Source organism: Phalangium opilio, unplaced genomic scaffold, assembly GCF_054372755.1.
Source record: "Phalangium opilio isolate 3A_F unplaced genomic scaffold, DU_Popi_V2 ptg000209l_1, whole genome shotgun sequence".
Taxonomy (NCBI): Eukaryota; Metazoa; Arthropoda; class Arachnida; order Opiliones; family Phalangiidae; genus Phalangium; species Phalangium opilio.
Window position 1 is genome coordinate 18,980,084 of NW_028324217.1, and position 69,857 is coordinate 19,049,940.

The 69,857-nt window shown below is 38.8% G+C and overlaps 7 protein-coding genes and 2 long non-coding RNA genes across 15 annotated transcripts; 5 read left to right on the top strand and 4 right to left on the bottom strand.

The window, feature by feature from the left end:
• Positions 1 to 4,779: 4,779 nt before the first annotated feature.
• LOC149621066 (uncharacterized) lies at positions 4,780 to 8,363 on the bottom strand. Its single transcript, XM_089855875.1, has 2 exons — positions 7,800 to 8,363; positions 4,780 to 6,156 (listed from the first exon to the last, which is right to left on the bottom strand). The coding sequence occupies exons 1-2, from the start codon at positions 8,338 to 8,340 to the stop codon at positions 5,384 to 5,386; spliced, it is 1,314 nt and encodes a 437-aa protein (XP_089712001.1). The 5' UTR covers positions 8,341 to 8,363; the 3' UTR covers positions 4,780 to 5,383.
• On the bottom strand, positions 8,354 to 10,514 carry LOC149621067 (uncharacterized). Its single transcript, XM_089854688.1, has 6 exons — positions 9,876 to 10,514; positions 9,438 to 9,519; positions 9,260 to 9,364; positions 8,774 to 8,905; positions 8,400 to 8,688; positions 8,354 to 8,358 (listed from the first exon to the last, which is right to left on the bottom strand). Exons 1-6 carry the CDS (start codon positions 9,920 to 9,922, stop codon positions 8,354 to 8,356), a joined length of 660 nt encoding a protein of 219 aa, XP_089710814.1. The 5' UTR covers positions 9,923 to 10,514.
• A 2,227-nt stretch (positions 10,515 to 12,741) lies between these two features.
• On the top strand, positions 12,742 to 16,503 carry LOC149621068 (uncharacterized). The gene is made up of 3 exons (XR_016375572.1): positions 12,742 to 12,805; positions 16,008 to 16,077; positions 16,488 to 16,503. It is a non-coding gene; the product is annotated as an uncharacterized LOC149621068 (long non-coding RNA).
• Positions 16,171 to 26,745, bottom strand: LOC149621069 (uncharacterized). Of its 4 annotated transcripts, none has more exons than XM_089855871.1 (8): positions 26,493 to 26,745; positions 22,750 to 22,831; positions 22,620 to 22,682; positions 22,070 to 22,201; positions 21,870 to 22,006; positions 21,753 to 21,796; positions 17,324 to 18,316; positions 16,171 to 16,740 (listed from the first exon to the last, which is right to left on the bottom strand). In XM_089855871.1, the coding sequence occupies exons 1-8, from the start codon at positions 26,537 to 26,539 to the stop codon at positions 16,721 to 16,723; spliced, it is 1,518 nt and encodes a 505-aa protein (XP_089711997.1). In that variant the 5' UTR covers positions 26,540 to 26,745; the 3' UTR covers positions 16,171 to 16,720. The 4 variants fall into 4 exon arrangements, with proteins under 4 accessions (XP_089711997.1, XP_089711998.1, XP_089711996.1 ...); XM_089855872.1 differs by lacking the exon at positions 16,171 to 16,740 and adding an exon at positions 22,959 to 23,063 and having other exon boundaries at positions 16,858 to 18,316; XM_089855870.1 differs by lacking the exon at positions 16,171 to 16,740 and having other exon boundaries at positions 16,858 to 18,316.
• Positions 26,746 to 39,337: 12,592 nt separating this feature from the next.
• LOC149621070 (uncharacterized) lies at positions 39,338 to 41,029 on the top strand. The gene has a single exon (XM_089854689.1). It carries the CDS (start codon positions 39,338 to 39,340, stop codon positions 40,823 to 40,825), a length of 1,488 nt encoding a protein of 495 aa, XP_089710815.1. The 3' UTR covers positions 40,826 to 41,029.
• An 11,338-nt stretch (positions 41,030 to 52,367) lies between these two features.
• On the top strand, positions 52,368 to 53,671 carry LOC149621071 (poly [ADP-ribose] polymerase 1-like). The gene is made up of 3 exons (XM_089855892.1): positions 52,368 to 52,763; positions 52,862 to 52,998; positions 53,100 to 53,671. The coding sequence occupies exons 2-3, from the start codon at positions 52,864 to 52,866 to the stop codon at positions 53,568 to 53,570; spliced, it is 606 nt and encodes a 201-aa protein (XP_089712018.1). The 5' UTR covers positions 52,368 to 52,763; positions 52,862 to 52,863; the 3' UTR covers positions 53,571 to 53,671.
• Positions 53,672 to 54,577: 906 nt separating this feature from the next.
• On the bottom strand, positions 54,578 to 57,561 carry LOC149621072 (uncharacterized). Of its 4 annotated transcripts, none has more exons than XM_089855877.1 (3): positions 57,366 to 57,561; positions 56,558 to 56,803; positions 54,578 to 56,382 (listed from the first exon to the last, which is right to left on the bottom strand). In XM_089855877.1, the coding sequence occupies exons 2-3, from the start codon at positions 56,559 to 56,561 to the stop codon at positions 55,253 to 55,255; spliced, it is 1,134 nt and encodes a 377-aa protein (XP_089712003.1). In that variant the 5' UTR covers positions 56,562 to 56,803; positions 57,366 to 57,561; the 3' UTR covers positions 54,578 to 55,252. The 4 variants fall into 4 exon arrangements, with proteins under 4 accessions (XP_089712003.1, XP_089712006.1, XP_089712005.1 ...); XM_089855880.1 differs by having other exon boundaries at positions 56,686 to 56,803; positions 57,366 to 57,560; XM_089855879.1 differs by having other exon boundaries at positions 56,568 to 56,803; positions 57,366 to 57,560.
• Positions 57,562 to 58,813: 1,252 nt separating this feature from the next.
• LOC149621073 (uncharacterized) lies at positions 58,814 to 64,429 on the top strand. The gene is made up of 5 exons (XM_089855848.1): positions 58,814 to 58,860; positions 59,669 to 59,750; positions 59,820 to 59,924; positions 60,455 to 61,355; positions 64,332 to 64,429. Exons 1-4 carry the CDS (start codon positions 58,814 to 58,816, stop codon positions 61,181 to 61,183), a joined length of 963 nt encoding a protein of 320 aa, XP_089711974.1. The 3' UTR covers positions 61,184 to 61,355; positions 64,332 to 64,429.
• A 2,733-nt stretch (positions 64,430 to 67,162) lies between these two features.
• Positions 67,163 to 68,388, top strand: LOC149621074 (uncharacterized). The gene is made up of 2 exons (XR_016375561.1): positions 67,163 to 67,320; positions 67,621 to 68,388. It is a non-coding gene; the product is annotated as an uncharacterized LOC149621074 (long non-coding RNA).
• Positions 68,389 to 69,857: the final 1,469 nt, after the last annotated feature.

Here is a 69,857-nt window from a genome sequence, read left to right on the forward strand (position 1 = left end):
AAACTGCTCGGAGAATGTCAGCTACGGTGTGGATTTAGAGAGAATTACGTGTATACAACGTTCTACATTGTCAAAATACCAGCACTAACCATCCTAGGCCTCAAAATATGCACCTCACTAGGAATAGTGAGGAGAGAGCTCGCAAGAAATACACAAAATGTACACAGCCTCCTAGATAAACCGGGTCCGAATAACGGAAGCATAAGTAGACAAGAAGCCCCGAATGAACGGTCAAGTAATCGACAGCTACAGGGAAATTCTCGCCAATATAAGAGAAATGGCAGCCGAATTCCACACCCGACACATTTGTCAGCGCCACCCAGCCAAGCTAGAATAGTCCAAGATCTTGCAAATAAGAGAAGAACAGAAGAACCACTTAAACCGCCCGATCTTGATCATTATGAAGATGAACTTAAAGTTGTAGAGGAAACAAAAGAAGCACTGGAACAAATTGAATCCGACCTATCATATAAGTCACTCATATCCGATGAAGGAGACATTGTGGGAGAACCGGACCAAATGTATAGAAGTACAAAACCCAACACTGTAGACAATTTGCCAAACAGACCAAGACGAACAAGAACTAAACCACAATGATATCAGTGAAATAGTAATAGAAAATTTTAGCTTGTATAAAGTCGTGATATTTAGTATATATACAATTATAGAAAAAAAAAACACTTAATTTAATTAATGCTGGTTTGTGGTTGGAGGAGTCGGGGAAGGGGAGATGTGGGATTCTGTGAGCCGACATCAAAAATAATAAATTTGAACTGAACTGAACCGATTCATCGAACTAAAGAGGGGTGGGGAATCGGGATCTAGCGAACGACAGTCTTGGACTCGAGCTTGAGTGTGATAGTAATGTTTTTATCTAAATAAAGATTGTTAATAAAAGTATAGAGAGTTATTAATTATAGAGTGAAACATAAGAGTAATGAGAACAAATACTACAGTCATCAATGGTGGTGAATGGTGCTTTGTTGTCATTACGAGATTGGTAACAGTGCCTCTTATTGCAGATGTTGTGCAAATCGAACCACTTTTGCACCATTTTCATGTACTCGATAGTAGGTCCAGCCCTTCTAAATTTGTACGCTTGCGGGTGACTGTTGCAATGCGTGCACAGGTATTCAATGGCAGCGATGACTGGTGTAGAAAATATGTCAACTGCTCTCTGGACATTCATTTTCTCAAGGTTAGATGGATACACATGTTTTCGTGTCAAACGTCTAACTGGCTTGACCGTTTCGTTTTTTTGAAGTTCGTAAAGTTGAATTACGAATTTTCCAGATATCAGTGAAGAATCATCATCTGTTTCAATGTCCATGAATCTATTTCTGAGGTTCTTTAAGATATGACTTGGGTCAAAGCTTAAAAAAAGGCGCCTGGTTTCATCATTAGGATGCTGAATGTTACATTCCAGTTTGCAACGAGGGCCACTGCTCATTCGGCGCATCATGGCCACATTTGTCTTGGCATTGTCAGTGACCACGCTCACAATTGAAAATCCACATTCTTCAACATCCTTAATGACCATTATAACTAGGCGATGCAAGTCTTCCCCAGTGGTCTGTCTGGTAAAAAAATAAGCAACTGGTATTGTGTATGATGTAGAAAGACCATTAATCACAAAGCACAGGAGCTGATTTGCGACTACAGGTTCCTTTGGCCTTTCACTTAGACACTCATCAATGTCATCCATTGACAAATTTGAAGAGGTTTCTGCTGGTGGTTTCTTTAAGTCTTTCAACCCAAACACTCTATCAATGCGTTTGTCATAAACTAGTTTGGGGTTTATTGCCATTTCGTCAATGATCAGTGATACAAATATTTCTTGGGGTTCTAGACGTTTTGCTTCTGCTTCAAGGCGTTCCTTCACCAACTTGGTACAACCAGTCTCCCCATCAACTCCACCAGTATACCTTTTACCAGGAGAAAATAGCAGGAGTGGCCCTCTAGCAGGGATACGCGAGGCGTCACATTCTCGATATTTTCCAGCGTTCCTAGCTCGGTCGTTTTCGCTGGAATTCGCGGATGAATACACGTTTTAGAGGTGCTACGGCGAAAAGTTGATAATTCGTCTGCTTCATAGTCTTAGGTTAGAGTTAGGTTCGTCTAAGTTATAACAGAACTTACAGAAGTGCTTAAAAGTCTTCTGATCTGGTAAGTAATTAAAATTTTAATAATAATTAGTTAGTAATTATTGAACTTTGAACCAGAAGATTACAAAATGGATGAGATTGAGTCGAAAGAAGCCTTTAAGGCTATAGCGCTTTATGAGAAACGAAGTTGTATATTTTGCCCCGCGCATTTTGAAAGAGCAGACAGCTCTAGTTTAGTGTAAACGTTTGTCGCAAGAGGGAACAAAATTGAATTTAGCACTACTTTCGCCCTCTCCCAAGAGCTCTTCCTGATTGGCTATCTATATGGCGAGAGTGTTTTCGTTGGTTTTGGGACGCCTTGCACTGGTCAAAGCTACAAAGAGCCACTCCTGCTATTTTCTCCTGCTTTTACAGTATACCTTTTAAGTGTACTTTTCGAAGGAAGAGTTAGAAATCCAGATTTCTTTGGATGGTTATAACCTTTTGGTGAGGTGAAATTCCAAACAGCACACTGTCGAACTACTTCCAAATTCCAAGAAGGCCTTTTCTTCTGAAAGTTGTAAATAAGGTCCAAGAGGAAAGAAGCTTCTCCACAACCTTCATCAGCTTCTTCGATAATTCGTTTGACCTTCTTGAAAGCGCCTTGCTGGTACTGTCTTAGTTCGCATTGTGCGTCTGTTAGTTTTTCTTGAAGCTCTTGCAATTTTTTGTAGGCCTGTGCGAGTACTCGATAGGACTCGAAAGCTCGATCGAGTCTCGAGCCAAGTACTCGGCTCGAGGCTCGATAAGCAACTTTAGAAAGGCTCGACAAGTTTTCGAGCCTCGGAAAAAAGTTCGATAAAAGCTCGAGACCAAGGCTTAAGGTTATCGAGGTTCAGTCAGTGGTCTGTGAGATTCTAGATTAGGTTAAAGGTCAAGAATTACAATCTAACACAGACTATTAAATGTTGAGACGCTGCAGAGGCAAAAAGGAATTACGTATTTTTTGACGCCCCCATCAGCAACGTCACTTACGTGCTGGAGGGAGGGGCTCTATACCGGGCTATGAGTCGGACTGAAGTAAATACTAACCGTTCTCCATTCCTACTTCTAAAATTTAATTTATCCCTGGCCATAGATTAAACTAAAAAGGTTTCGAAGTCTTACATAAAAATAAAAGAAACTATACTAAACATTGCATTTAAAGAAAATTATTTATTTCAACTCGTTTTATACGCTTCAAGGTATATGTCAAATGAATTAAATATAATTAAAATGAAATTATACCAAAAATATAAATTTTTTTGGGATAAAAACTCGAATTACTCATATCTAAACTACTTAATTAAGATTACAACTACACGAGCCGTTGGTCAAACCCCATGTTTCGCATTAAAGCTTAAATTCATTTACATTTTCATCGAAGTACATGAAAAGGCGCGAAATTCAAAGGTTTGGGGTAAAATAGGGAATATTCGGCAAGAATCATTCCATTAAACATTGCAATTAAAGTGAATTGTTTATTAAACTCATTTTCTACTCTGCCGAAGTACAATCCAAAGTTAATTTCCACTTACTTAAGAATAATTAACGAGAAATTAGACCAAAAATATACATTTTTTGGATAAAAATTATAATAGCCTTAATTAAACTACTTAATTAAGATTTAAAAACGAGCCGTTGGTCAAGCTCCCTTGTTTCCAATTTCACACTTAGCTAATTTATACAAAATTTGTTCGTCCAACCTCATTTTACTATTTTACGTTTAAGTTTATCTAAATAATCAATAAAATACACTAACAGTAGTGAAATTTGAAAGTTTTGAGGTAAAATAGTGACTATTTGGCATTTTTCAGCAAAATTATATGGGGTAAAATGGAAAAATATGCCGAGCCTTTAAAAAAGAGCGTGAACTTCAAAAGTTTGTGGTGAAATAGTGAATGTTCGGCAAGGATCCAAAACTCCACTATGTATTGCAAATAGGCTCATTTTTTCAACTAAATTATTCTAATGAACAACGATGTAACGTTTGTTTAAACTTAGTTAACGTGAAATTAACCCAAAATTACAATTTTTTGGGTAAGAACATGGATAAATTTTAGATTAAAATAACAAATTAAGATAAAACTTCAGATGGTGTTCGTACAGCCTCAAATGTTTCCTATTTTACGGATAATGCGTGTCTTTTACTGAACGATAATTTTAAATTAACCCAAATCAATAGCTTCAGCATTTGGTGGATGCCCCGCCATTTGGGCTATACCTTACTCGTTACATGTCGTACCCCTAACGATTTTACTGAAGTAGAAGGTAATCTGAAAGATTTCTTTCATACGGAATAGATGGTGGTGGAGTTAGAAGCCAATGCGACAGATTCGGTTTATGTGGAATGGACGAGAGGCTAGGCACATAAAGGAATAGTGGCCACTTAAAGAGTGGATCGGTACTCGAGTAAAATAATTAACATAGTGAAATATAATTTCCCCCGATTACGGGAAAAAGCGTACGCGGTTCAGAAATTAGGAACGAGTTTACATCCATGTAAAACCTGTGAACGCACTCTATTGTAACAAAGCACAGAAAGCCAGACACAGAAACGTTTCAGACAGTACCTCTCAACAGCATAACGTTCCTATAATAGAGGTAAAAATAGCGTTGATAAGGTATGTTTACCGGCGAATAAAAGTTATGAAAATTAATAAAAAGGAAGTAAAACGGTCGTTTAATTTTTCACTGAAAATGTTTAACATATACACTTGGAATTAATTGCAACCAAAAGATAGGAGAAGACAAGTTACAAATATTTATTCGCTCTTGATTGCACGTTTGGAAATTTTCTAGCCTGGAGAGAAGCACCCAAAACAAGAGGAAGAGGCATCTCTTTATTTTTTTATTTTAGTAACGTCATTTAATTTAAAATTAATTCTGAAAACGGCTGTTAGTGAGCCAAGAGTCCTGTCCTTGACAATGCGCACAGTTTCCGTTAATACAATTCAGAAAGGAGAAATTTAATGGATTCTTACGTAAACAGTTTCGGAAAATTCATTACAAAAGAGGATGAAAGATGGTTTTTGTACAACAAATTTAAAATGTTCATTTTAAGATTAAAAAGAAATTTTACATTGTCTAGCAGCCTTCAAATCCATCTATTCATTCTTGTGACTTCTACGTTTATGTGCTATCAAAGAACTCTTCCGCGTACATGCATAGTCACATTGATCACAATTGAAGGGTTTTTCACTACTGTGAATTCGTTGATGTTCGATCAAGTCAGTCTTCCACGCACTTGCATAGTCACACTAATCACATTTGAAGGGTTTTTCACCACTGTGAATGCGTTTATGTGTGATTAAAGTGCTCTTCAAGGTACTAGCATAGTCGCACTGATCACATTTGAAGGGTTTTTCACCACTGTGATTGCGTTGATGTGCGATCAAATTATTCTTCTGTGTACATTTATAGTCACAACGAGTACATTTGAAGGGTTTTTCGCCGCTATGAATTCGTTGATGTCTGATCACAGTCTTCCACGCACTTGCAAAGTCACACTGATTACATTTGAAGGGTTTTTCACCACTGTGATTGCGTTGATGTGCGATCAAACTAATCTTCTGTGTACATCTATAGTCACAACGAGTACATTTGAAGGGTTTTTCGCCGCTATGAATGCGTTGATGCACGATCAAATTACCCTTCTGCGTGCTTGAAAAGTCACACTGATCACATTTGAAGGGTTTTTCATCACTGTGAATGCGTTGATGTGTCATCAAATTATTCTTCCAGGTACTTGCATAGTCACACCGATCACATTTGAAGGGTTTTTCATTACTGTGAATGCGTTGATGTGCGATCAAACTAATCTTCTGTGTACATTTATAGTCACACTGATTACATCTGAAGGGTTTTTCACCACTGTGAACGAGTTGATGTCTGATCAAATTTCTCTTATACTTGTGTGCATAGTCACACTGATCACATTTGTGCTTTTCTTCGTTACCCTTTCTAAAGTGACGTTGCAGATCCCTTTTATATTCAGTAGAACACTTTAACCGAAGTTTCTTCTTGAATTTACCTATAGAATATATATAAAAGAAATATAAAAACGACTAAATTTATAATTTAGCCTAGTATCGAAAATACAGTAACATTCAAGTGAACTTCCTTAAAATAGGTAATGCTGAGGCCTCTACGAAAACTCAGTGTTAAAGAAAAGAAACAGTGCTGATGAGTAAACGAGCATATCAACAAAAAGGGGATTAAGATTAACTTAAATGGCGAGGAGAAACCTTGGCTCGAAACCATTGAGAGTGGTAACTTATCGAAAGGGTTAAACTGGTCCATAAGTTATAGCTTGCTTTATAACTAGAGACCGTGAAATTTTAACTTAACCACCTTGATTTTTATTAGCACGAGGGTAATTCGCGAGACATCCGCCGCTTTTCGTTCAAGGTTTGATGACACCTATGACTAATCACCTATTTAGATATCGCGCTCTCATAGACGGCACGAGGTTGGCATAAACCCTTTAGACGAAAGTTATCACTTGAGATAACTCGCTTAAAAAGTAGGAGAATTGCCCCCATTGTTTCTATTTTTTATTTTTTAAAAAAAGTTTTCAAATTCTATGTAACGATGCTTAAATAGTGGTTAATTATACAGGTAAAATGTTTCGGGTCCAGAATAGTATGTTCTTAACAGGCCAGGGGTTCGCCGCATTACCAGTCTATAGAAGAACTCAATCAAATCAGTTTTAAAATTTCCCAATAGTGTTACCGATATAAACCAGGCAGCTCGGTCAAATTCGGAAAAAATAAACATAAACAAATAAACGACTTCCGAAAATATATTTAGATTAAAATTTGATCACTGAAACGGTCCTCAGACAAATACAGAATCCGCGGACATCTTGAAAAATGGCGGCTAGAAATGTGAAGTTTCTTAGTGTAATTTGTAAATGCATTGATTTTCATCAAATTAATTCCTTGCGTGCTTCCAAAGGAACACTGATCTCATTTGAGGGGTTTTTCTGGTTCGCGTTTTAATGACACGTTACAAATTTCATCCTTACTAAGTTTGATACTGAATTAATTTAGCCTGGATGAAGAAAAACCTTTCACGGTAGAATTAACGATGTACTCATTACATAAAGTTTGCAAAAAAAGGCATTAAATAGTAGAATTGTGTAGACGCACTTGAAAAGAACAGAATTCCAAGTTGTACGAACAAGCAACGTCGAAGAAAAGTAAGGGCTTTGATCACGTGAATCAGCGTACGCTTCAATAATATAAGCAGTATAACTACACTAAAGTGCGCAACAATATGGCGTCAAGCCACTGTTATTTGTTATTAAGTATTTACAACCACCCCTTACCGAAAAAAACCCTCTAAAAACCGTCTTCAGCCCAACCTAAGACGTGTTTTAGAGGTGGTATTTTCGGTAAGGGACACGATTGAAAATAAGCATCGCTTAGGGGCTTTCGACCCAAGATTAGTTTTCAACTAAGTTTAAAGCGGAATTACGTCCAAAAGCAGGGAGGCCGTGTCTCCATCATTCGCGTTTTTCGGAGGGTGATAAAAAAATACATTCTAATTGTATTACGAGCAGTAAAATGAAATACGCGACTAGACTTTATACCGAGAAGGCGGAAATAGTTGCTTAGAAATATGATATCTCAATCTAGGTACTCAAGACTATTAAAGAATGAAATGACTTACCTGCAATTTTCGAACGAGGCGATGAGGTTTTACCTTCTGGATTCTTTGGAGCGACATCTTCAAATGTCTCCGAGCTGGACACCGAACTATTATGTTGAACTGCAATTGGAACTTCGGGTAAATCGCTTTCCATAGAGACGGGGGTCAATTCTGATAGTTCAATTGGGTTACGTTCTACTTCAGGAACACGCACTGGCACACACAATGAGCTCGGATCGATAAACAGTTCCACAGTTTGATTTTGTCCATCACTTTCCGTTGCATCTGTCACGGCGATTTCGGATTGGTTTTCATCAAGTTCGTTTTCCAGGACTCTTTCTAGTGAATCGCCTTCGACATTTGCATCAAGAGAAATATCCAATTGTTTTTCAACTTCAACATTCAATTCAGGAACACGAAATCTCTTCGATGGAGTTGAATTATCCTCAGTGTCCCCCTCTGTCGAGAAACTTGGCGATTTACGATAAGAATCATTAATGGTTATATTGTTTTCAAGAGGTTCTCGTGGCGAATCGCTCTCCATGTTCGTGTCAGGAGTCATTTCGAATTGGTTTTCAACCTTAATTTTAGGTGAAGGCGCACTTTGAGTCAAACTGTCACTGTATTTCAGTTTATGGACACACGGATTCGTATTTCGCGTTATAAACCCAATATTTTCATATTTTTTTGAGGTAATTTCAATTTCTGCGTTTGTTTTGTAAACCTCCGCCTCATATTGAGGTTCAAAAACAGGCGATTCTTGAATAATATCTTCTTTATCCAGAATGCCTCGGATACTGTGCATAACAATAGGAAGGGATAACTCCTGGACATTAATTTCCAAATCATTTTCAACGGGTTCAGTTTTCACGTATTCATTATTATCTAATTGATGTATTCCACTTTTCTCCTTTTTTTTAAACAATTAACAATAACTTTCATTCTTAAAGTAATTCTCTTTCCTATTGACTATGAAAGTGAAGGATGTTGCATACCATCAGATCATTGACTCTTTTTTCCAACTCTTTAATGACCCTATTGAGTCTTTCAATTTCGTCTATTTTCTTATTTATCGTTAATGTTGTTTTCACTCTCTCTTTTGCCATTTTTGAAATTAAAACATTACACTAAACAAAATGAGATTCCATTACGAAACAATCTTCGGACTTTCTTTGGCTGAACGTATTTTAAAGGGGCAAGCAAGAAAAAGGGGAAGATGATGACACGCAAGAAGGGATCAGCAACAAAGGCCCTCGTCGGGTTTCTTTGTTAATAAAGAAACGAAGGACGTGTTGCCAATCCCCTTAGCTTTGTGCCAATCCTGATAGGTGTTTTCACCAATAACTTTAATTAATTAACCCACTCATAGAGTTTGGTTCTATTTTAAGGCACACCTGATTCGACAACTGTCCATTTAAATTTTCTCCTATCTCTGTGCTTAATTTCACACTGCTAAAAAACCCCTATGCTTAGAAAAATACCTTGTCTTCCAGTTTCCTAACTCGATCATCTCTAGCTTTTACTTCATTGATTAGATCATCTTTGCTCAAGTGATCATAGTTACAATCTTCCTCATCTTTCATTTCCTAAAAACAAAGTTTCAATAACTTAACTCAGTTTGCCTAAAACAAGGAATATTCCAATAACTGCGCAAAATACCTCTTTAATCGCCAACCTTTGAAGATTTACTAAACTCATTTCGGAATTTTGAAAAGAGAGTTGGTGAGATTGTAAATCATACCTAAAATAAAATAATTCTTCGAACTTAAGGTGTAAAAAAACTAACAAATAACAAGAAAAGTTTCCCCACGCATTGTAGCTTTCACTATCAAAGCTAAGAAAACATGGCAAAGCTTAACTAGTTCAAACAAATTGTGACAATCAATACTACAAGACTAGGGATTTTCTCAAGCCCATTTTTTTGAATACAACTACAACTAAATTCTAATAAATTATTTATTCTGCTAGCATTTTTTATTTTTTAAACAGCAAGAAAGATCTATTTCTTTTCAAGGTATAATAGTTTCAAATTTCAATAGGTTTGGATCCGTTATGCCTTGTTGACATGATCCAAGTTGCATTTTATTCATCACTTACCAGCTTAAACGTTCGACCATAACACGACATTCTTTAACAAATTCCATCACTCTTTGTACAGTTTTCCTGTTAAGATAATATACGTAACATTTTAATAATAATAAAAAGTATGGCCCTGAACAAAGGTTTAAATGAATGTTATTCTTTCACAGTTACTCACACCGTTCTGTTTTTGGGGTTAAAAAAGAGAAAAAGTTTCAACTTTTATTTTAAGAGCTTTTCTTGTATATAGATATTCTTTTTAATAATTATTAAAAATACATTAAAGCCTTCAAAGGAGGAGCCGTTAACGTAACAACGGAAGGAATTCACTAATCACTACAAAGTACAAACGCCAAAAAAAGGGAACGTCTAGCAGACAGCTTTAACTTTTTCCTAACCGCCGTCAATCAGTCTGGGAAATAAGGATATTTTTTAAACTAGTCCTTGGGAGTACAGGGTGGGAAATTAGGATTTTTTAAAACTGGACATTGGGCCAGCCAGCCACCCCCCCCCTGGTCTGGAATAAATAAATTGATCCATGACCATTGACCAGGACGCGTCGTCTGCTAAAATGAAGCAGTGGATAATTAAAATAGTTGAGATAACATCCATAGATATGTTAAAAGGGTAGATATGCAATTCAATGGGAGGTCGACGCGGAAGGGGCAACGAGCAGACAGCCGCTATTTTCTGGGGGTAGCCGTATAAAACGCCATCTATCGGTAACTTTCGAAACTAAATTAGGGATTCAAGTCATATGAGTCGTGTGCTCTGTTTTATTAAAAAGATATAGATTCACTAGCTGTTACCCGCGGCGTCGCTCGCGTGCAATAAGAACTACCATCAAAATGATATAAAGAATGGGTAGATTTTACTGATGACTAATAATTTTGTAGCACCCTAGGAGCGAAGGCACTCGGCGTTGCCCGTCAGCCCGTCGGGACATTTATTATTATTTTTCACGCGGACATTATTCTATAAAGAAGGGTTTTAAGTTTTTGGCCGCCATTTAAAAAGATGGCAACAAATCAAACCCGAAAAACCATTCAACCCGTCTATAGGTTAAAGGAAACCCGTGTACTAAATATTTCTGAAATCGGTTGAAAAGCGCGGACTTTGTTGCATAGAGAAGAATTTTTACATTTCTGGGCGCCATTTTTTAAGATGGCGGCGGATTGGAAAAATCTTTCTTAGTACGCGCCTACTACTTATGAGTAACGTTTCTGCAAATTTTCAGCCTTCTAGGGCAAGCGGTTTGGGCTGGGCGTTGATTATCAGTCAGTCTGTCAGTCAGTCAGTCAGTCAGGACTTTGATTTATATAGATATAGATTAATCATTTCTCGGGAATTTTATAGAATAGCTTCTGGTAGCAGGTCTCTTTTGTTTATGTAAAGTTGGTTGACAAAAATTATGGTGCAAAACTTTTTCGGTGCAAACAATTATTTAGAAAGTTATGAGTGTTTAAAAATTTGGCTTACGCAAAGGCTTGGAGATGCATACCGTCCGCAACAAAAACAATAATAAGTAGAGAAGGACCAAACACGTACAGGAGCCAGGAATTAAGATCAATACAGACGGAAATAACCTAACCTAACCTGACCTAACCTGACCCAACCAAACCTAACCTAACCAAACCCAAGCCAACCCAACCCAAGCTAACCTAACCCAACCTAGTGATAAGCGATTTTCCGTCTGCAGGGGGATTAAGTCTATGAATTGAAGTTGGCACAGTAGTAGCAGGCAACACGGAGCTCTAAGCATTCTCGTAAGCCAAAGTTTTAAACTCTTGTAACTTTTTAAATAATCATTTGCGCCGAAAACGTTTTGCACCATAATTTTTTCATCCCATTTTTCATAAAATGGTACAAACAAAAGTGACCTGCTACCAGGAGCTATTCTGAAATATGTCCGAGATGACATCCGAAACATTTTATTAATAATAAAAAAATCGCCATAAACAAAGATTTTGCGTCACTTACTAGTCAGGGCTTACATGAAGTTCTGCAGGCCTTTCTGGGAAATACTATTTTACCCTAATTTCAATTTGCCCAAACAAAGACTTAAGTGTCACTAATAAACATTCTTACTTACCAGTTAGGGATGATATGAAGTTATGAACAGTATAGTGTGTTACCACGAACTTTGTAGTTACGTCACATGCTCTTATCTCTTACCTTATTTTCAGGCGACCATATTGGCAGTCGCGAGACGTCGTCAGCTTGGGCAATACAAATTCGGGACCCAATATTGACGTCACAGTTTTTCCCCCCTAGCTTCGTGGTAGCACACTATTCCGGGAAACACTATTTTAAACTAAATGTGCTTTTGCCCAACTTTTACTGAATTACCTCAAACTCCAAATAGTAGAAATCTTACAATGCGTCGTCTGCTTTACATTCAAAATTACTTTTGGCTTTGTCGTTTCTGTAAAATAGTGAGTTCCGGTACAAAATTAAGAGGTAAAATTTAAATAGACGAAAACTCCAATAAACGTTCGTAGAACGTAATTTTTACTACTATACGTTTAAATTAATCTAAATAATCATTAAAATACACTAAGAGTAGTGAAATTTAAAGGTTTAGGGGTAAAATAGTGACATTTTGCTTCAAAGTATTATGGGGTTTCCCCTCAGTTTAATATAAATTCTAAACAATAAGGGCTAATATGACGTTTATCGTTAATAATTCCTCACTTTCGTGTCTTCGTGAGTAAACGTTTCCACTTTTGAATATAGATACTAATTTTAATAATCAATAAACTTACATTAATGCCTTTAAAGGAGGAACAACAAAAGAATTCACAACAAGTCACAGTGCCAAACTAAACAGAAGAACTTCTAGCAGATAGCTTTAACCTTTTCCTAGCCGCCGTCAGGTCCGTCAGTCGTCACCCCTCAGACGGAAGAATGATCTTGTTGATCAGTGTTGTTCTAGCAGTAGCATGTCGGTAAAATATCAGATATTCTTCAAGACTTAAACCACAAAAAATACCTATAACCATTTTCAGAGCAAACTAATAATTTTACGGATAAGCTATGTAAAAGTAGCTATTTGTAGTGATGCCGCGAATATTGATTTTGCCGAATACCGAATACCGAATATTCGGCCATGCTCTCGGCCGAATCACCGAATATTCGGCCACCGAATATTCGGGCGTGAGATACAGAGAGAATTTAGAAGGGGAGTGGAAAGCCCCCCCTTTGACTCTATTAAACGTGATGACGCCCAAACAAGATGTCGCGTTGAGCTTTTTGGGGTAGGCGAGTTTCCGGTCACGTGTTCTAAAATCTCTCTGTTACAAACGCATCATACCGGAAATCGACCTGCCTAGATAACGTTTAGCAGACGACGTTGCGCTACATTCCAAACCACCCCTTCCACTCCCCTTCTAAATTCTCTCTGGTGAGATATGTGCAACTCGCGCGAAACCGGTTATGAGCTGTAACCCGTTCCGCGAAATAAGTACATCCCCCGCACGGACCGCAATAGCCCTTTTCGCATGTCGGAGGGTAAAAGTGGGGGAAAATGCGAGGCGCATGCGTGTTAGTAACAACGTGGATAAAATAGCAGACTACGGTCTTAGCCTCCGCGTATTTCCTCATTATTTTAGAGGCATCAACTTTGCCATTAAATCTGATCATTTTCAATACATTTTCTTGATTTTTTTTCTTAGAAATTTGGAAAAAAAGTGTAATAAAATTCATTTAAGCCAGTGGTTTTTTAGTTAGTTCAATTTTGTAGCATTGTTCAATTATTTTTTTTTCATATGATTCTTAAGCCTTTGCACTATGCCTGGATGCTGTGTTGTGGTAGTGGGTGGGATGCAAGAATCAGTCGTATAAAGTAAAGAGGGATGGTAAAACAGTGGAAATTAAATTTCACATAATTGTTGTGAAAAGGAGAACGAGTTATAAATCGAAAATGTTGGAACTCCAAAGACGGGGATATGTAACGTGCATTTCGTTAGTGTGTATCGGACCCTGGTCGGGAATCGGCGGCCCTCGCGGGGAAAGCGCTCTTTTTTTGAGGGGTTGCTCTTGTGGTTTTGCCCGGCGCTGCTTGGATACCGACATTATTTATGTAGCCGACACTAAGCCTTGGTTATTAAGGGAAATATTTTCGATATTATCATTTTTTAAAGCTTCAATGAGTATGTGTTTTCGCCAGTAGGATTTAAATATAATTCCCATATTTTTACAAACTTGTTTAAGTTCCAATATTTTTAGTTTATCACAGTTTAGATTCAAATTTACTCCGTTATCTACAATCCCAGCTATTTCCCCGTAGGCCGATGGCGTCGTCTGCTATTTTATCCACGACGCACGACAAGCGCATGCGTGCATAAAATTACGAAAAGGGCTATGGGACAGGTCTCACATGGAAGAAGAAGGGTATGGAATGGTGAGGTGAATAGGCAGATGGCTACGCGAAATGTAGGGTCACGTGGGAAAACTCTCCACTCCTCTCGGCCCTAGCTGTCACGCGATTACTGCTCTGCGCAATATTGGCCCGCAAGCAGAGAGAGGGATACACTGTTTAGATCCGCTCTCTACCGCCTCTGCTACAGCGCGCCTGCGCGGAAGCTTTCAACGTTGGTGATAAACTCGGGAAGGAGGGAATGAAAAGGGGAAGTTACGATTTTTCAACGCGCTCTCTTTAACACTATAGGACCCGTCTATAGCGTCATTAGGTTTTTGGTTCATTTGCGAGTAGATCGTGTCACTATATGCTTTTTTTTCGTCACAACTTACCACTGGTAGATTATAAATATTAAAGTAAAAATTGTTATTGAAATAAATAATTTTTGAGTAATTTTTCCGTTTTTTTCCTTCATGATTGGAGATTCGGTATTCGGCCGAATATTACGAAATATTCGGCCGAATACGAAAAAAAATGGCCGAATAGGCCGAATACCGAATAGTAACCGAATATTCGTGGCATCACTAGCTATTTCCCAATTAAATCAATCCATATTTTCTCAATTAAATCAATCCATATTTTCTCAATTAAATCAATCCATATTTTCTCAATTAAATTAATCCATATTTTCTCAATTAAATTAATCCATATTTTCTCAATTAAATTAATCCATATTTTCTCAATTAAATCAATCCATATTTTCTCAATTAAATCAATCCATATTTTCTCAATTAAATCAATCCATATTTTCTCAATTAAATCAATCCATATTTTCTCAATTAAATCAATCCATATTTTCTCAATTAAATCAATCCATATTTTCTCAATTAAATATACCTCATGAAATGACTTACTCTAATCAAAAAAAATCGAAATTATTAATTAAAATACTGGTTTTTTTGCGGGGAAAAATCATGAAAACGGTCAATATCCTTCAAATTAGGCACATAGATTCTAATTGAACTCCTCTTTTGAATGATCCCCATCTCCTTAATTGCAACTAGGGTAGGGCATACCAATTGAATTTAACTGAACCCCCTCCGATTTAATTTTTAAACTGGTCCAGGCAATTTTTAAACTGGTCATTTGCCCTGTGCCACCGCCTTATTTCCCACGCTCCCGTTCGCCCTATTCTAACTGGGGGAGACGGTGGGACAGCATAAACCTTAGGTGCCGCCTGGAAATAGTAACAATGGGATAGTAGTACGTGACACCCTCCCAAGTCTTACCCCTGTTCTGGTAGCCATATTAGGTGGTCTCAGCTTCATTCCTGCTTTACTTTGTGAAATCGTGAAATCACGAAATCTTTGGCAAAAATCACGAAATCTTTCTCGTAATCATTGGCAAAATCACGAAATCTTTATCGTAATCATTGGAAAAATCGCGAAATCCAGCACGTTTTTGAGAATGTCGGACCTCTGAGATGGGGCGCTCTACTTCTAAGACTTCTGAGAAATGGTCTTTGCTTAATAACTTACTTTTTTGGCTTCTCTTAGGGCGTTGTATCACTGGTTGTATTTCTAGATATCTAGTGATATGTCTAAAACACAAGACTTCTCACGGCGCTCTGTTTCTAGATATCTTTTTTATATGTCTAATACAAGGTCTCTTAAGGGGCTCTAATATATTCAAAAGGCTCCCGAAGACCCAAAAACATGATATTGAAGACGTTTCAACATATATAGATCTTTCATTCTTAATACAAGCAAGGGTTATATGATTCATTTCAGCTCATATGAAAGAAATAGCGGAGTATGATGTTGCCCCATGAATTGACTATATTTTTCAGAATGTTCCAAGGTAATTTAACTTACTTCAACTGAAATTACCTTCTGAAAATTGATTTAATTTAAACACGATTAATGAATTTTAAAATTAGTTAGAATGTTTAATTCTTGAACAACATTTTCTTTCTACAAATGAGAAACTCAAACAATTAAAATTATCTTACAGTAAAATCAGCATATTTAGTAAAATATTTATATTAACATTATTTCAAAAAGAAGTGTTAACGTATAATGAATAATGGACATTCCACTATTACTACTTGATACCTTCATTTTGAAAAATTTTGAATATTTACAACGATCATATTTGAAGGGTTTTTCTCCACCGTGAATGTATGTCTGTCGTGCAATCAAATTTCAATGGTATTTCACCGCTGTGAATGCGGAAATGTCCGATAAAAAAACTCTTATATTTACTAACAGATTCACAACAGTCACGTACGTCTGAAGGGTTTTTCTCTATTATGAAGGGTATTATGTGTGATCAAAACGAGCTTTCATGCGCTGGTAAAGTCACAATGAGCACATTTAAAGGGCTTTCCTCCAACTTTGAACGCGTTGATGCCTGATGAAAGTACTCTTGCCAGTGCACCTAAAGTCTTACTGATGGCATTTGAAGGGTTTTCCACCATTGTGTACGCGTTGTTGATGTATGGTCAAACTAGGCTTCTGTACGCTGGAATAGTCGCACAGATTACATTTGAAGGGTTTTTCATAAGCATGGGCGAATACCAGTTTTTGACTGTCGAGACGAATATCGAATAGTGAAAAATTTTCTTATCGAATACCGAGACGAATAGTTGTTTGGGAACCGAATATCGAATAATTAGGCTTAACTTAAAATTGCCCTTATCGAATAGTTATCGAATAGTCAGAAATAGAAGGATTAATTAAAATCAATTTAAATTATATTTAGAATTTAGGTGCGCTATAGAGTAGTAGCACTTCAGGCCTATTTTCCCATAGAAACTTATACATTAAAAAGTGTAACTGCCATTACTTTTTTAAAACATTTTTAGGGTTAATATTTTTGTTTTCTCGAATAGTTAATCGAATATTTAACGAATAGTTTATCGAATATTTAACGAATAGTTACTCGAATATTTAACGAATAGTAGGCCCGAATAGTAAAATTCACTATTCGATATTCGTTCGAATACCCGAAATGGGGCTTATCGAATATCGAGACGGTTATTCGTCTCGATATTCGATCGAGTTATTCGTGTTACTCGAGTATTCGCCCATGCTTAGTTTTTCACCATTGTCAATGCGTTGATGTATGATTAAACTAGTCTTGAGAGTGCTGGAATATTCACACTGATTACATTTGAAGCGCTTTTCATCACTGTGAACGCGTTGATGTCTGATAAAACTACTCTTGACAGCGCAACCAAAATCACACTGATCACATTGGAAAGGTTTTTCTACACAGTGAACACGCTGATATGTGATCAATCCGGACTTCTGCGCGCTAGCGTAGTCACACTGATCACATTGGAAAGGTTTTTCTCCACAGTGAACGCGTTGATGTGTGATCAATCGGGACTTCTGCGCACTAGCGTAGTCACACTGATCACATTGGAAAGGTTTTTCTCCACTGTGAACGCGTTGATGTGTGATCAATCCGGACTTCTGCGCACTAGCGTAGTCACACTGATCACATTGGAAAGGTTTTTCTCCACTGTGAACGCGTTGATGTGTGATCAATCCGGACTTCTGCGCACTAGCGTAGTCACACTGATCACATTGGAAAGGTTTTTCTACACTGTGAACGCGTTGATGTCTTATAAAACTACTCTTGACAGCGCACCTAAAATCACACTGATCACAATGGAAAGGTTTTTCTCCACTGTGAACGCTTTGATGTGTGATCAATATAGACTTCCACGCGCATGCGTAGTCACACTGATCACATTGGAAAGGATTTTCTCCACTGTGAAGGCGTTGATGTGTGATCAATACGGACTTCCACTTGGTAGCAAAGTCACACTGATCACATTGGAATGGTTTTTCTACACTGTGAACGCGTTGATGTCTTATAAAACTACTCTTGACAGCGCACCTAAAATCACACTGATCACATTGGAAAGGTTTTTCACCACTGTGATTGCGTTCATGTTTGATCAAATTACTCTTATTTGTGCTCAAAAATTCACACTGATCACATTTGAAGATTTTTTCTCTAGTAAGAATTTTTATGTGATGGTTTGGACCTCTTTTGTCTTCAGGATTATGTTTTTCCTTGGATTTATCTACAAAAAGCAAAAACTATATTTCATTAAGGAAATAATCACGTAACATCAGGAAAATATAGATACGACACGAGGAAATCGCGATGATACTATAGGATGTGGTCTTAACTTGTATCATACCCTTTTTAGATGTATCCGCCCACTTATTATCGTTACACAGTGGGGACAGGGAGCGAGCGAAAGATTCCCAGAGTCGCGTCTATTTTTGTATTTTTTCATAGTAGTAGTTCAACGCGTAGTTTACAAATTAACATTAAATATACTGTATATAGAATTCTGTAAGGGCGCTTGATAAATTAAGGAATGCCAATTAGGCGTGTGTAGACACAACATTAAAGAAAAAAAGTACTTTCTTCTCTCTAAACCAATGCGAGGCTTGTTGTAGGTAACTAGGCTTAAACTATTTCTCCTTAGCACGGATGGAAAATGTCTTTATGTGATTTATTATTGTTCCTTAAAACTGATAAAGGTTTAACAGAAATAAATTTTTTGACATAAGGGTGAATTTTTGGGCGAAATCTTACCGAAAATAGAAGGTTCAATATAAAGGGATAGAATCAATCTTTTGACTACTAATGAAAAGCTTTCATTTTTTTAAATCAGATAGAACCTAAAATTACGTTTTCAAAAATATAAAGACATTGATAGTTTTAATAACTATTTTTAATTAATTTTTAAAAGTATTAGTTTTCGGCGCCGCTCCGATCACTGCCCCCTCTACAGTCGTTTGCAAAAACACGAGCGAAAAAACTAAATTACTCCCGCGACGCTCCTCTCCCTCGGAGGTACAGTAGATTTACTCCTAAAAGTAGTTTTCGTACTATTCTGCATTTTCGCCAAATTAATACAACTTATTTCGATACGGATACTTAGGAAGGTAAATAGTTTCACTGTAATTTTGGTGTTCAAAGCAAAAATAAATAGTGGAAAGTGTCGGACTCTCTCCTTCGTCTGTGACATGCATTTGGAGGGGTGAATGATACTCGCGAAATCTGTTTCATCCCCCTCGCCTATTCACCACGTACCTAAGATAATTTGTGATATTGCGCGTGAAGAAATAGTGCGGTTTTATTTTACATTGGCCACTGTAGTTTATCCCCACAATTTAATTTCATGATGTACACGATTGCAATAATTTAGTTTGCTAATATTAAAACGTTTTAGCTTATAATGATAACCCAGGGCCTAAGTTTAAACGAAATTCTAAACGATTTTAACGATGTGTTTTTTGGATTAAATGATAATTTCAAGAACATCTGCGGCATTTTAACTTAATTTCGGCGTGCTAACGTTTTAAACAAACTTTAACCTCGTTCAAAAGTGAAAATAACACTAAAGAAAATAGAACAGAGCGCAGAGGTCCGAGGTTGTGACTCTTCTTTGAGATACGCCAATGCCAAACTCTCCCGTTTGGTGGCGTACGAGCGTTATTTTCGAGAAGTATGACATCATCAACTACAAATCTGATTGGCTGATACTATTTTAAACACCTCTCGCGCGCTTGAGCGTCTCGAATTGCATGTCAAGCTAAGGCATAGGCAGGAAAATATGGCAGTCCGACACTTTCCCCTATTTATTTTTGGTTCAAAGTAATAGTTTTACTATGTTTAATTACAATTAAAAATATGTTAAAGCTTAGATTAGGGCCATTAGGCTAAAATAAAGCCATACCATTATTATACATGGAAGCTAAGCCTTTGCCAAAATAGCGCAAAAATGTGGTGTTTTGGACATTACCTGTATCAATTTTGACAAATCTCTATCATCCTTACTCTACAACGTAACCAAGAGTTAAGAGAACAAAGGATAATAAAGATGAAAAATCAGAATTATGTTTACAAAGGTCTTCTCAAATATGCGCCGCTTCCCGAATCCCCAGTGAAGGTGAAAAGCTACTATACAGTGGTATAGAGCTCCCTACATTCTCCTATTTCCAAACAACCAATGAATCAAGAGACATTAGTAACGTCACTGCGTGAAATACAAGTTGGGCGGTATTTCGCGGCTAGTTTGAATTTCAAAATATATAACGTACTTTTCTTAATTTTAAACGTTTTAATTCGATTTTTTTTGGCACTCATAATTTTAGGCACATTTTTTTACCTAAAACTGCCCTCATCTTGTACTAGTCGGAAAACATTGATTCTATCCCTATAAGTTAATGCGTGGTTCAAATGATGATATGAGTGTGTAACAACAGGTTAATAGTCAAACCCTAATAGTTCAAGAAATTGATCTACTAACAATTAGTCTGAAACAGGTTATAGTAGGGTCTAAAAGTACTAGGGTTAAAACTTGGTTATCCATACGTTAGTAATGAGTGACTGATTCCAGCAGGCTTTAATCGGTTTGTGCTGGGGTGACTATTGAGTGGTGTGGGGGTTAGAATGTAGTTGTAAGAGTGTTATTATCGGTTCGGCGTGGGTTAATATCGAGTTAGGCATAACAAATTTATCGATACCTCTTACGTTGTCTAGAGGTTACTATCATGCTGTGTTTGGGACCGTCTTGGCTAATTATATGATTGTTAATCTATGGTGGTACAGGGATTATTTTAGGTAATAGGTCTAGTTGCGCGTCTGATTCGTCGTGGGCTATTGTGTGAAACACAGCTTTATCAAGTGGTTCAGGAAAGGTTTAAGATGAGCCATTCCAGTAAGAGAAGCTGAAAATGAGGCTGATCTTTCCAACGTTTAACTCAATAAACAATAAAGAAAATATTAAAAAAATCTATCAAGCAGAATAAGCACAATTAAGAGCCATCTGGTGACAAATCGTTTGATTAGATATCTTAATAATCCCTAATCCTTTGTCAAAATCGAACAAACGTAGTTTCGCTGAAAGTAAATCATCTTACACTTCTTTAGCGCTGATTATATTAAAATTCTAATCTGATCATAAATAGTAACTGTAATAATTGAGGCGTTCAGACTTTATTGATTTTGCCATTATAATATTTAAAGCCTTTCTCTGTGGCAGTTCAGCTCATTAACGAGTAAACCAATCAGATTATCTAAGTTATATCCCAGCATGCTCTGTCGATCATCAAAAGACTGTTGGGAAATTTGAAATATTTTCTATTTTGGGCCGATGCCTTAATCTTTTCAATTGGCATCAGCTTTAGTTTCGAAATAAAATCAGATTCGCTACTTTCGCCAACATGGGTCGAGTAGAGTTCATTCTTGTATGTTAAGCCATAAAATTGTTCGAAGCAGTTCATTGCATTGCCGTATAATCTACATTCATTAAGGGTTCCAAAAACTAGCCTGCCCAACTTCATACCATCACCACTGACTAATAAGGCTTTTAAAATTTGCCGTAAAACTTTTCTGGACTTTGGTTCTAGCTCATCAGCGTTTGGTTCAATGAACTTTGCACCCAGCAAGTGACTTGTGGGAGACATTCAGTATTTTATTAAAAATAAAAATCAACACACCAGGCTGCTTGCGGTTCCTGGCCTCAGTAGGGAGTCCTTCCGAGCTATACAAATAAATTGTGATAAATAGTCCATGGAAACAATAAAATGAATACACCTTTTTTTCTCTCGCAATACCTTTCATTTTGAGATTGAGGTTGTTGCTGTTCCGCAACTGGAAGGGATAATGCTTGGCTATCTGGCTCTGAATCATAATCAACTGGTTCAACTTTCACTGATACATCGTTAGCCTTTTGAATTGCTCCATTTTTCTCCTAATTTTTTAGACAATTAACAATGATTAAAGAATATTGCTAATATCTAACTTCATAGGTTACCTTCAGATCTTTGACTTTGTTTTTCAATTCTTCTCTGACCTTATTGAGCAGGTCAATTTTCTCTCGTTGCTCATTAATAATTAATTCATTTTCCATTCGCGATTTTCTCACGTTTGAAATTAAAACGTCAAACTGAAAAATTCAACTAAGATTCCATTACTACAGCTGATTTCCATGGGACCTTCAGGCAGAATGCCTTTTAAAGAGACGAGCAAGAAAGATGAGAAACCAATGACGTCAAAGAACGTTAATGGTCCTCATTTTTAATGAATCTTTAAACATGGGACCTTTATTCTCTAAACCTTCAGCCAATCAGAGGGGAATTTATCGTTGGTCATTTAAAAAAGTTCGTTGTTCATTAGTCATTGAGAGGCTGCAGGAAATGTTATTTTTAATCATGTATCTCATAAACCCTTCATAAGGAACGGAAAAACTGGGTGCTTTCACTCAAGCAAGGCGAAATGGCCCCTAGGTTCGTTTTTTTTTGCCATTAGCTGCGCTACCAGCACAGATTTCCTCATAATGCGGGAACTATTTTATCAATTATTACCTTGTTCCTCAGTTTCTTCATTTTGTCATCTTTGCTTAAGTAACAATCTTCCTTATCCATTTCCTAAATCAATTTTGCAATTTTAAACTTCATAGCAGAACGAGGAATAGTTCAAAAATATCGCAAATACCTCTCCGAGAACAACTCTTTGAGAATTGACCAAATTCATGTAGGCTTTGCGTAAAGACAGTTTGTGAAGACACATTTCTTTCCTAAAATTAAACTTTGAATGAAGACATGTTTCGAAACATGGAACATTTTTCGAAGAACAAACAAATTAAGGAATGGAGAAAAACGTTAATATTTTAAACTACTAAGAGTTTACAGTGTTGCCAGGACCTTTGTGAGACAAAGTTGCTCAAGGCTGAAATGCTTGATTAGTGGGAGAGTGTAGTTACAAAATCCGATTCAATTGATGCATATTAAAACTGATCATATCTCGATCTGGATAGTGTCCGACACGAAACTTGAAAAGTTTTCGTGATTTCTGTTCAATTTAGCTGTTTTGGGCATTTGATTAGTCTTAAAAACGAGGACTACTGCGCCGCTATTGGTTTAGAGGGATTGGTTTAATCCTCACAGGCTGAGAGACGTAAGGGTAAGGTGGGGCATAGTGCGCTCTATCACGAGCTTATCAGGTTCGAATTAGCAGAAGCTACTAAACCAATGGCGGCGTAGTAGCCCTAATTTTTATGATTAATTAAATGCTAATTATTTTGTAATAAGAGATTTTTTTTTTAATTTTTTTCTTTTGTATTAAAGTAAAATGTTGTTTTCCGACCTTTTCCTTCAAAAATGAATCAAGAAAAGGTTTGGGTTTTACTGTAGATACATTATTTTACACAAATTCAAAATTTAATAGTTAAATACCAATTATGTGAAAATGTATCAAATTGGTTCATTTTATACTTGCCAAATATTTCTAAATCTTGAGTTGATTGAAAAAAATGTCACTATTTGGGGCGCCTAATTCTAACTGCAAATTAAAGGGGCTGTTCGGACAGTGGGACAAACGACGATCTTCCTCATAGAGCTTAACATAGCGGGTGGGTAAAAAAGGAAAGGGGGTCGGACAGCCCCTTTAAGGGGCCTGCCTTTATACGCATGAAATGTCTTGCAGTTCTCGTGAAATCAGAATCGAAGAGTTTACAAATGGCGAAAAAATTTAAATGAATTCCGAAATAACACAATTTTTTTGTAATAAGAGATTATTTTTTTTTTTCATAAGTTTCCGTTTTATATTTAGAAAAAGGCCCTCGAAAAGGCCGTTCTTATAAGGTATAATGGGACATATTTCAGAATAGCTCCTGGTAGGGGTCGTTCACTTTTCTTTCTACGTTTATTATATGTAAAATTGCATGAAAAAAATTATGGTGCAAAAATTTTCCAGCGCGAATGATTATTTAAAAAGTTACAACCGTTTAAGTCTTTGGCTTACGCAAAGGCGTAGAGGTCACGAATTAAGATCTCTGCACTGCAGAGTTGGGCACTCCTCCTTAGATAGATTTTTTTCCTATCAAACTATCATAGATGGCGAAACTATCAATTCTTCTGGCTATATTTTAGAGTGGAACTCCTTCTTAGATAGATTTTTTTCCTCTCAAACTATCATAGATGGCGGAACTATCAACTCTTCTGACTATATTTTAGACTGACATTGCTGGTTAGATAGATATTTTTCCTCTCAAACTATCATAGATGGCGAAACTATCAACTCTTCTGACTATATTTTAGACTGACACTGCTGGTTAGATAGATATTTTTCCTCTCAAACTATCATATTTGGCGAAACTATCAATTCTTCTAGCTATATTTTAGACGGGCATTATTTGTTAGATAGATTTTTTCCCTCTCAACAAATCATAGATGGTGAAACTATCAAATCTTCCTTCAATATGTTAGATTGGCTCTCATTGTTAGATAGATTTTTTGCCTATCAAATCAAATTGAAATCTTTAGGAACGACTAAATTAATCGATTATTTAATTTCCGGACTTTAAATTTGATTGTTTTCGATCAAACTGATTTGGGCTCTACCTACTTTTACTCTGTTTAATCGATTCCTGATATTTCCTGATTTTGTAGAATTTCTAATATTTTCATATATTCATATAATTTCCATAATCTCATTTCTCAAGTTTGACTTTTAACTGTCTATAGTTCAAAAGCTACTATCCAAACTTTTTCAAATTATTCGCCCTTGATTTAATCTAAACCATCTACTATAAACGGTTAACTAATAATAATTAAAGGCAAAAATTGCAATTAAAACTGTGGGTAATAAAAATCAGAAAATCTACACTTTAATTTATCTAATTCTACGTTTGGATGATTTCGTGGAATCGTTCTTCCTCCTCGAGTAGTCGTTCACATCAGTGACAGCACGGAGCTTCTATATACAAGAAGCTCCGTCTTCACAGTTTGAACTGTTGAACCATCGTTTATTTTATTTTTATTTATTTGTTTGAGAGGGTTATAACGACCACCAAGTACAGAATCTTCTTATAGAATAAACCTACACTTGCTAACGTTCAAATATATTAAAAACTTCGATATCATTCAAAAAACGACTTATCTTTCCAGAAATTTTCATAACTATCAAAATTGCCTATCAAAGATTAGCACATAATTTTTTAAAATGAAATCAGAAAACAGATGTCGCCAAATAAACTCACTCAAAGAATCAATTTATTTCTCAAGGAATAATGCCTATCATTTTTTATGATTTCTAAAAGATGGGGTTAGTAGCCAGATCACGTTGAGAATCGATATTTTTCTCTAGAAGATTTCAACGAATCAATGAATCATATCAACTTCGAGTGCACTTTCTAAGCTATCAAACTCAATCGATCATTATAATTCAAATTTTTCTCGAAAATAACTATCAAAATTGATACTTTGATAGGGGCAGATTTAGTTTTCTATCGTATCAAGTGGTAAAACTATCAAATGATATGATAGTGCCCATCTATGCTCTGCAGACGAAAATAACCAATTAATTAGCTGCCACCTTTACCAAAATTATATTCTCCTATTAATTAGCTGCCACCTTTTCCAAAATATTCTCCTATTAATTAGCTGCCACCTTTTCCAAAATATTCTCCTATTAATTAGCTGCCACCTTTTCCAAAATATTTATATATTAGGCTTGGTTAGGTTATTTTAGGTTTGGTTTTGGTATTTTCGTCTGCAGAGATCTTAACTCGTGACTCCTATACGTGTATGGTCCTTTTTCCACTTATAATTGCTTTTTTAGGCTTTTAGCCAATGACATGGATCCCTAAGCCTTTGCGCACGCCAAAGAATTAAAAGCTTGTAACTTTTTCAATAATCATTTGCGCCGAAAAATTTTTGGGCCATAATTTTTTTCATCCAATATTACACATAATAAACATAAAAACAAAAGTGATCTGCTACCAGAAGCTATTCTGTAAAATTGCCGGTTTAATGTTATGTTACCCGGCCTTTTACTTTAAATATGAGAGGCTAATAAAACTTCACTAGCCCATCTGGAACAGGTAGAGGAGCCATAGCCATGTAGTTTCGTAAAATTATGTGGTCCTGAGTTAATGTTTGAACATCGCTAGCCTGAGGAGACAAAATGCTCTGGCAAGTTATTCCACGCAATGATTACCCCATCAAAAAATAAATATTTCGCCGCGTCATTTCAAGAATGGGGAAGGTGTATCTTATGGATGGCTGTTCCATGTGTTATAATTGTTGACGCTGTATTTAAAAAATATGTTTGGTCTGGACTGCGTAGTGTAGTATTTTCAATCAAAACAACAAGTCTGGGTAAAGGGGGGAGAGTCCTTAAGAGAGATTGCTTCTTTGGGACATTCTTCAAGTTCAAGAGATATTTTCATTACTTACCAGCTTAAAGGTTTCATCATCACAACACAATCTTTCATAGCATCCATCCTACTACTAAACCAAATTAAACTAATGATTCAAGACTATGTCAAGTCCTGTAACGTCTGAGGAATCTTTTCCTTGTTATTTGTTCTTCTTGGCGAACGAGTTTCTTATTTCTTTTACTAAAAGTTTCTCTAGTAATTTTAGTTTACCACTTGACGGTCCATAAGAAGAATGCCTAGCAGACGTAAAAGTTTGCAAAACCTCGAACTTGGAGGCGGTATTATTTTAGTACTGGAGTGGTATTAAGATAAGAAAATAATGCGTGTGGCATGTCTGCGGGGTGGGAAATAAGGATTTTTTAAACTGGACATTAGGCCAGCGATCCCCCTGACCTTGACGTGCCCTGGTCATTGGTCTTGGACACGAGCGACTAAAGCCCCGACACTTTTGGGGGCCGAAAGAGGGGTGCCTTGTGGGCGGGAGAATCTCGTCTGGCCTTCATTGGACGCTTTTCGCAGGTCTTTTTGCGTTTTCTCCTTAAACTGTCGCGATAATAGCGTACAAAGGCTCAAAATGTCAGTCCAACATTGATATTCAGTCAATTCCTCTTCCATTTCTTTATCACTGCGACATGTGATGTATGTATCTTACTACTGGAGAAGAACGTGTTTCATTATTTTCAAAGCTCATGCTTTTAAAACGTAACTAATGTCAATTATTTAAACTAATTACAAAATATTACTGATAATTATGTTTCACTTATTAAAATATGTGTATTGGATGGAATGCTTTTCTTTACGAGTTTCTGTCTGCGTTTTTTCTCGGCTTTTAAGCAGGGCCGGAAATAAGAAAAAATTCTTATAGGACATGTGTCCAGTGACCCCTCCTTTGACTGGAAAATTTATGGGACATTGTCCACTGCAGTGTGCAAAAATAGTGTTGCATCTTCATAGTCAAGCTATTAAAACATCGGAAAATTTATGGGTCAAAATGTCCAGTGACCCCCTTAGTTTTTAAAAAAATTATGGGACATTTTAAAATTTTATTGGACAATGTCCAGTGTCCTGTGCTTATTTCCGGCCCTGCTTTTAAGTGAAAGAAGCATGGAGTTATTAAAGGGGATATGAAATATATGTAATATTAATAACGGAGATTGAACCCGCCAAATTCAGTTTGCAGTATAGGGACCGTCCATAAACTACGTCACACTCATATGGGGGGAGGGGGTTTCTAAATTTGTGACGGTCCATGTCAAGGGGGAGAGAGGGGTTCTTCGATGCGTGACGTCACATTTAGCATTGATTTTGTTACGAAGTCAGTAAGAGGGCGATTGGCTCTCTTATGTTATAGAAGAAGAAAGACAACATTCCATAGTCCACCGTTACAATAATTTTCCAAAATTGTTATTCCATCATCGCTTAAATAGTAGAAAATTTAAGCAATTATCTACTATTTACACCTTTATATATAGCCAATTTAAATAGCGCATTTAAAATAAACAGCGTAAACTCTCTTATGTCTCTGTTTATTCGCCCCTATTATTTGTGAGGATGAATCAAATCCCCCTGCCGATTGAAATGGTTTCGATTCTTTGGCAAATTTTCTAAATCTCAAGCTTGATAAGTCTGTTTTCGGTGACAGTGTCGAAACCTAAAAAGTGTGCCCCTTTAACTAAGCTTTTTGGAACTTTTTTGAAGCTTATAAAAAGCTCATCCAGACACTAAAATTCTAAAGGTCAATCAGAGGGAAAAAGCTTAAAACGGAAGAGAACTTGAATTTTCAGCCGAGCAAAATATTTCTGAGAAGGCGGCATATCACTCAAGAAATTAATCAAATTAAATTTGTAAATTAACTCAAATCATAGTTCGGAGGGGGTTAAAGAAATGTGACGTGGTTTTTAGGGGAGGGGTCTGAGAAAGGCGTGACGAAGCGTGATCTGGGGGGACGGGGGGGTCAGAAAATGTTTTTTTTTCGCGTCACGTATTTTATGGACGGTCCCAATTTAAACATACAACATTACGAAAATTTCAAAGACTTGGAAAACTAAATTTTTACTGAAAAACAATTATTTAATTGCCGGTGCATTTTTTTACAAAAAAAAAGCTTTATCAATGTCTGCTTCCTTAAAGAGAGCGCACGCTCAATGGTACCAGACTTTGCAGGATTCGCATTCAACCATATTCACATTAGAGTTTATTTTGGGACACAATCCACATTTCCAGTTTTCACGTTTCATTTGAATGATTTGATCAACCGCAACTGCGGAGTCGCTTGTAAGATAAGATTTTGAGAACTGTACAATTTCTTCAGTTTCGTTAATTACATCGTCCGAAATTTTTTCAGGATCAGCTTCAATCTCTTCCTCTTGGATCTTTCCTGACCCAGAAATTGCTTGCGTAACTTTGTCTTTATCGACGAAATACGACAGAAATCTTTCAATATTTTTTTTCTTTTGTATGCTAAAATTTCTTGCAAGTTTGGTCATTTTCTTTCGTTTTTCCGTTGGGTTTTCAACTAAAATTTCACGAGAAATTGGAGAAGCGGTATAAGAGTGATCATTTTTATCATGCACATCTTTAATTCGACCATCTTGCGTTAAATGACTGATTAAAGATGCTTTCTCTACGATGCTTGGTTTACAGTATCTGACATTGGCATTATTTCTCGTCTTGACAGTGGAAAAGAACCTATTTTGTTTCTCAATATTCTTGTTATGTGGTGTACGTTTATTTGACGTGACAGTGTTCTCGCATGAAGATGTAGATCCAGGCAGTTCTGAAACTGCAGATAAACGCAAAGCTTCCTTAGACCTTGAAAAATTTATTTCCAGGAGAGCCTTCGTAGATTTTATCTGTTTTCTCACGGTTTCTATGATATCATCGTTCTGGCAATTTCTTGCAGCCCCACATATAAGCCTTTTCTTTTTAATCGCCTTTCTTCATTTGTTGTTTATGGGGGTGGGGTTGGGTGTTCGACGTCTTACTAGAGGGGTTAGGAAGATGCAAGACAAACACCTACCTCTTTTTTCACTAATGATTCAACCTCGCTAACGCTAGACAAGATGTTAGAATGCAGTCAGTTGTGGAGAGTTAAGGCCTTTTAACGGGAACGAGGGGCTCATAAAATTTCTGAATCAAAAGTGACCGCGTTTTTGATGGTATGTGTCAATTGAGAATCAAAATAGATTCTAATCCAAATTTTAATATTCAACATAATATTCAATCTTATTCATAAATTTCACACACTTTTATAGGGGTCAAAATAAAAATTAAACAAAAAATCAAAAGTAATATCCTCTATGGAATGTCTCCTTTAAGTTTCAAATTTAAATTTTAGGGGTGTTTAGGTTCAAATCGTACAGTTATGCACTAAAATAATAATGTTCAAAAATAGAAAGTTAGGATTTTAAAAAATGAATCAATCCGTCAACCATAATCTCAGTTCTTTAACCATAGTTTCAAATCAGTTTATCAAAATAGTTTCAAGTTTTTAATTTCTTACGACAAGTTGATCCTCTTCCATATTCTTCTTAAGGGTTAAGGGTTCTTTTTTCTTCTTTCTTGTTACGCGATTTAAGGGTTTAATTATGTTTTTTTCTTTTCTTTCTCGATTTAAGGGTTTTACTTCAGGATCTTTTTTCAGGTTACACGATTTAAGGGTTAATTATTATTTTTCTTTTAATATTTCGCGCACTCGCGCTCCTTCTCTTCTTCAATTTAGATGTTTTAAAAAATGTTTCCGAGTTTCTCCAAAAAATTAAGGATTCAAATTGACGAAAAATAAAGGTATCAAAATGAATAAAAAATCTCTCCGATTCTCTTCCAAAACTTAGGGATTCAAATTGATGGAAAATAAAGGTATCAAAATGAATAAAAAATATCTCCGATATAAAATAATACTCCGGACTTTTAAGGGTTTCTTAAGGGTGAGCCGACAGGGTTTCATTAAGCAGTTCAGGAATCGACTGAGGGTGGGACAGGAGGGACTTCGTATATATAACTTCTAGTTTCTCGCAAGGATTTCTGGGACAATGACGTTTGTTGATTGACTTCGGTTTGGCGAATAGTGGACCATATTCATTACGTAGCCGGGCGGATTCATGTTATCAACGAATAGGCAAAACTTTTAAATCTGGGACCAAATGGGGATTGGTCAGTTTAAGGGTTAAAAAAATGTTCTAGAAGTTTCTCGGGCCAGGTACCAGGATAGTGACTCAAGGTCTTGTTGCTTGGGGTCTAAATCAGCGTGACATTTCTCTGGGTTCTTGGAAAAAGTTTTCGTTGCTAAGTATTTCATTTTGTACTATGGATATAGGGGTATAGGATAGTTCTAGAACGTTCTGTGTCAACATTGAGGGGCTAGTTCCTTTTCTTTTGTACGAAAGAATTTCTTTTCAGTTTTTTAAAGGGATAGGTTTAAGTTTAAAGGGCTAGTAATATCTTTATAATGTTAATTTAAAGATTAATCAAAAATTTTATTTGATTTTTGGGTTAAGATGGTTACACACATAGAGACATTATATCTGCAATCAGATCTTCCTTTTCCTTTTCGAGAGTCTCTTTTTTATTCGATTCGGCTAAAAGATTCACTAGAAAATTCTTGTCAGTGGGTTGTTGTCTTTCATTTCGGGTTGCGTCTACCAACGTATCACTAAGTAGTTCGCCTGTTATTGCACTTGACGTAGGCTCTACGATTCCACTGGAACTTCCTTCAATTTCTGAAATTGGGGCTACTTCAGACAGCATGATGTTAACAAGGTGGATGTGTTTACATATGTTTGTGTTAATTTGACGGTCCGGGAAAGTGCAAGAGAAAGTGTGCACGCATATTTTGCAAACGCTGCAAGTAGAAAAGCATTTGCAGATGATGTCATCTTTTGTCACCGTGTACTTCAGATTATAAAATGCGTCGCTTTCCGTATTTTTCAAGCTTTCTTCACTCGTCACTTCCCAAATTGATCTTCCAGTTTCTTTGACCAGAGTCCTTGGTAGGTTCATAGCTTGATTGTGTCTCTTAAAACCTTCCGTCGATTTCTTTGTAATCTTTCCTTTCGTCAGTTTGATGAACCTTTGATGAGCTTGGCTTCGGTCGTAATCCAATAAGTTTGCGAGACATCGGTCTAGTCTCTTGTTTTGCTTTCCATCAAGGATATTGTATTTAAATAGCTTGTGGAACGCTTCTAAATACATATTTGTATTTATTTCGGAACCAATTCGATAACACGAAGCCCATTCTTCCTTGCAAGAAACCCATTCCTTTTCAAAATAGTTCCCAAATGTTTCGGTTTTATCGTTTTCTTCCATTTCTCTTAAGCTCGTAGCAAGCATCTTCTCAAATTTTGACTGATCTAACTCGTCTATGAGTAGCGATAATCCTTTGAACAAATGAGAGGCTAATTCTTTGTCCGGAATTAGTGATAATTTTTTCCTGATGTCGTGATAGACGTGCCATTTGCATAGAAGTTTTTTAGTATTTTATTAGATTTTGAGATTCTGACTGAGATTTTAGAAATCTTGAAATCTACTCCAAGATTTCGGGATTTTCAATGAGATTTTCAGATTTTGAACGCGATTTCGGGATTTTGAAGGAGGTTTCGGGATTTTGTTAAGGATTTTCAGATTTTGAAGGAGATTTCGGGATTTGGAACAAGATTTTCAGATTTTGAAGGAGAATTTCAGATTTCGAGGAGATTTTCGGATTTTTGATGGAATTTTGGGTATTTGCATGGGATATCAAGATTTACCATAGACCAATACGAATATTACATGAAGAGAAACAAACTTCCAGGGGCACACCTCTATAGTGGATAATTTCAATCATGTCAGGAGACACCGCTAGAGGCATGACCGAGTTGGCTACCCTCTCAGATGCAGTGAGCTTGGACTGCCTCTAGTGTTGTCTTGTGGTGACAGGGAAATTATCCAGTATGTAGGCGTGCCCCTGGAAGTTTGTTTCACTTTAGGTAATCGTATTGGTCTATTAACCTCCGGTGTTCATAGGATATTTCGAGATTTTGAAATATAGGTTTAGGTTTTATCCCGCAGAAAAATCGACAAAAATAGTAATTTTGTAATACAGTACTCTTATATAGCGCAGGCGCCAAAAAGTGAGATGGAAGGCAGAGTTTTACCCTCGTGTCTTCCCCTCAAAAATAGATGCAAAACGTGTATTGTAAGCGTGGGGATTTTCAGACTTTAGGGTGAGATTTCGGGATTTCTAGATTTTAATGTGGGATTTCGGGATTTTCAGATTTTGAGATAGGGATTTTGGGATTTTCAGATTTTCACGTGAGATTTTGGGATTTTCAGATTTTCACGTGCGATTTTTGGGATTTTCAGTTTTTGACTCTGGTACTCCTGAGCCACAACTGTCGACAACAGCAGAATCCAGCAGCAACCAGTCAGAGTCATCACCTCCAATCGCAATTATTGACAGCCCACCAGCAGTAAGAACAAAGAGTGGCCGAGTGGTGAAAAAGATCCTCAAGCTTAATTTATGAAATAGATAAAATCCTAACGATATGTAAATTAACTTAAGAGAAAGTATGTTGTATAATTTAGATACTGAACTGAACTGAATTGTCTTAGCGAAGATCCTCAAGCTTAATTTATGAAATAGATAAAATTCTAACGATATGTAAATTAACTTAAGAGAAAGGATGTTGTATAATGTAGATACTGAACTGAACTGAATTGTTTTAGATGATTGAATTGGACCTTGTACATTGTGCAGGCCTATATAAGTATACGAGCTAACGAGGGGCTAGTTAGTTATCGCCCGAACACTTAATAAAGTTGATCTTATTATGTTTTAGTCAGTCGTGTTATTAATGAGCAGATAACACAACACAGGGGATTTCATTATTGGGCGAATTTAATACTAGAAGTCCAACCATAACCTCTGAAAAAATTAAGAAAGAACCAGAAATTCCAGAATCGAGTGATAATTTTAGATTAAAGCTTGACTTAAATTGTGTGAAATTGGAAAACGAAACTGCAACGCCTCTTCCATCAAATGAAGTGATTTACGGACGGAATTCCGACGCATCGAGGTTGGAATCAAATGTAAAATGGGAAGAGCCAGTTGATCACCTGAAGTATGAGTTTGGTTTTCATAACAATGACGCTGTTGACCAAAACAATCAGTTTACCATCAAACAGTGTTCCATTATTTTGACAAAATTGGAAGATTCGGGGAATTATCATGGATGTTATTACGTCAAGGTGAAAGAACCACCTTATCTCTACGAGGTGGTTAAAGTTAATTTGAATCCCGTCATTTGAATCCATTTTGATATGCTTAAACAAGGTGAGGCTTATGTCTGTGTTATAATTGAGTAATCGTCACAATTACAGTGACCTCATTTCAACAATCCTGCGTGTGTTTCCTACCTATGTTGTCAAATAAGGTTACTCGAATTGATGAGTTACTTTGCCTTTAAAATCAATATTATAAGTTAAGGACATTTTTGGTTTGAATCGGTGCATTTCTTGATGTAGTTAAGGACGTTTTGGTGTTAATCGGTTCATTTCTTGATGTAGTTAAGGACATTTTGGTGTTAATCGGTTCATTTCTTGATGTAGTTAAGGACATTTTGGTGTTAATCGGTTCATTTATTGATGCAGTTTAAGATATTTTTGTGTTAATATTTCATTTCTTGATGCAGTTAAGGACGTTTTTGTGTGTGAATCTGTGCATTTCTTGATGTAGTTTAGGATGTTGTAAATTCAAGTTCACAATTACAAATTCAGAAGTTTAAGATAAAATACAGTTTTTCTTAAAATCAAAAGGTTACCCCTATTCACTGTCTATGACAACATTAATTTGACACATTTGGTGTCAAATTTAAAGATGGGGCGGGGCATTCATTATCCTTGCTTATAGTTGTTTTAAAACGGCGGTGGCCATTTCCCTACTAGAGAAATAATTTCCCATGTTATTTAATTGAACTTATTTCTATGGGAATATTATCAATTGTTCGTCAAACGATATGATTAAGTGTGTAACTGTTCCCCCCTTTATAAAGCTAAGTTTGGCCGGTCGTTTGGGGGAATTCCATTACAGGACGTTAATCAGCCTTACGTAAATGTCGGGGGATCTTGTGACAACGTTAAGTCATAAAATCAGGGATTCTAAAATGTAAGCCTAAAAGCTGCCTAATCCGACTTGGAATCTTAATAACATACAACCGTCATAAAGGAATTTATTTACTGATTTCAAAATTAAGAAAACGATTCCTTTCCAATTGGAAGTCGCGACAAACAAAACACGCGTTCCATTACTTCGCGTTTATATGCGGGGAGCGACTATGCTCCTCAGCAATCAAAAGGAATCTCCGTTCTCTCGACCCGGCGTTGAAAAAAGTAACCTCGGATCGAAGGGAAGGGGGAATTGACGTCGACGGCGGAGGGCTGAACATATTCCCAACAAAAATACAAAGTTCAGCTCTCCGTCGTCTGCAACGGGGTCGGAGGGCGAAACCGTTGCAAGCCTTGCCTACGTCCTGATCCCGCCGGAGGGAGCTTTTCGCTCTATCTTGCGCGGAAAAATAAGTATTTAAAATAATATGACGACACACAGGCCCAGCTAAAAGCGTTCCTGGTAGGAAAATTCGGCGAATTAAATTGCCAGTTTTTTTTATTGGAAATTGGGTGCCGTACTCTGGCCTTGATATAACGTAGGCAACGGATTAAGGTTATGGAAAATTGATTCTTGCCTTCGGAGCTTCCTTGCTACCAACCACAGCCCACTCGATCACGCTTTGGCTTCACACGCTATGGAAGCCTTCCACACAATTTTTTTCCTATGTAAAAGCGCCTGTTGGTAATTTTGAGCTTTTTCGCTCGAAAAATCGAAGGAGCCAGCTTTAAGCATGACCGGCTATGGGAGGAACACAGTTATTTAGCCCTAATTTTGAAACTACTGGTTCAAATCTCTTGAAATTTTAAAGAGATGTGCAAAACAATGTGTGCTATTTCTTGGAAATTTTCAAATGTTTCCCTTTTATAGTTTTTTTTTACAAATATTAGAACGAAAATTAGCCCACTGAACCCCCCTCCGATTTCATTTTTAAACTGGTCCAGGCTATTTTTAAACTGGTCATTTGCCCTGTGCCACCGCCTTATTTCCCACGCTTATTTGAATTAAATTGAAGAATGACGCCTGTAGGGCCGGAAATAAGAAAACAATATTATAGGACATGTGTCCAGTGACCCCTCCTTTGACTGGAAAATTTATAGGACATGGTCCACTGGAGTGTGCATAAATAGTGTCGCATCTTCATAATCAAGCTATCAAAACATCCCAAAAAATTTATTAGTCAAATGGTCAGTGACCAGGGCCGGAAATAAACACAGGACACTGGACATTGTCCATCAAAATTTTAAAATGTCCCATAACTTTTTTAAAAACTAATGGGGTCGCTGGACATTTTGACCAATAAATTTTCCTTAGTTTTGATAGCATGACTATGACGATGCGACCCTATTTTTGCACACTCCAGTGGACAATGTCCTATAATTTTTCCAGTCAAACAGGGTCACTTTTTCCTTATTTCGGCCCTGAGCATGCTGGCTAATCTTCTGGACACGAATTTTACCTTGCCAAGGCAGGAACCAATCAGACCTAATGCACTAGGTGTTGTATAAACATATCACACCCTGTATATTATTAATATTAGAACTAGTGTAACACCCTGTATATATTCTATTGTTTTTTATACTACAAAGATAATGTATGTCACATGATATTTAGTCTACTGATATGAGTATAAAAGACCCATCGTTAATGAGTAACGTGGCAGTTCTTACCCTACACGCGACGATCGACATTATGTCCAAATAAACTTTAATTAAAACTAAAACCGAGTTTGTCTTCCTTCACTCCAAACACAACATGGTGGAATCTCCAGAATTACCCACGCCTCAGTAAACATACGCCGTCCCAGATCAACTTTATCATCCAGCATGGCCAATTCGCCGCCACTGAACCAGTCTGCCATTTTTCAAATTACGCCACCACCGCCGTTCAACTTTTCAAGTCCTCAGGATTGGCCGAAATGGATCCAACGCTTCGAGAGCTTCCGAAATGCGTCAGGCCTTCACTCCAAACCAGAAGTCGAGCAAGTTGACACGTTGGTCTACCTGATGGGGGACGCCGCTGACGATATTTTCGCCTCGTTTGCATTAACAGCCGCAGAGCAGAAGGTATGTCAAACTGTTGTCTCCAAATTTGAAAGTCACTTTATTGTCCGACGATATGTCATATATGAGCAGACAAGATTTAACTTACGGTTCCAAGAAGAAGGTGAATCTGTAGAGGAATTCATCACGGCCTGCCGTCTTCAGGCCGACAGATGCGAAAACGGAACGTTGCGGGATCACTTACTTCGCGACAAGATAATTATGGGGATCCAAGACAAGGCACAATCGGAATAACTATAATTTGAAGATGCCACGCCACTTACATTAGAGAAAACCATGACCATCGTCCGGCAAGCAGAAGAAATACGAAGGCAGCGTAAAACACTCCACAGACCAGCCGTGGACGCAACAGCAGAGTTAAACAAAGTATCGGCATATCGAAGACCACAATCATCAAGCCAGTCAAATTTTACTTCGACCGACCAAGGGGCCAGATACGGCCACAGACACACTAGGATTCCATGCCGATATTGTGGACACATTCAACAGCACGGAAGAGAAAAATGTCCAGCGTCTAGAGTTTCCTGTCGCAAATGCGGCAAGATGGGTCACTTCGCCAAAGTTTGCCTTTCCGCCGGCCACAATAGAGAAATCACCACCGAAGCAACTCGACAGTACGAACCGTCTGAATCCCAGACACTGGTTGGATCCGTGACGACCAGAACTCACCAATATATTGATGATGCATTCCTGGGTGAAGTCTCGACGACAGTACTAGGCGAGAAATGGATGGAATGCGTAGCAGTCAATGGAGTGCTCATTAAATTCAAGATAGACACGGGGGCAGACGTCTGTGCGATCCCAGAAAGAATGTATAATGATCTGCAACTCGGCCAAAAGTTGCTCAAGCCAGATAGACAGCTTTTTGGGCCTGTACGAACCCAAATGAATTGCATCGGAATGATACGGGCCGCCTTGGCGTGGAAAAGCGTCATAAACCACGACCACCTCTACATCGTCAAGGGACTGCAAATTCCGTTGTTGAGTCTTCTGGCCAGCCAAGGTCTCCGCTTAATTCAACGAACGGATTACGCTGAAATCGCAACAGTAGACAGCATCAAACCACTGATAGAGTTTCCCATGCTTTTCCAAGGACTGGGATGTATTCCGCAAATCTATCGGATCAAACTCATGAAGGAGGCCGTACCACATGCTATATCCACGCCACGACGCATACCGATTCCGTTGATGAAGAAGGTGAAGCATGAACTGGACAAGATGTTACAGCAAGGCGTAATTCGAAATGTCGAAGAACCTTCTGATTGGTGTTCACCTATGGTCGTCGTCCTAAAGCCTGACGACAATGTCCGCATCTGCGTCGATTTAACGAAACTAAACAATTACATTGAACGGGAAAGATACCAAATTCCGGCAGTAGACCACACTTTGGGAAGATTGGCTTGATGCCAACGTATTTAGCAAACTGGATTGCAACTCGGGTTACTGGCAAGTGCCTCTTCATGCGGATTCCCAGAAACTTACAACGTTCATCACACCGTTTGGGAGGTTCTGTTTCACTCGTCTCCCCTTCAGGCTAAGTTCTGCGTCAGAACACTACCAGCGAAGAATTAATGAATACATCGAAGGAATTGAAAAAGCTCTCAGCCACCAAGACGATATACTAGTGCACGGGAAGACTGTAGAGGAGCATGATGAAAATTTGAGAAGGTTCCTCCAACGGTTAAGCGAAAATAAAGTCACGCTGAATGTAAAGAAATGCCAGTTTCGGGTCCCACAAGTCACATTCCTAGGCCACGTCATCAATGCGTCGGGCATCAAGCCTGATGAAGAGATGATCCGGGCCATAGTCGACATGTCAACTCCGACAAACGTCTCGGAAGTTCGCCGACTCTTAGGAATGGTAAACTAAGTTGGAAAATTCGTTCCCAACATGGCTCACCATCTACAGCCGTTGAACAGTTTGCTTAGCAAGAAGAATGGATGGACATGGGGACCTGTCCAAGAGAAAGCCGTAGATTATCTCAAATCAACGCTGACGAGTAAACCTGTATTAGGCTTATACGATCCAAATAAACCAACTACTGTGTCGGCCGACGCCTCAGCTTATGGGATCGGCGCTGTACTTCGTCAGACACAAGCTGACGGCACACACAAGACGATTGCATACGCCTCGGCCACCTTGTCATCGACGGAGCAACGATACGCTCAAATTGAAAAAGAAGCACTAGCGCTCGCGTGGGCGTGCAACCGATTCCGCGACTACATCCTGGGCATCACCATCGAATTAGAGACAGATCATCAGCCACTGTGCGCCATCCTGCAGACAAAACAGTTGGATGACCTATCACCAAGACTACAGCGGCTTCGCTTCAGGTTGATGCGTTACTCGTACACAGTTCGACATATACCAGGGAAGCTATTGATCGAAGCAGACACTCTTTCGAGAAGTCCGTTGCATGACACAACAGAAGTCGAACTCCAACAAGAAATAGAGGCTCACGTTCACCTCCTCATGAAAAGCATACCTGCATCAGATTCCAGACTTGCTGAGATCCTGGAAGACCAACAAACCGACGCAGCATGCATATCCCTCAAACAGTATTGCGCGACTGGATGGCCAGAAAAAAACGCGTCATGGCCCTCTGTGCTGAGTATTATGCGTTCCGCAACGACATTTCAATCCAAGATGGCATTCTAATGAAAGGAAGTCGACTCATTATACCACCAATACGACGCCAGGAAATACAGACTAGACTTCACGAAGGCCACTTGGGGATAGTCAAATGCCGCGCAAGAGCCAAGGTGTTCGTATGGTGGCCAGGTCTGTCACGAGACCTCGAACAGAAGATACAGCGATGTGAAACATGCATAAAACAAGCGACAAATCGACACCAGCCCATGATGCCATCCGAAATCCCAGATAGACCGTGGCAAGTTGTGGCCTTAGATCTTTTCCACAACGACGGACTGTGGTACCTGTTAGTGGTTGACTACTTTTCGCGATTCCCAGAGGTATCGCAGATCAAGGATCAGACTACCGGAACAGTCATTAAAATGCTAAAGATAATCTTCGCCAGATTTGGGATTCCCGAGGTTATCCGAAGTGATAATGGACCCCAGTTCAATTTTACAAAGACCAGAGAGTTCGCCAATTTTGCAAAGACGTACGGTTTCCAGAGCATTACGAGCAGTCCCCGATACCCACAAAGCAACGGCTTCATCGAGGTTTCGGTCAAAACAATCAAAGCCAGGTTGAAGAAATGTGACGACATACATCTGGGACTCTTGGCCTACAGGTCGACGCCACTGAGTAATGGCTTTAGCCCTGCAGAACTCCTGATGAACAGACGCCTCAGAACGACCATTCCCACAAACCCAACCTTACTCAAGTCAGCAGTTCCTCCAAGTACCATGATACGACAACGACATGAAGCCGACCAGGAAATACAAAAGCGCAATTACGACCGTCACCATGGAGTGAGGAGACTACCAGATATCAACATAAAAGACAGAGTCTGGATCATTGACTTAAGGAGAGAAGGTGTAGTCAAAGAAAAAGCCAGAGAGCCTCGTTCCTATGTCATTGAAACCTCGAAGGGAGACATCCGCAGAAACCGGTTCCATCTTGTAAAAATGCCGAACACAAAGCTTCAGACATCAGAGAACATAACTTTTGACAATTCGCCATCGATATCCTCACCACCAACACCAACCATCCCGGCAGTTCCGGACATAGAACTGAACAACCCGACTGATGCGAACACGGCACTAACAGCAACAACCAGCTCCAGCGTTCCGAATCATGACATGATTAGCCAGGAACTAACCAGCCTGACAGATGCGAACACGGCACTAACAGCAACGACCAGCTTCAGCGTTCCGAATCATGACATGATTAGCCAGGAACTAACCAGCCTGACAGATGCGAACACGGCACTAACAGCAACGACCAGCTCCAGCGTTCCGAATCATGACATAATCAGCCAGGAAATAGAGTCGCCAAGCACTTCGAAGAGTCACATCAGTTCAGGCTGCGAGACAAGTATGGAAGTACGAGTCCTAACTTTCAATCATGGAAGAGACTTAACAACGCGAGATCCAAACGCAGCCATAACAGACCAAAGAGCACTAATAAGAACTAGAGCCGGAAGAAACATAAAACCGCCGTTTAGGATGAACTTATGAAAACGAACGTAGAAGGAAGAGAAAGAAGTATGACGTATAAACATATCACACCCTGTATATTATTAATATTAGAACTAGTGTAACACCCTGTATATATTCCATTGTTTTTTATACTACAAAGATAATGTATGTCACATGATATTTAGTCTACTGATATGAGTATAAAAGACCCATCGTTAATGAGTAACGGGGCAGTTCTTATCCTACACGTGACGATCAACATTATGTCCAAATAAACTTTAATTAAAACTATAACAGAGTGTGTCTTCATTCACAAACACAACATCTTGCCGTGTCGAGGAGGGTCTGGTTTGCTCTTTCCGCAACACCATTTTGTTGAGGAGTTCCAGGTATCGTCAATTGCCTGTCAATTCCGAGTTCGCTAAGCGTCGCCTTGAACGAATTTCCCATATATTCTCCCCCGTTATCACTTCTTAAAGTGCCTATCTTCGTTTCTTGAGCATTTTCTACTTTTCGTCTATACACGTCAAATTTCTCCTCAACTTCGCTCTTTTTTAGTAATCAAGTAAACCTCAGTGTATCGTGAATAGTCGTCTATATAACGGTCACGAAGTATTTCTTGCCTCCCTTCGATATTGGCGTGATAGGACCACAAACGTCCGTATGAACAAATCGTAAGGGTTTTTCTTCTCTAGTGAAACTTTTCTTCGGGAAAGGAGTAGCTTTTAATTTTCCTTCCATGCATGTTTCGCATTTGGAATATGTTACATTCTTTAGCTAAGTAAATAAAGGAACGACTCTCACTCTAGAACGCTAGGTACGGAATGATTCTTTATTGGGGGTTGTATCCAGTTCTGAGAAGCAAGGGAACATGTATAAAGTTCAGGGGGGAACTTACATAAAGTAACTTAGGAAATATATCACATGCCCTTTTTTATAGAAAATTAACAAGTGTGAATTTTGTTTTATTTTAATGTATGTAAGTCTGTATTTAAAGGTAACGAGCAGGTTTCTTGATAACTCTTCCAACGCGAGTTCTGTTAGCGTCTGCAATGTTATGATTAGTTTCCGTGACATCAGATTGGAGATGTAGGTCATCTGGTACTGATGTGGCGGTGAGTACTGGCTCGGTTGTGACGTTTCTTATTCTACTGTCAGCTGACTTAGTACGTAATCGAGAGTTTGAGGGTTGCTGCGGTACCTGTTGGTGTATTGGTAATAGAGGGGTAGGGAATGAGGAGCTTGGCGTTGTTAATTGAGGTGTTGGTTGTACGGGAGCGCCAAGAGGATAAAAATCCTCAACCTTCCTTTCATCTTGTGGTAGGCGAGATGTTGTTTTATCTAGGCGAATATGGAAGCGGTTTCTAGTGTAGACGCGTCCGTCTTCCGATTGTATACCATAGGATCTTGGTCCTGGACCAATTGCTATGATTAGTCCTTTCTTCCATTTTTCGTCCGGAGTTCGTCGAAACCAAACGCGGGTATTTTCCGTTAAGGGAAGGAGCGGTTTAGTGCCGATGTTCGCATAGTTCCGTTGAGATTCTTGTCGACGGTGGAGCGCTTGTGTTGCTGATTTTGTAGGAAAGTTGGGTTTTAAATTGTTCGGATGAGTCGGTAAGAAAGATCGTATACGCCGACCCATAAGTAGTTCAGCTGGCGATTGCATACCATAGGTGGGAGTAATTCTATAATCGAGTAGTACCGAATGAAGATCGCCACCGTCTTCCAACGCTTTCCGGAGGGAATTCTTCAAGGTCTGGACAGCACGCTCGACTTGTCCATTAGAGCGAGGGTAGCGCGGGGAGGAGGCGTTATGAGTGATACTCCAAGTCGAAAAAAAGTCCTTCATGGCTGCGGATGTGAAGGGAGGTCCTTGATCGGAAACCAACTCTTCCGGTATACCAAATCTCGCAAAAATTGTTTTCATAGCATTAATAACGGCAGGAGCGGCTGTGCCATGCATAAGTTGCAATTCTACGAATTTGGAAAAAGAGTCAATCATCAGCATGTAATGTGCACCATTAAGTTCAAAGAAATCGCAGGCGACTTTCTGCCATGGTCGAGATGGTAAGGGGCGATCTAAAAGAGGTTCGTGTTGATTCGCTCTCTGATGTTCTTGACACAAGTGGCATCGAGAAAGGTAGACTTCGATATCTTGACTCATGTTAGGCCAATAGACGTATTCTCGGGCCTTTCTTTTAGTCGCAACGATGCCTCTGTGCCCCATGTGTAGCGTCGATAGCAAATCTGGCCTAAATTGTTCCGGTACGACTAATCGTTGGCCTCTGCATAAAAGTCCATCTTTGGTCTCATACAATTCATCTTTGCAGTGCCAGTATTGGCGCGTAGTAAGTTTTGTTGAGGACCTTTTATCAGGCCATCCAGTTCGAACATACTGGAGTACATCACTGAGAGTGGGGTCTTTTGGAGTCATTTCCCGCAATTCACTCCATTTGTTATTTGAGGCCTGCATTAGTAGGCAAACTCGTGCGGGTTTGGTATCTCCAAGCGGAAGATCGAAAGTGGTATTAGGAAGTTGCGCACGGGACAAAGCATCTGCTATTACCAAATCCTTGCCAGTACATTCTTTAGCTAAGTAAATAAAGGAACGACTCTCACTCTAGAACGCTAGGTACGGAATGATTCTTTATTGGGGGTTGTATCCAGTTCTGAGAAGCAAGGGAACATGTATAAAGTTCAGGGGGGAACTTACATAAAGTAACTTAGGAAATATATCACATGCCCTTTTTTATAGAAAATTAACAAGTGTGAATTTTGTTTTATTTTAATGTATGTAAGTCTGTATTTAAAGGTAACGAGCAGGTTTCTTGATAACTCTTCCAACGCGAGTTCTGTTAGCGTCTGCAATGTTATGATTAGTTTCCGTGACATCAGATTGGAGATGTAGGTCATCTGGTACTGATGTGGCGGTGAGTACTGGCTTGGTTGTGACGTTTCTTATTCTACTGTCAGCTGACTTAGTACGTAATCGAGAGTTTGAGGGTTGCTGCGGTACCTGTTGGTGTATTGGTAATAGAGGGGTAGGGAATGAGGAGCTTGGCGTTGTTAATTGAGGTGTTGGTTGTACGGGAGCGCCAAGAGGATAAAAATCCTCAAACTTAAGACACAATACCGATCGTTTACGCTACAACCGATAGCTCCTGCAACGTCGGTAACTCTGAAGCAAATACTAGACGAATTTGATAAACATTTTAAAGATTATCAAAATGAAATATATGCTGCTTTCATCTTCTTGGAAATACATCAGAAACAAGGTGAGACTTTTCAAGAATTTTCTACACGCTTGCGACAAGCAATTGTGGACTGTAATTATGGCGCCTTGGAAGATCGCATGCTCCGCGACAAATTAATTCAAGGTTTGAGAGATAACGCTTTACGAGAACGGCTACTCCGTGACCACAGTAGAAAGGCTATAACTCTTCAAGATGTCATAACAGCATGCAAAGCTGCTGAACACTCGCGCGTACAGGCTGACGCAATGTGCGAAACCCCCTCCTCCGTAAATGCACTCTCCCGTCGAAAGAACGGGCCACAATTCCACAAGAATGACTCAACTGTTTTGCAACCCGTTTTCGGGGGCAAGAACGCTTCGCATAAAGGGGCAAAGCCAGGAGAAAAGCCAAGAGACTGTAAATTCTGCGGCCGTACTCATGTATTCGGTAGAAATGTCTGTCCCGCCTTTGGACAAATTTGTACTACATGTGGCTTCAAGAATCATTGGGCGAGTCAGTGTCACACGCTGGCTAAGCCTAAATTCAAAAACAAGCTGCCCCTACGTCGGATTCATGAACTAAACACTATAAATGACCCAAACGAGGAAACAGTGGATGATAAAACGGAAGAAACTCTTTATATTGGTGCTCTCCATGTACCTACTAATTTGAAGGATTTAGAAGCTGACTGGTTTCAAGACATATCTCTCGATGGTACTACAGTACGCTTGAAGGTTGATACTGGTGCGCAGGTAAATGTACTACCGGCACGTGAGTTACAGAAATGGCGTCCTCAGCCACAGCTCAGCGTAACCACACAAGATGTACAGACCTACAACGGAACTAACTTGCCGATACTTGGATCCTGCGTATTTCAAGCTCAAATACCTTCCTCTGAAGCTCCGCCCATTCCGCTCCAATTCTTGGTCACGTCCTTGAACACTGTACCAATTTTAGGACTGCATGCTAGTTTGCAACTGCACCTACTCTCCAGAAACAAACCCTCTCCACCTCAAGCACAGACCGTTACTGGTATCATGTCTGTTACTAACTCAACACACGGTGCACGACCCCAGCCGTCTAATGACACGCCTGAGTCTGTCGTGGATGAATTTAAAGATGTTTTTACTGGGCAAGGTCGCCTCAATCGTCTGGTTAAAATTCATTTAAAGGATGATGCTGTACCACACGTCTCAGCACCCCGCGAAATACCCTTGGCGCTCCATGGGGTAGTTCAAGCCGAACTACAACGGATGCTTGATAGTGGAATAATTACAAAGGTTGAGCGACCCACTGATTGGGTTAGTTCCATCACGGTCGTAGAGAAAAAGGCCAATCCCTTGGATGGTCTAAACATTGACTCTACTACCAAACCAGGGCCAAATGTCCGCCTCTGTCTTGATCCAAGGCCACTTAATAACGCAATCAAAAGACCTCATTATCCGATTCCAAATCCGGATAAACTTCTTACCAAACTCCACGGTTGCTCAATATTTACTTTGCTAGATGCAAAAAACGGATTCTGGCAATTACCTCTGAAGGAAGAGTCGTCTTACTTGACCACATTCGCTACTCCTTGGGGACGGTATCGTTTCCTAGTCCTGCCGTTTGGACTAAATAACGCGCCAGAAGAATTTCAGAGGGCCATGGATGATCTTTTTGAAGATGAGCCTACCGTGAATCCCTTTTATGATGACTCTGCCTTGGGCTCAAAAGACAAGGATGAACATTGTCAATTATTGAGACGGGTATTTACCATAGCTCGCCGAGCTAATCTCAAGTTTAATGCCGCTAAGCTCCAACTTGCTAAACCTTCTATCAAATACCTCGGCCAAATTCTCACTAAAGATGGCATTACCCCAGATCCAGCGAAGGTCCAAGCTATTCTCGAGTACCCACACCCTCAAAGCCCTGAAGACCTACTGCGGTTCCTTGGCATGGTGACCTATCAAGCTAAGTACGCTCCTGCTCTATCAGGCAAAACTCATGTTTTACGTCAGTTACTAAAAAAGGGCAATGCCTGGGTATGGGACGAAAACATGGATCAAGCTTTCCAAACGCTCAAAACCAGCCTAGCTCACCCTCCATGTTTGAAGCTTTTCGATCCTTTAAAAGCAGTAACTGTCGCTGTCGACGCTAGCAAATTCGGCATCGGCGCAGTTTTGCTGCAAGACGATCAAGCAGTAGCATATGGATCTGCCGCTCTCAACGATACGCAGCAGCGCTACGCGCAAATCGAAAAAGAGCTTTTAGCTGTCATTTTCGGTTTACAACATTTTAACTACTACACATATGGAAGACCTGTCGAAGTCCTAACCGATCATAAGCCGCTACTCGGACTTAGCAACAAACCTTATGATACAATCTCTCCACGACTACAGAGAATGCTCCTCAACTTGCATCGTTACGAAGTTAAATTAACTTATGTTCCTGGCAAGGATTTGGTAATAGCAGATGCTTTGTCCCGTGCGCAACTTCCTAATACCACTTTCGATCTTCCGCTTGGAGATACCAAACCCGCACGAGTTTGCCTACTAATGCAGGCCTCAAATAACAAATGGAGTGAATTGCGGGAAATGACTCCAAAAGACCCCACTCTCAGTGATGTACTCCAGTATGTTCGAAGTGGATGGCCTGATAAAAGGTCCTCAACAAAACTTACTACGCGCCAATACTGGCACTGCAAAGATGAATTGTATGAGACCAAAGATGGACTTTTATGCAGAGGCCAACGATTAGTCGTACCGGAACAATTTAGGCCAGATTTGCTATCGACGCTACACATGGGGCACAGAGGCATCGTTGCGACTAAAAGAAAGGCCCGAGAATACGTCTATTGGCCTAACATGAGTCAAGATATCGAAGTCTACCTTTCTCGATGCCACTTGTGTCAAGAACATCAGAGAGCGAATCAACACGAACCTCTTTTAGATCGCCCCTTACCATCTCGACCATGGCAGAAAGTCGCCTGCGATTTCTTTGAACTTAATGGTGCACATTACATGCTGATGATTGACTATTTTTCCAAATTCGTAGAATTACAACTTATGCATGGCACAGCCGCTCCTGCCGTTATTAATGCTATGAAAACAATTTTTGCGAGATTTGGTATACCGGAAGAGTTGGTTTCCGATCAAGGACCTCCCTTCACATCCGCAGCCATGAAGGACTTTTTTTCGACTTGGAGTATCACTCATAACGCCTCCTCCCCGCGCTACCCTCGCTCTAATGGACAAGTCGAGCGTGCTGTCCAGACCTTGAAGAATTCCCTCCGGAAAGCGTTGGAAGACGGTGGCGATCTTCATTCGGTACTACTCGATTATAGAATTACTCCCACCTATGGTATGCAATCGCCAGCTGAACTACTTATGGGTCGGCGTATACGATCTTTCTTACCGACTCATCCGAACAATTTAAAACCCAACTTTCCTACAAAATCAGCAACACAAGCGCTCCACCGTCGACAAGAATCTCAACGGAACTATGCGAACATCGGCACTAAACCGCTCCTTCCCTTAACGGAAAATACCCGCGTTTGGTTTCGACGAACTCCGGACGAAAAATGGAAGAAAGGACTAATCATAGCAATTGGTCCAGGACCAAGATCCTATGGTATACAATCGGAAGACGGACGCGTCTACACTAGAAACCGCTTCCATATTCGCCTAGATAAAACAACATCTCGCCTACCACAAGATGAAAGGAAGGTTGAGGATTTTTATCCTCTTGGCGCTCCCGTACAACCAACACCTCAATTAACAACGCCAAGCTCCTCCATGTTTTCGTCCCATACCCAGGCATTGCCCTTTTTTAGTAACTGACGTAAAACATGAGTTTTGCCTGATAGAGCAGGAGTGTACTTAGCTTGATAGGTCACCATGCCAAGGAACCGCAGTAGGTCTTCAGGGCTTTGAGGTTGTGGGTACTCGAGAATAGCTTGGACCTTCGCTGGATCTGGGGTAATGCCATCTTTAGTGAGAATTTGGCCGAGGTATTTGATAGAAGGTTTAGCAAGTTGGAGCTTAGCGGCATTAAACTTGAGATTAGCTCGGCGAGCTATGGTAAATACCCGTCTCAATAATTGACAATGTTCATCCTTGTCTTTTGAGCCCAAGGCAGAGTCATCATAAAAGGGATTCACGGTAGGCTCATCTTCAAAAAGATCATCCATGGCCCTCTGAAATTCTTCTGGCGCGTTATTTAGTCCAAACGGCAGGACTAGGAAACGATACCGTCCCCAAGGAGTAGCGAATGTGGTCAAGTAAGACGACTCTTCCTCCAGAGGTAATTGCCAGAATCCGTTTTTTGCATCTAGCAAAGTAAATATTGAGCAACCGTGGAGTTTGGTAAGGAGTTTATCCGGATTTGGAATCGGATAATGAGGTCTTTTGATTGCGTTATTAAGTGGCCTTGGATCAAGACAGAGGCGGACATTTGGCCCTGGTTTGGTAGTAGAGTCAATGTTTAGACCATCCAAGGGATTGGCCTTTTTCTCTACGACCGTGATGGAACTAATCCAATCAGTGGGTCGCTCAACCTTTGTAATTATTCCACTATCAAGCATCCGTTGTAGTTCGGCTTGAACTACCCCATGGAGCGCCAAGGGTATTTCGCGGGGTGCTGAGACGTGTGGTACAGCATCATCCTTTAAATGAATTTTAACCAGACGGTTTAGGCGACCTTGCCCAGTAAAAACATCTTTAAATTCATCCACGACAGACTCAGGCGTGTCATTAGACGGCTGGGGTCGTGCACCGTGTGTTGAGTTAGTAACAGACATGATACCAGAAACGGTCTGTGCTTGAGGTGGAGAGGGTTTGTTTCTGGAGAGTAGGTGCAGTTGCAAACTAGCATGCAGTCCTAAAATTGGTACAGTGTTCAAGGACGTGACCAAGAATTGGAGCGGAATGGGCGGAGCTTCAGAGGAAGGTATTTGAGCTTGAAATACGCAGGATCCAAGTATCGGCAAGTTAGTTCCGTTGTAGGTCTGTACATCTTGTGTGGTTACGCTGAGCTGTGGCTGAGGACGCCATTTCTGTAACTCACGTGCCGGTAGAACATTTACCTGCGCACCAGTATCAACCTTCAAGCGTACTGTAGTACCATCGAGAGATATGTCTTGAAACCAGTCAGCTTCTAAATCCTTCAAATTAGTAGGTACATGGAGAGCACCAATATAAAGAGTTTCTTCCGTTTTATCATCCACTGTTTCCTCGTTTGGGTCATTTATAGTGTTTAGTTCATGAATCCGACGTAGGGGCAGCTTGTTTTTGAATTTAGGCTTAGCCAGCGTGTGACACTGACTCGCCCAATGATTCTTGAAGCCACATGTAGTACAAATTTGTCCAAAGGCGGGACAGACATTTCTACCGAATACATGAGTACGGCCGCAGAATTTACAGTCTCTTGGCTTTTCTCCTGGCTTTGCCCCTTTATGCGAAGCGTTCTTGCCCCCGAAAACGGGTTGCAAAACAGTTGAGTCATTCTTGTGGAATTGTGGCCCGTTCTTTCGACGGGAGAGTGCATTTACGGAGGAGGGGGTTTCGCACATTGCGTCAGCCTGTACGCGCGAGTGTTCAGCAGCTTTGCATGCTGTTATGACATCTTGAAGAGTTATAGCCTTTCTACTGTGGTCACGGAGTAGCCGTTCTCGTAAAGCGTTATCTCTCAAACCTTGAATTAATTTGTCGCGGAGCATGCGATCTTCCAAGGCGCCATAATTACAGTCCACAATTGCTTGTCGCAAGCGTGTAGAAAATTCTTGAAAAGTCTCACCTTGTTTCTGATGTATTTCCAAGAAGATGAAAGCAGCATATATTTCATTTTGATAATCTTTAAAATGTTTATCAAATTCGTCTAGTATTTGCTTCAGAGTTACCGACGTTGCAGGAGCTATCGGTTGTAGCGTAAACGATCGGTATTGTGTCTTAAGTTCTTCCCCACAAATATGACGAAATAAAGCAGTGCGGGTCTCCTCAGTTTCAGTACTGTATTTCAAAGCTTGGACGTAATCTTCAAAATCTTGACGCCAGTAACGCCATGATTCAGCAGGGTTATTTCCCGCCACAAAAGGCTTAATCGCAGGGAGATTTGAAGCCATAGTGAATAGCGATCGGGAAACTAGGGAACTAGGGGTCCGATAGGTTAAGGCCTACTCGTAAAACAATGAAAACAATAACGAAAACACGAGAGTAAATCAGGGAACCCGAAAAACTAAGAGAAAGCGCGAGTTCGATAGCGCGATTCTGACACCATGTTACATTCTTTAGCTAAGTAAATAAAGGAACGACTCTCACTCTAGAACGCTAGGTACGGAATGATTCTTTATTGGGGGTTGTATCCAGTTCTGAGAAGCAAGGGAACATGTATAAAGTTCAGGGGGGAACTTACATAAAGTAACTTAGGAAATATATCACAGAATAGATCTTCTCTTCCATGACGTCTAGTTGTATATTACTTTTGTTTGACACTTCTTTAACAGCCGTAACATGTAAGTGACCCAAACGTTGGTGCCATAAGTCTAGTGTCTTTGACATGGCTTTGTTGGCAACCTTCTTCGGTTGTACTTCATGAAAGTAATAGAGACGTTGTTCTTTTCGTCCTATTGCTATTTGTGCTTCGTCTTTTCTTTCTATCGTCGCGGAATGTTTGTCGAGTAAGATGCTGGCGTCTTTATCAGTGATTTGGCTTGCTGGTAGGAAATTTCCCTCAAGCTCCGGGATGTACTAGCGTAAAAGTCGCTAGTTGACTTAGGCCCTTATAAAACGAATTTAATGTAATCATGAATTGGAAATAAACTAAACTTTGAATGAATGTAACCTCCATTTTCTGCCGATAACTCGATTTGCAAATCTCCAATTCCAGTTGCAGTTAATACTCCACCCCCTGCCACATCCACAGTTGCACTTTCTTCCTTGAAGGTAATGAAACTTTTCCAGCTTGACGTCATATGATCAGTGCATCCACTGTCCAACATCCAACGACCATTGGACGAAGCATGTCCATGTCTTATGGCAGTGAGAGCCGCGTGTGATATAGTTGGGTTTGCTCTGTTAGAATTTTCTTGTCTCTTGCTTACATATGTCGCCTCATGTTTTACGGAAGTCGCTTTGTACTTTCCATTCTTTTCGTCTTCTTCTCGTGTGCAGTTTCTCGCTATATGTCCAAATTCTAGACAAGTATAACATCGCAGACTAGCGTGGGATTTTGTGTCGTCAACTATACTTTCCACGTTTTTTTCTGCTGCCGTTGGACCTATGCATTCTATTTTCACGTACTGTACTTCTGCCTCTGCTATATCGTCCTGTGTTCGAATGTCTGTAGTTACTTTGTGCAGCAGGAATACATAGATTTACTACTTGGAATCCTTAAGAGGCCATTTTATGGGCCTGGGTGTCTGACTGAAAGGGGAAGCCGTGTAGAAACCGTCACCGTTGACGTCATGCATAATTTATTTGACGTATTTTGCGGCCTGCGCCGCGACTCCCACGACCTATGCGCGGTGAACCCGAATATAAACATGATCCGTCGTCTGAACAAGTAGACCAAGGATTACGTTTCTAAAAAAAGGGCGAGACTTGCTTTCCGTTAAAAACTCGATATTACTATTCTCACAGAATGGAGTAAAAATTTAATTCCTTCCACCTTTCACCAAAGTTATACAAAACCAAAACATCAGTATCCCTATTCAAAGGCTTAGGGTTTAAGGGGAGGTAAATGTCATCTTTTCCCGAAATTATTACAGCATTCGTTTTCAATACTGAATTTCGAGCTTCTAAATCGTCGACTTTAGTTAGAGTTAGAGAAATTTCCGCCTCAAAAACGTCGTTAACGTCAAACTGTTCCAGGTTCTCGCACTTTTCGACAGGCTGGGAAATAAGGATATTTTTTAAACTAGTCCTTGGGACCAGTGACCCCTCTAGTCCCCGAAATAATTAACTGGTCTCCGGACTGGTCCCAGCCTTTGTTCTCCAATAGATTTGCAATTAATAAACTGGTCCCGAGGACCAGTAACCCCCACTTTTTGAATTAAAAAACTAGTCCAAGCAATTAATAAACTGGTTTTGGACCAGAGGAAGTGTGCTATTTCCCAGCCTGCTTTTCGACCATTTCGGAGCCGAAACTGATGCAGACGACAGCTTAAGAGGTCATGATCTCGATCTGTCCCACACATTCGCATAACCAATGAGACGCGAGGAAGGAGGAGCAGGCGGTTTAAAAGTTTTTGGCGCTTCCCCTCACAGTCAATCAGATATTTGTATGGGGTCTATGGCCTCTTATAGATTCCAAGTACTAAATCTATGTATTCCTGGTGCAGCCATAGCGGAGTTACTGTGGTCTTCTTCTTTCACACTTCTTCTATACTGGTTGGTAGATTCAAGCCTTCTCTCTTCCTCGAGTAATTTCGACTTCAATGTTGATAAATCAAGGTCATTTTTATCAATTCGTAAACTTCTGACAAGAAATTCATACTCTTTCGGTAGTCTAAGAACGGCAAAACCAGCCAAGACTACTTCCTCAAATTCAAAACCAGAGTGGCTTACTTTATGGTACAGAGCACTTCTTCTAGTGAGGTATTCTCCAATACTTTCATTTTGACCATTTCCGGTGTTAACGAAATCCTTTAAAATAAGAAGTCCGTGCCACGTGTCGAAAGTAGTGTGTATATTTTTTAACGTATCCCAAATCGCTTTTGCACTTATGCATTCTGCAATGTCATCTAAACTTTCGTCATTTACAATCAGGTACATAACGTTTTCGTTTTTAAATACATCATTAACCAGAAAAGTAAACCAAATAATCAAGCTGTGCTAAATTATTCAAACCTCTTTGTATGATTTAGAGATGGATCCAGGTCCACGGTGGCGTACCGAATATGCCAAAATTGGCAGGTCATCATGCAAAAGCTGTAAAAGCAGCATAGCTAAAGATGAGCTAAGAATGGCGGCAATTGTTCGGTCACGAATGTTTGATGGAAAGGTAAATATCAAAATTGAGCATCTGATGACGCGTGTAACATTAATTTCTTATTGTGGAAACAGGTTCCAAATTGGTACCATTTTCTTTGTTTTTTCTAAAAGTTTAAAGTGTCAACTGAGGCTGACATCTCACACTTTGAGGCTTTACGTTGGGAAGATCAAGAGAAAATGAGTAAAATTTCGAGTGAGTCTCAAGCAGCAGCTGCTGCTTCAAGCAAAACCCCATCTAAAGGAACAAAGAGAAAAAGCTCCTCCATTGAAATTCAAGACTTCTCAACTGAATATGCCGAAAGTAATCGGTCATCTTGCAAAGGTTGTGGAGAAACAATCGTAAAAGATCAAGTTCACATTTCAAAACTTGACAGACAGAGTGAAAAAGCTAGACGATTTGGTCCACTACTAGCGTGGTATCACGTTGATTGCTTTGTACAAGCGAGAGAAACTTTGGAGTTTTTTGAAGATGGCTCTAAAATACCAGGATTTAAGACACTCGGTGTTGAAGATCTAAAGGCCATCAAAGAAAAAATAAAGAAAATAGAAGTCACTCCACTAAAGAAGATAAAGAAAGTGTAGCGAAGTTGTGCGACGATAAAATATTCGCTTAGCATATTGCTAAGATCACGATTAAAAGTTTAAGGGGAAAACCTCACTACAAAGAGGAATAAATATAAACACGTGGTCCGGGCTCGTTACCCTTACTTTCTCTAGCGGGGTAGCGTATAAAGATTAAAATACTATTGGTCAGTATTTCTAGGGGATTTTTAGAGAGGAAATAATTAAACGACATTGAGAGTTACCAAGGTCTTAATGTTTAATTTTAATAAACTCACTAACAAATGCATAACCAATAAACTAAAATAATAAACATGCGCGCGACCAAGAAAATAATAATAAAAATAAAACTATTCATGCACAATGAAATAATAAATTTATAAAAACAAAATGGTCATGACCCATTCTCTTACTTCTCGATAAGCGAGATATACCTATAATGGTTTCAAATGATCGTACAAAGTTTCAAAGTTTTAAAACAAATACTTCTTTTCTAGTTCCCTCACGCCAAGAAGCAGTGTAAGCACAATACAGCTCCGTGGTGTAAGTGGACTAGCCTCCCGCGTTTAGTGAACGCGAGCTCCATCTAGCGAGAACAACTCTTCTAATATGGCGATCCTTCCCCTGTGCGTTGGTTTCTCGGCAAGTATTTAATGGAATGGTCTATCAAATGCAATTCTTAGCTTTACTAGTACAATTAAATGCAAATCTTGACCCTACTAGCACAATTAAATGCAATTCTTAACATTACCAGCACAATTAAATGGAATACTTAACCTTACAATTAAAATTTCCTTCCTTTTAAAAAACAAACAAAGGAAAAAATATCATCACCTTACCACAATCTTCTCCCTTCACAGGCGAGCGAAAGATTTTATACTGCCAAAGGCGATAATGTGGCACAACAGCTACAGGAAGGTCGGACTAATAGCCCTATCGTAGATATACATCATACGATGTAGCGACATGTATAGAGATAGTTGCATTATCAGTGTCAGCGTTTCGATTAAAATTCAAAACGCAAAAACTTTCAAAGATTACCATCTTTTATTTATGTCTCCATTAAAGAGTGCAAAACAAAATTATTGAAAAAATGTAACAAGTACAATAGCAATTTTAAGGGACTTATTTAAAATTGCGTAAATTTAGAAAAACATTTCTTGAACATGAAATTAGTTGAAAATTTTGTTTGGCCAATAAAAACTACAAACACATGTTCGTTTATTTGGACTAAAGCTTTGAAAAAAATCCAACAAAACGAGTAACTTTATACAATAATCACTAAATAAGAGAAAACTAAATGTGAACAAAAAAATTAGTATGTAATTCTGTATTACTTTTGAAAAATTGTGTAGCTTTTGAAGGAAAATTCTTGAATACGAAAGTAATACTAAGATAACCATGTTTGGGTTAATTTGAAAAAATGCTTTGAAAAAAAAAAACCCTGACAAAAGGAGTAACTTTTCCTTGTCACAGTGTAATCACTAAACAATAAACAATATTTATGTAAGGATACTAAGGATGTAAGTTACAAGATGTAACTACAACTGCGCACAATTCTAAATTACTTATTTAAAAATGCTCAGTTTTTTTGAAGAAAAAAATCTGTGTACAAAATTCAACAACTTGTTTTATTTAGAAAACAAATGCACTAATTTGAAGAGGAAAAAAACCAAGTAAATATGAGTGAAGTTACACGCATTTTAAGAACAATTTGCGCAATTAAGATCCAACTCAGGAAAAAGCTGAATTAAAATACCAGTAATGGTTTCCTTCATCATTTCTTGAAAGTAAAAATTCTTCAATATCATAAGGAGGTTTTTGGCCAAGTTCTTACTGACAACAGTTCGAGCGAGGTAATATTTCAACAGATCCGTATCGTATTCAGCCAACGTTTCGATAATGGGAAGATGATCAGGAGATAACAAATTCTTGACATAGCTCTTGGGCTCAATGCTATCAATTACCATTTTGATGGACACAGCGTCTTTGTTTACAGCCAATTCAGAAGTGATGTCATCAAAGAACCTTGAATCGATAACTTTAATTAATTCTTCTCTTGGGAATCTGGTCCAACAATATCTGAACAAAATACTACAGTTGTAGCGTCTGACAAACTCGAACGCGCCATCAGCAAACTCTACCAAATCATTGCCGTTTGTAGCTTCAATGGCGCCTTCCAATTTGCCAATGTAATGGCCCAATGCCTTTAGAATATGCGTATTTCTTGGCCACGCGGAGTATGATATGTTCATCAATAACTCTTCAGGAGGTTCAAATTTGGATACTAATGCGCACATTTGCGTGTAATTTAATTGACTCAATAAATATCCCTGACCTGATACTTCTGAAAGTTGGAGAGGGTTGTTGCTTGCATAATTCGATGGTTTAAAAATAATATCCAAGGCCTCAATTTTTTCTTCTTCAGTTAAATTATTAAATAGAAATTTTACTGTTGATTTTCTAAATTCCAAACGATGAAAAACCATGACAAAAAATTGAACATCAATTGTAAAAAAAGATGGGTCTAAAAAGGAATAATCCGGCGGGGGCAGCCCTCCTACTTTATAAATCCAGTATCTAACCATCAAATATTCATTATCATGGAAATATTTTAAATGCTGTTCGTCTCTGATTCTTGGCCACAATTCCCCAATTTTATCCTCCAAACAGTACGTGCACGCCATGTAAAAACTGAATGTCAAATCGAGGTCACTTTGATTCTCTAGTAGTAATCTGGTCATCTTGGGTCGATTTAATGAGCCTTCAACAGTCCAGCTCAAATTGGAGAGTTGGTGTTCCAGGGTAATGTCAGTGATGTGGTTTTTGATTTCTAAAAGCCAATGATATATTTCATTTCCTACATCATTCAATATCATTAGGGTAATTTCTTTAAAAAGTGTTGGTATGTTGGAACGCTTCAATTCGTCAATTGCTCCGTCGTTCAGTGACTCGAGGTTTAACCGAAAACGCAGAGGATATCGCGAGGATTTTTTAATTGAACTAACCCATACTAACGAGGCGAATTTAGTCAGGGCTTGGCGTTGTAGCGAAATTGCAGGCAGCTTGGCAAGCTCCATTTCGAATCGTTCAATACGGCTTTTAATAAATGGGCGTATTCCCTATGTGTACATACTTGATGTATCGAATCTTCAAAATTTCCAATAGTGAGTAATAGTGTTAACTAAATGTTTTCGATATGAATCTTCAATCTAATCATCAGGAATTATCGCTTTTGTTGCAATGCGACTGACCTAAAACCATAAAAATTAAATAAGAACTAGAGGTTATTTCTTTCATGCAAAAGCAAGAAAAAAACATGCATTACTGCAGTTATCACTAAATAAAAAATGCATTAATGCAGTTATTGCAAAATAAAACATTCCAAAAGGGATTTCAAAAATGAAATACAACTCCATGCATCTTACAAGAAGATAGATTGCTAAAACGCATCACGATGGTACCCATAGTTAATTGTAATTACCGACAATTATCTTCAATTTTTCTAACTTCAGAGCTTCAAACAACGGTTTAAAATATGTGTGGATTTAACAGTCACAGTAAAACGTTAAGAGTATGATGAAATACTAATTAAACTATTACACCAACTGAAATATTTAAGTTAATGCCAAAATTAAAGGAAATGCCACCCCACATGTCTCCCAAAACAAGCTCTAATTTCCTTCTAGAAAACAGATGAGAATTTGAGAAAGGACTCTGTTTCCGCCCAAACGCCAAGTTTTCCAGCACAAAATAAACACCTATATTGTCGTTTCGGCAGAAAAGTAAATTAAGGAAAAAAGTAATTATAAAAACCTTTGCAAGTAGCCAATTCCGAACACTCGATGAATACTTTACTATTTACATTAAACGACGTGTTTTTAACAGACAATATTCAGCGGCATGCCACGTTTTACCGCTTTTTTTTGAAGCAGACGACTGAAGACGGCTTTGTTTGCAGGCTTGGAAATAAGGTTTATTTCTGAAGTTCTGAACTAGTCCTCCAGACCAGTGACCCCTGATGTCTTAAATTTGAAACTGGTCCCGGGACCAGTGACCCTTCCCCTATTTATTTTTCTACTGGTCCCAGGACTTGTGGTCGTTCTCTCTTCTAAAAAAATCTCTCTCGAGTTGTATACACAACTGGACTCCTGGAGTCGAAATTTATGTTAAAATGAAAGTAATTAAAGAGGTCCCCATATCAATTTTTAATAAAAGTAGGAATTAATAAACTCGTCAATGTGACCAGTGACCCTCACGTTTTGAATAAAAAAAGTGGTCCAAGCTATTAATAAACTGGTTTTTGACCTGTAAACCTGTCTTATTTCCTAGTCTGTTTGTTTGGTCACTTTCAGCGTGGGAAATAAGGTGGTGGCACAGGGCAAATGACCAGTTTAAAAATTGCCTGGACCAGTATAAAAATTAAATCAGAGGGGGGTCAGTGGTCCACAGGACCACTAAGAAAATTAAAGGGTTTCCAGAGTCCAGACATTAGGTAATATATTGTAATTATCCACATCTTCAATTTAGTAGACGACGCGGCCTGGTCAGTGGTCATGGACCTGTTTATTTATTCCAAGCTAGAGGGGTCGCTGGCCCAATGTCCAGCTTAAAACAAATCCTTATTTTCCACCCTGTCAAAGATCGTAACGAAGTCTGTGGCAGTCTGGGAAATAGCACACTTCCTCTGGTCCAAAACCAGTTTATTATTGCTTGGACTAGTTTTTAAATTCAAGAAGTGGAGGTTACTGATCCTCAGGACCAGTTTATTAATTGCAAAACTATAGGAAAACAAAGGCTAGGACCAGTCCAGAGACCAGTCTATTATTTCAGACAGGGTCACTGGTCCAAAGGACTAGTTTAACAAAATATTTCCCAGACTGGTCACTCTGTGGGCTTTGGAAAAAGTTAAAGCTGTCTGCTAGACGTTCTCTTTACTTTTCTACGGTAACGGTTCATCATATAATAATAATTTATTGATTATCAAAAAGAGTATCCATGTACAAGAAAAGCTCTTAATAAAATTGGAAGCTTTTTCTCCCAAAATCCCGAAAAACATAAAAAACGGAACAGTGTGAGTAACTGTGAAAGAAAAACGTTCATATAAGCCTTGACTGGTAAGAATCTATATTGAACTGAGGGGAAAACGCTGAATCTTTGTTTAAGGCCATATGTTTTTAATTATCATTAAAATGTTACGTATGTTATCTAAACAGGGAATTTCTATAAAGTATGATCAGAAGAAAATATTTTCTTCTGGTATGATGGATTTTGTGAAGGATTGTCGTGTTATGGTCAAACGTTTAAGCTGGTAAGTGATGAATAAATTGTAACTTGGATGTCAACAAGGCATATTACGGATCCAAACCTATCAAAACTATTATGCCTTGAAAAGAAAAAGATCTTTCTTGCTATTTTAAAAGTAAAAAATACTAGCAGAATAAATAATTTATACGAAGCTGGTTGTATTCAAAAAATCATGGGTTTGAGGAATTCCCTAATCTTGAAGGAAGTTGCAGTGTCAATTGTCACAATCTTTTGAACTAGCTAAGCATGTTTTTCTAAGCTTTGATAGCGAAAGCTACAATGTATTGGGAAACAGGGTTCGTACACGACCTGGAAAACCTGGAAAAGTCAGGGAAATTGAAAATGGGCCTAAAAGGTCAGGGAAAAGTCAGGGAAATTGAAAATGGGCCTAAAAAGTCAGGTAAATGTCAGGGAAAAATATATTGGTGGGAAATTGATAGTCTGGATAACAGTATAAGGGTGACCAAAAAAGTGTTGTCTGAGACTTGAGCAGAACCCCAAATTGGCGGAGCTCGCTTCGCTCGCTCCGGTTATTTATGATTTACTTATGGTTAAATTTAAACGAATTAATTGGCTTCTCTTTGTAACAATGATAACTCGTGCAAAAATGATTCGAGTGAATTTAGATTGGTTTTCATATATTTAAGCCTTGTAAGTTATTGCATATGGTCAGGGAAATTTGTGGAATTTAGTCAGGGAAAACCTGGAAAAGTCAGGGAATTTCATTCCAAAAATTTTGTACTAACCCTGGGTGGGAAACCTTTCTTGTTACATGTTCGTTTTCTTCTGTTTGAAAAGAAATTTTATTTTAGGGAAGATTTACAATTTCACAAACTCTCGGAACAAAATTCCGAAATGAGTTTAGTAAATCTTCAAAGGGTGGCGATCAAAGAGGTATTGGCGAAATTATTGCAATATTGGCTGTTAAAGGCAAATATAAAATTAGGGAAACTTTGTTTTTAGGAAATGAAGACTGAGGAAGATTGTAATTATGATCACTTGAGTAAAGATGATCTTATCAAAGAAGTTAAAGCCAGGGATGATCGAGTCAGGGAACTGGAAGCCGAGGTATTTATTACTAGTGTGAAATTAAGCACAGAAATGGGAGACCCTTTTGGTAGCATAGCCCACTTTCAATGTACAGGATGAGTTGTCGAATCTTATATCCCTTAAAGTAGAACCAAACTCTGTGGGTGGGTGAATAATTAGGCTTATTTGTGAGAATACCAATCAGGATTGGCTCTGTTCTGTTGGTAACACATCCCTCTTTAGCAACAAAGAAATCCAACAAGGACCTTTGTTCTATCTTGCTTGCCCCTTTAAAATGTCTTCAGCCAATGAAAGTCCAAAGAATATTTACTGTTAAAATGAAATCTTATTTTGTTTAGCGTAATGTTTTAATTTCAAACATGGGAAAAGAGAGAGTGAAAACAACGTTAACGATAAATAAACAAATAGACGAAATTGAAAGACTCAATAGGGTCAATAAAGAGTTGGAAAGAAGAATCAAAGATCTGATGGTATGCAACATTTTTCACTTTCATAATCAATTGGAAAGAGTTAATCCAAAGGTTAAGAGTTGATTGTTTGAAAAATAGGAGAAAAGTGGAATGGATCAATTAGCCAACAGGGAATTAGTGAAATCTGAACCCGTTGAAAATGATTCGGGAATTAATGGCCACGAGTTATCTCTTCCAATTGTGATGCACAGTGTCGAAGCTGTCAATGTCCAAGGCATGCTGGGTAGAGAAGATATTAGTGAAGAATCGCCGGATTCTGAGCCTCAATATGTTGCGGAGGTTGGCAATGCAAACAACGAAACTGAAATTATCCCAAAAAAGTCTAAAAATGCGGGGTTTATAACGCGAATTACAAATGTATGTGTCCCTAAATTGATATACAGTGACAATTCGCCACTTTGTGTGCCTTCGCCGAAGCTTGAGGTCGAAAACCAATTGAAAATGCCTCTCGACACAACGAAGGAAAGTGATTCGTCACGAGAACCTCTTGAGAACAATAATACAATTATCGATTCTTATCGCAAATCACAAAGTGTTTCAACAGAGGGAGAAACTGACGAAAGAACAACTCGATCGAAGGAATTTCGTGTTCCTGAATTGAATGTTGAAGTCGAAAAACACTTGGATCTTTCTCTTGGCACAAATGTCGAATGTGGTTCACTAGAATTAACCGTAGAAAACGATCTCGATGATAACCAATCCAGAATAACCTGGACAGGTGCGAAGAAAACTGATGGACAAAATCGAAGTATGGTGCTGTGTTTGCCAAAACTGAAGCGTGTTGATCCAATGAGTGTGCCAGCGTGAGTTCCTAAACCTGTACGTAGCCCAAATGAACTATCAGAATTGACCTCCGTCTCTATGGAAATCAATTTACCCGAAGTTCCGATTGAAGTCGGAAATAATAGTACGGTGTCCAACTCGGAGACATTTCAAGATATCGCTCCAAAGAATTCCGAATCGCGTTGTTCGGAAATTGGTAAGTCATTTTATACTTTAATAATCTGTGTGCCTAGTGTTTGGTTTCTTATTCCTACCCCCAATGGGGGAAATATGCTAATCAATCATTTCCACCTTCTCGGTGTATTGTCTAATGGCGTTTTCCACATAACTGCTCTGAGATCGCTCTCGATTTGCTCTACACGACATGAAATGCGCTTCATTTCTTGAGCTGCGTTAACGATTGTCTTTTTCCCTCCTAATCGGCGATACAAATTTAACGAGCTATCAATTCTGTACAGATTAGCACCGATGGTATCTGGGGTCCAGCGCTCGGTAAATGGAAAATGGAAATCCGAGCGCGAGCAGATCTAGCGCCCTTGAGCGCTAAGTTGAATACGCTATTGGCAATGCTGCTATCTAGGTCAAAAACTGAAAAAACCTATTTAATACTCGTGGTAAAAGCAGGCAGATCCCTATTCCAGGATTCGTGCAGAACTTGTATATAAAAATTGGGAAATATCTCGAGGATTCTAGGTGTGTCGTCATAAGTTTCCAACTTGGATTTTTATCCGAAAATATCGTTCGACGAGCTCTACTTTCCATCTCTCCTCCACTTTAATTCAGAACTAGCTTTTACCCGCGGCGTCGCTCGCGTGTAATATGAACTTGCATGAAAATGATATAAAGAATGGTTAGATTTTACTGATGACTAACCTTTTTGTAGCACCCTAGGAGCGAAGGACTCGGCGTTGCCCGTCAGCCCGTCGGGACATTTTTATTACTTTTCATGCTTACATTATTCCATAAAGAATTGTTTTAAAATTTTTGGCCGCCATTTATAAAGATGACAACAAATCGAACACAAAAGACCATTCAGCCCGTCTATAGGATAAAGGAAACCAGTGTACAAAATATTTGTGAAATCGGTTGAAACGCTCTGACTTTGTTGCATAGAGAAGATTTTTTACATTTCTGGGCGCCAATTATTAAGCTGGCGGCAGATTGGAAATATCTATCTTGGTACGAGCCTATACTGCTTATGAGTAACGTTCCTGCAAATTTTCAGCCTTGTAGGGCAAGCGGTTTGGGCTGGACGTAGATTATCTGTCAGTCAGTCAGGTCTTCGATTTATATAGATAAGGAAGATATGGTTGAAAAGGCCTTAAATGTAATGAGTTTTTTTTTAAACTTGTTTTGTCATCCTCGCTGTAGCTTATTCGAACCAATTATGCAAAACAATTTCTTAGGTACAAGATAAACATTTTACGTTCCAACGCTAAATTGTTATTTCAACATTTCCCAGGTTAAATGATTCGCCTGGGGTGTTAATATAAGAAAATGTTAAACAACACTACTGTCTTCTCGCCTATGCTTTTGTCAAAGAGGCTGTCCTTATCCATGATTAATTTATTTAATGAATGAATTAAATTCCCGCTAAAACTAAGGACGTTTTCAAAAACGTTCAAATCAGTAAAAATATCCGAATGGATTTTTAACATATTTCGAAAAACGAGTGAACTCTACCGATAAAATCAAATAGTGTTCAGCTTTTGGACCTTTCGCCTCGCAGCAAGAGAGTCCCGGGTTTGATCCCGGACTGTGGCACGGGGTGGAAAACCTGGATACAAACCCTTCTGCATAGAGTTCTGAAAGTTGTCTCCCCACTTCTTAAAGGAGTTTTCCGCGCGGTGTTACCCGCTTTCTCCTTCCCATCGAAACTTGCTGAGGTTAATGGCAATACTTAGTATAGGGAGCTGTCGGTAAGCTGTGGCGTAGGAGCTAGCCACCACCTCTCTATGCATTGAAATCGTGACCCATTGAAATATAGCCCACTGGGTGTTATGGACGCGCAATAAAGCTAGATTATCATGTATCAGAACCTTTAAAATGTCCTCTTTCGCAAGGGTCTTCACTCCTTTCTTATCGCTTGTACCATAAGAAAATAAAGTATAGCTCTCTATAAGTATGAAACGTACTACAGCATTTGCTTCCAAATTTGGCGCGCTTCCTATTTATGACCCGTGGGAGAAGTTTTGGTACTACGAGTAAAGGGGGCGAAACCGCCACCGCCACCTTAAGTGTCCGCGAAAAACACGATGGGCCGGGGAATTTTGGCCACGCCCGTAGAGACACGAGACACTCCTTACCTTGCCTTGGTCGTCGAAATCTCGCACCATCTATTAATTTATTATGATAATTCTGGCATGCACATAATCAGTTATAATTATCATAATAATAACTTTAAGACCTTGAACGATTTAATTACAATATAAAATTTGAAAATTTTCTAAACAAGTATTTCATCTTTTTTAACGCCATAAGTTCCTAATAGGTGGATTTAGAAACTTTTTAAAAATTTCAATGAAAGAAAATGCTGTTTACATGGCTTAAATGAAGAGTTTCATACTTATAGGGAGCTATATATTATTTTCTTATGCTGGTACTTATTTTCAATAAAAATTCGGAGTTTATTTGTTGCTGGATAAAATTAGATATTGTTTCTGGTTACGCAGATTTTTGTAACAATAAGTTTTATCTATCGAAGGTATATTCACATTAGTTATTTTTAATTATGTGTCAATTGTACTTTATTTCACACCACAGAAGTGGAAAATATAACAGTCGGGGGTGCCATTTACAAAGTGAAAACTAGACCTGACAAGAGAGAGGGGGTGCAATAACGAAATAAATTGGTAACTTGTGTTCACCCAGTATCAGCTTGTATTTGATTATCCTAACATCCGTTGAACATGAAAATACGACCTTTCTAGTTTCGCGCCAAGGTTTCTCGTGCATTTCAGTTGATGTTCGTTCATCCCCTTTTCGTTGACGAGGTCGTTTACTCATCGGCTAACGCCTTGATCAGCACTGTTTCTTTTCTTTAAGACTGAGTTTTCGTAGAGGCCTTAGCATTACATTTTTTATGAAGTGCGCTGAATGTTAATGTTTTTTTGATGCTATATTGTAAATGGAATGTTTGTCGTTTTTATATTTCGTTAATAATTTTCTGCAGAAAAATTCAAGAAGAAACGTTCAACTCGGATCAAATATTCTGCTGAATATAAAAGGGGTCCACAACGTCACATTAAAAAGGGTAACGAAGAAAAACGCTTCAAATGTGATCAATGTGACTATGCAAGTACGTGGAAGAAGGATTTGATCAGACATCAACGCATTCACAGTGGTGAAAAACCCTTCAAATGTGATCAGTGTGACTATGCCAGCACAGTGAAGATTAATTTAGTCGCGCATAAACGCATTCACAGTGGTGAAAAACCCTTCAAATGTGATCAATGTGACTATGCAAGTACGTGGAGGAGTTATTTGACAGAACATAAACGTAGAAGGCACATGACTGACTAAATGGATTTGAAGGCTGCTAGACCATGTAAAATTTCTTTTTAATCGTAACATGAAAATTTTAAAAAATATTTTTGGACAAAAACTTTTATCTTTCATCCTTTTCTGTAATGAATGGGCCGTAACTGCTAATGCTAAAATAAAAAAAAAAAATAGAGAGACGCCTCATTATCTTGTTGTGGTTGCAAGGCTAGAGAATTGCCAATTGCACAAATGGGGAGGAGGCAATTAATTCCACGAACATCTGTTAAACATTTTGAGGGAAAAATTGAACGACCATTTCGTGATTATTTGGTCTCGGGACTATTTGGTATCGTGATTATTTGGTCTCGTGATTATTTGGTATCGTGATTATTTGGTCTCGGGACTATTTGGTATCGTGATTATTTGGTCTCGGGACTATTTGGTATCGTGATTATTTGGTCTCGGGACTATTTGGTATCGTGATTATTTGGTTACCTAATTAGTTGCCTCCTTTTCCAAAGCAATGGTCCCAATAATTTATCGCCACCTTTTCCAAAATATTCTCCTATTAATTAGTTGCCACCTTTTCCAAAACATTCTCCTACTAATTAGCTACCACCTTTTCCAAAACATTCTCCTACTAATTAGCTGCCACCTTTTCCAAAATATTCTCCTAATAGTTAGCTGCCACCTTTCCAAAATATTCTCCAATTAATTAGCTGCCACCTTTTCCTAAATATTCTCCAATTAGTTAGCTGCCACCTTTTCCAAAATATTCTGCTATTAATTAGCTGCCACCTTTTCCAAAACATTCTCCTACTAATTAGCTACCACCTTTTCCAAAACATTCTCCTAATAGTTAGCTGCCACCTTTTCCAAAATATTCTCCAATTAATTAGCTGCCACCTTTTCCTAAATATTCTCCTATTAATTAGCTGCCACCTTTTCCAAAATATTCTGCTATTAACTAGCTGCCAACTTTTCCAAAATATTCTCCTATCAATTAGCTACCACCTTTTCCAAAACATTCTCCTACTAATTAGCTCCCACCTTTTCCAAAATATTCTTCTAATAGTTAGCTGCCACCTTTTCCAAAATATTCTCCAATTAATTAGCTGCCACCTTTTCCAAAATATTTCTATTATTGCTAATAAATTGTTCGTGGTAAGAGGCGGGCTTTTAATACTCATATAAATAATCTTCTTACCCCCAAACAATGTTGGGTTGGGTTAGGTCCCGAGGCCCATTTGTCCCGAGACCCAATTGTCCCGAGACCCAATTGTCCCTAGACCCAATTGTCCCGAGACCCAATTGTCCCGAGACCCAATTGTCCCGAGACCCAATTGTCCCGAGACCCAATTGTCCCGAGACCCATTTGTCCCGAGACCCATTTGTCCCGAGACCCATTTGTCCCGAGACCCATTTGTCCCGAGACCCATTTGTCCCGAGACCCAATTGTCCCGAGACCCATTTGTCCCGAGACCCAATTGTCCCGAGACCCATTTGTCCCGAGACCCATTTGTCCCGAGACCCATTTGTCCCGAGACCCAATTGTCCCGAGACCCATTTGTCCCGAGACCAAATCGGCGAGACCATAACGGCGAGACCGAATTGTCGCGTACCGCATGGAGGGAGGGTGAAACCCAGCTCCGTTTACTGGCAGGTCCAACTGTGAAGTTTCCCCCCTTCAACTGATATAGCTCTATAGTGAAAGAATTACGAGGAAAACTGGGTTGGTAGCGCACCCAACGGCGAAAGTCGGAACTAGGGGCGATTTTGCTAGTCGTTTTTTAACATGGGGCTCGGGTGAAGCTGGCAGGCCTTGTACCGCCGAAAGAAGATTATCTAAGTTGGCCATGGGATGTTGGGATAGGCATCTGCAGGGTGGGAAATAAGGATATTTTTAAAACTGGACACTGGGCCAGCGACCCCCCCCCCTGACCTGGAAAAAATAAACTGGTCCATGACCAATGACCAGGGCACGTCAAGGTCAGGGGGATCGCTGGACTAATGTCCAGTTTAAAAAATTCTTATTTCCCACCCCGCAGACGTGCCACACGCATTCTTTTCTTATCTTAATACCACCCCAGCAGGGTTGGAAATAAGACAGGTTTACAAGTCCAAAACCAGTTTATTAATTGCTCGGACCAGTTTATTTATTCCAAAACTTGGGGTCAGTGGTCCCAGGGACCACTTTATTAATTATGGTTTTTGGAAAAAATAGACGGTAGGACCAGTTTATTAATTCGGGGTTCCTTATTAGAATTTTTTTAGCTCAGCACATTTTCTACCAATTCTACCAGAGGTGGATTAGGGGAAGTTACGAAAGAGGCCGAATTTCTGGATGGGCAAATGCTTTATAATAGCGATGGGGGAACATAGAGCTACTCTTTATTTTTTAGCCCCCCAAAAATGAGAGAGAATTCGCGAGGATAGCAGGGTAACGATATCGCCACCTAACGGATCGAAAATAGCGTCTGCTTAGTTTAGTGTATGATGTACAAGGCTTACTCAGTCAAGAGTCGTTTATAGTTAGAAATGGAACAATCGTCGGGAGGCGCGGACTTTCCCATTATTAAGAAGTTAATAGAACAATTTGAAAATGATCTCAGCTATTTTGTGACTTCCTCTGAAACTAGAGTAGCGTTGGTGGCCCAACTTTTAAGTTCCAAAGCAGGGTAAATACCTTTCCGTTTAACATCCGATTTCTTTGGTGGTATTGTGATTTGTGACGGGGTTTATTAAAGTCAAGCACTGGGTTGAAACTGATTTAAAGCGCGGCAAAGGCTTAGCTATCTTTTCCGATTTTTCGCTACTTTTTGTCGGTTTTTTTTATCTATGTTACAACCTACAGACTTATTTCTCATATTTTGTTTGACCATTAAATAAAAATTACATTGAGTTGATACTTCTTCATAACTTTTAGAGCTGTTAATACTCATAATAGACTAATGGCACCCCATGTTATTTCCCCATAGAGATTATTACAGTCGAAGGCAGAGGGTTGCCATTACCCTATAGGTCGCGAAGAGTTTTCAAGCTTAACTTCGGAGGCCATTTTCTCAATTTCCCGTGTTACTTCTCTTAACATCCACCAGGTAAGAGACCTTAATCTTACTCCGTTGATAGCGGGGAGGAATTTTAACCCACCCAGCCGTTCCTCTTCCTCTCTCTCGTAAATAAAATGCCCCACAGTGAGCCCTATGGCTCGTTCATAACTTCCCCTAATAGTACAGTCATTTTAGTCCAAAAATAGAGGGAACCCGCAACAAATTGAAACAAAGCTGAAAATTTCAGATCTTATAGATTTTTGGGCGCTCTTTAACGTGGTGTGGTCTCCCACACTCTCCCATTGGAGGAATTTCCGCCATATTGGAAAATGGCGGACAAAATCGAGAAAACGTTCAATAACTCCGGTTCTACTTAACCGATTAACACGTAATTAGGGTTGAATTGTAGATCACATTCAAACACATAATTCATCTCATAAGATATGTTGTTCTACAACTAACCGGAAGTTCACAATCTGACTCTGAAGATTAGCCTCATATAAAAATGGGAATTTAAAGCATTTTATGGTTTCTATATTCAGAATACATTTACAAAATCGAGAAAAAGTTTAATAACTCTGGTTCTACTAACCTGATTAACACGTTATTAGGTTTCAATTGTAGATTACTTTCAAACACATAATACATCTAAAAGATACGTTGTCCTACAACTAACCGGAGGTTCACAATCCAGCCCGGAAGGTAAGGCAAATCTAATTTTTGAGTATTTCGAAACGGTTTCAAGCGAAATAAATGCAAAGCGGGTTTTAAACCTAAAATATATTATTCCCATTATATTTTTACCTCTTTAAGTGACGATGACGTCAAGGAGAGATATTATTCTGGACGTGAATTGGGGAGGGTGTCTGTCTGTGTGTGCTGGTCACCGCGTTTGCAGTTGGCAAATCGGAGCAAACGTGTTCGCAGTATAATTTTTGGCTTCTACTCCCAACGTTAGGATCAAGAAGTGCGTGGCGATAGGATTACGAAAAACGTCTAGCCTCCCAATTGCAGGGCCTCAACCAAAGGTTCATGCAATTGCGGATTTTTTATCATTTATTGTGAATCAATCCCCTTATATACCCTAAATTTCCAAAAATTGTTAAAGAGGCATACGGTAGAATTCAAACGTCAACAATAGCTATGTTAAAATTATTTTAGGAATTAAGTTTCTTAAAACGACTTCAGTAGAATAACGTTAAACTACTGACGACTAAAGTAAGTAATATCAATTATATTTTCTTAATTATTTAAGAATAACCTCTTAATTGTGTCTCGTATCGGAAAGGTTTATTTTGCTTTACCAACTTGTATATTAGTATATTTATCAATATTGGTTAAGCTTAAGTTTAATCATAGTCCTCTACTTGAGGTTGAGCCTCAAAATCTCAATGTTCATTTGAACAAGATACTCCCTTGCATTGTCTACAAATTGAAGAACAGACTGGACCAGTTTTACCGCATTCACATTTCAAGTCACAGACTTCCTTGCACTTACGAGGGATCATCTGCAGAAGCTCAACTGGAGCAGGTTGTAGAGTGGTAACGATTGGCTTGAGTTCAGATCCTACCTGTCTCCAACCCCATTCTCTAGCATTTAGGCTGCTTCCAAGCCACGTTTGAACTCGGTGATAAACTCTTATTTGAATGCTGCTTTGCTGCCGCACTTGTTGGTGGAAGAGAAGCTAATTCAAAAGCTCAATTCCATAATCTTCAATTAAAGTATACACTTGGTTATGTCAACTTTGTTTCACACGCTTTAACTCAACTTTAGCCGTATTGACAAGTGTGGGCGAACAAGGTATATATTAAAACATTAAGTTTTATGATGGTACAAAGGCTGTTTTACCCTATCCCGTACTATACATTATATCTCTTGTCAGAAAAGAAACCAAATTTGTCAGTAATAGGAACTATATGTTTAATTTTGGAAACGTATTCTGAAAATATAGAAACCATAAATGCTTTAAATCCCCATTTTTTACACGAGGCTAATATTCAGGGTCAGATTGTGAACTTCCGGTTAGTTGTAGGGCAAAATATCTCAAGAGATGAATTATGTGTTTGAAGGTGATCTACAATTGAAGCCTAATTACGTGTTAATCGGTTAAATAGAACTGGAGTTATTAAACGTTTTCTCGATTTTGTCCGCCATTTTCCAATAT

What these genes read in the sequence shown, in the direction of transcription:
- LOC149621066 (XM_089855875.1), bottom strand. Translation starts at nt 8,340, where the DNA reads ATGACTCCTGACACGAACATGGAGAGCGATTCGCCACGAGAACCTCTT. An exon ending in GCCTCGTTCGAAAATTGCAG is followed by an intron (nt 6,157 to 7,799) that starts GTAAGTCATTTC and finishes TATATTCTATAG; the next exon opens with GTAAATTCAAGAAGAAACTT.
- LOC149621067 (XM_089854688.1), bottom strand. Translation starts at nt 9,922, where the DNA reads ATGGAATTTGTTAAAGAATGTCGTGTTATGGTCGAACGTTTAAGCTG. An exon ending in TTAGGAAACTGGAAGACAAG is followed by an intron (nt 8,906 to 9,259) that starts GTATTTTTCTAA and finishes CATTTTGTTTAG; the next exon opens with TGTAATGTTTTAATTTCAAA. An exon ending in AAAGAGTCAATGATCTGATG is followed by an intron (nt 8,689 to 8,773) that starts GTATGCAACATC and finishes TTTAAAAAAAAG; the next exon opens with GAGAAAAGTGGAATACATCA.
- LOC149621069 (XM_089855870.1), bottom strand. Translation starts at nt 26,539, where the DNA reads ATGGATGCTATGAAAGATTGTGTTGTGATGATGAAACCTTTAAGCTG. An exon ending in TGAAGAAACTGAGGAACAAG is followed by an intron (nt 22,202 to 22,619) that starts GTAATAATTGAT and finishes TGAATTTTTCAG; the next exon opens with TTTGACGTTTTAATTTCAAA. An exon ending in CAGGAACCGCAAGCAGCCTG is followed by an intron (nt 18,317 to 21,752) that starts GTGTGTTGATTT and finishes TGCTTTTTGTAG; the next exon opens with ATAAATCCAAGGAAAAACAT.
- LOC149621070 (XM_089854689.1), top strand. Translation starts at nt 39,338, where the DNA reads ATGAAAGGAAGTCGACTCATTATACCACCAATACGACGCCAGGAAATA.
- LOC149621071 (XM_089855892.1), top strand. Translation starts at nt 52,864, where the DNA reads ATGGATCCAGGTCCACGGTGGCGTACCGAATATGCCAAAATTGGCAGG. An exon ending in CACGAATGTTTGATGGAAAG is followed by an intron (nt 52,999 to 53,099) that starts GTAAATATCAAA and finishes TTTTTCTAAAAG; the next exon opens with TTTAAAGTGTCAACTGAGGC.
- LOC149621073 (XM_089855848.1), top strand. Translation starts at nt 58,814, where the DNA reads ATGGATTTTGTGAAGGATTGTCGTGTTATGGTCAAACGTTTAAGCTG. An exon ending in ATGGTCAAACGTTTAAGCTG is followed by an intron (nt 58,861 to 59,668) that starts GTAAGTGATGAA and finishes ATTTTATTTTAG; the next exon opens with GGAAGATTTACAATTTCACA. An exon ending in AAAGGGTGGCGATCAAAGAG is followed by an intron (nt 59,751 to 59,819) that starts GTATTGGCGAAA and finishes CTTTGTTTTTAG; the next exon opens with GAAATGAAGACTGAGGAAGA.